The sequence below is a fragment of the Sphaerodactylus townsendi genome, linkage group LG10, assembly GCF_021028975.2.
Source record: "Sphaerodactylus townsendi isolate TG3544 linkage group LG10, MPM_Stown_v2.3, whole genome shotgun sequence".
Taxonomy (NCBI): domain Eukaryota; kingdom Metazoa; phylum Chordata; class Lepidosauria; order Squamata; family Sphaerodactylidae; genus Sphaerodactylus; species Sphaerodactylus townsendi.
In genome coordinates this window covers 43,497,298-43,569,386 of record NC_059434.1, presented here as the reverse complement: position 1 = coordinate 43,569,386, position 72,089 = coordinate 43,497,298, and the positions used below count along the sequence as shown (strand labels likewise).

Genomic DNA, 72,089 nt, shown 5'->3' with positions numbered 1-72,089 from the left:
CAAAAAAGTTCAAGGTTATAATCCTTAAGGTTTTTTTAATTCTTTCCTCACAACAATGCTGTGATGTAGTTGAGGCTGAGAAACAGGATCTGACTAAAGTCCGTGTGGTGACTTTCAAGACAGGATAGAGATCTGAATCCAGGTTTCCCAATCCAACTCCATCAGAGTTAGTTTCTTCAGTAAAGTGGTTCCATCAGGGGCATTCCAGTCTCAATTGTTTAATAAAATAAAATTCCTGAAATTTTTTTGTGAAAACTCTCTACTCTTTTGCCTGCCTGTCAACTCATCCTGTAAGTGATGATGAGTCTGGGATTAGCTGCTTGGAATTGAGTCATCCCCATAGTGCTTGCCGGAGAACACAGAGGACAGGTGGCTAAAACATCAGGATAACATTAACCATTGATTTAAATGTATTGGGAACATTTGTATGCAGTTGGATGACAAATTAACAAAATAATTGCTAAAGGAATATGGGGAGTTGTGAGAAGCTAAATTACTTCTTTACATCTATGCTCACTGTATATATTGTGGACAATGTACCTATGCCAAAGCCATTATTCTCAGGAACAGTCTGATGATCTGAGTCAAACTGAGTTGACAAGGTACAATATTAAACTACTGCTGGACCAAATTAAAAAAAACCAATAAATCTCTGGGGCCATATAGCATATACCCAAAGATTGTTAAGGAACTCAAATGTCAAATTGTTGATTTACTAACTAGTATAGGTTACTTATCCCTAAAATCATCCTCTCTACCAGAAGACTGGAAAGTAGCAGAGCAGATGTTACATCAGGTTTTAATAAGGGGTCCAGAGGGAAACCAGGAAATTACAGGTCAGTTAATCTAATATTTGTTCCAGGCAAATTATTAGAAACTGTTAAAAACAGCACATAAAGGAACAAGGCCTACTGAAAGAAACTCAGTATGGCTTCTGCAGAGGGAAGCTTTGCATCACCAACTTTTTGGAGTTCTTTGAGAAATTGAACAAGCATGTAAATAATGGTGATCTATTAGCATATACTTGAACTTCCAAAAGGCAAGGTACCACATCAAAGACACATGAATAAGTTTAGAAATCATGGGATAAGAGAACAGATCCCAATGTATGGGCACATGGCATTTATCTGGGCTATAACAATGTTAGCATTGAAGGAATAAGAAGCAATTTTGAGAAGACTCTCTCTTAAGCTACCGTGCACCTAGATGGAGTCATCCAAGAAGGGCCTTTCATATGATTCTTGAAATTTGAATGTGAATCTGGGATAGTGACGTGGTTAATCCAGCTTCACAGTGTGCATACCTCCAATGTACACCACTAAACATTTTTCAGCTATATGAATATTTGTTGTTCATGATCCCATAAAATATATGCAAAGAACAGCTTCCAAATATGTGCAGTAATTGTCCATTGTACACACCATGTAGAAATTCTATAGCATGTCTAAAAGACACACATTGGTTCTTTTATTAGATTGATGACAAAAAGATGGCACCAATATTGCTCCATAAAAACTTCCAAAGTTTGTGGGTTCCTTAACAAACAGTGATGCATATAGGCAGAAACCACTCTCTGTTTACAATACTGAGCATATTTAGAGTTAGTCATCTTCATGCTTTGAAGTCATAAATTACAGTCAAAAATGTTAAATGGCCAGATAGTTTCTGGCAGGTATAATAGTTCACCCATGGAGGAGTATTAGCCCTAGAATTGGAACATTTCTCTGTGGGAAAGTAGTAAGCTCTCATCTTGGCAGATGGAGTGTATGGACAATCCAGATATTTCTTCAGTGCCTAGAGACACCAAAGATCTTTAGTGCCCCTGGCTGTGCTTCTTAGAACAAGCCAGTTTGTCTTCCTTGAAACTGAGCAAAGGGCCACAAAATGTATCATTTGCACAATTACTCCCCACTGTCCCCAGTCTATTGGTTGGCAAAAACCTGTGCTTCACTTAGCAGAAAGACCTTTAGTATTTTCCTATGCATATTTTTAAGTCCCCTGATTTGCAAAAGCGTTTGCTGAGATGCATTTGGTTAATCCTTAAGGGCGGGATTTCTGTTTAATCTTGATCACTTTTAATATACTATTAAGGTAAAGAGATATCTTATACATATACTTAATTTTTCTCAAGCTAGCTATACTATTATACTTTTTAGTATAGTTCGCCAAACATGTTAAAAGTATGAATTCTTAAATTATTAATTATCCTAATATAATGACTTCAGAACCTATTTTCAGTAGTTGAGTCATAAAGCTTGTAATTTACAGTCCCATCCAAAGTGAGGGCCAAATCCACCAGTGGCAGTAGTGTAGCTTGCAGAAATATGGGATCCTGTGAGATCCCAGTTGCTTCTGCTTTCATCAGGAGGATTAAACATCTCACTCCTGCATGGGTTAATTGGAAACAAACTAGCGCCAAGCACATGAGCTCTGCTACCCAAACCTGGAGGTATCAGTCCTGTGATCCATCTGTGGAAGGCAGCAATAGTTAAAGATCTATCCTATGTTGGCTTACCTCATTGCATGCCCTTCTGACTCCAGGAAAGTTGATTTCACCTTCCTTCCCACTCCATTGTAACCCTTCTGACCCATCTGACCCGTTGTGAGGATGAGCCCTGTAAACCTGATATTCAGAAGGAAGAGCTGGGGGGGAGGTGCTCACAGGTAATGGGATCCAATCCAGCATAAGACAGCTTCATATGCTCACATAGCCAGGATCATAATCAGTTCAGAGATAAACTAATCAAAGTAGCAACCAGCTCCATGTCCTGAGATGGTTCAGTACCAACTCATTGAGACAGCAGAGGCTCTTGTAAATCTCATCAAAAGATTCATATACCTCAGTAACAATTCTAACTGACCATATAGTGAGAGACCTTGTGGAACTACCATAAGGATGGTAAGGAAATCTGTAAGGGCCTTGTACTTCTAAAACATGCCAAAATATTATCACAACAATAGATATTTCTTAGGAAATACAAAACATCGTTGAAAAGAGTAAAACTTGTATTTGGCATAGCATTAGTGTATCTGCACTTGCAAGGTTTCCTTGGGCGAAAAATCAGAAGAGGAAAATAAATCTGGCTCTTGCTCTTTAATTCTTGTAGGTATTCAAGAATAGCTTTGAAGAGACATTTCATTCCAGCTTTGTGACAGTCACTTGGCAACACAGAAAACTCACATCCATTTCTGAATAAAACATGCACTGTACTGTAGCAGCTCTCAAATCTGCACATTATGCAGGGTGCATCACATTTAATGTAAAATTTTCGCTGTCGTTGTTACCCAGGATTTTGTTAATTCAGCATTAGTAGAGGGTTTAAAAAAAAAAAAAGATCAGAGCTGGCAGCAGGAATATCCTGCTTCTACAATCCTCTGGAAAGAACATTTGCAAAAAACCTGTTCAGTTAGCCAGATCTGTAGTTTAAAGTGCGCAGACTTAAACTGTTACAGGAAAAAATATATGCGAATTGTTTGTTTAGTCAAAGAGTTCTAAGCCATGAAGGGATGCAAAACTGATAACCATTGGAGAAGCTATGAGGCTCTGAAAATATCTCACATAGATCACTATTCCCAAAAAAAGTGACTTCATAATCAACTTAGAGTGTGAAAATAATGGCTCTCTGAATAGATTCTCTGAATAGTCTCTATGGAATAATGGCTCTCTGAATAGTCTCTATGGAAGAATGCTGTTGTTTGAGAGATGAGGACAATCATTTTAGTGGGACCCATGGGAAAGAACCACTCTGTGGATTATTCCTTGTATGTACAGCCAGAAGCAAGATGCCATAACATTCACTGGAATAAAATTGTCCAATCAAAATTTCACATGCACCCTGAAAAACAGGATATTGACTATACAGATGTGAAAGTGGGACCAGGGGTTGTTTTGATTTTTTTTTTAAAAAAAAATCTGCTTCATCTGATCCCTACATGAGGTGGGGGAGAATGCAGTATGTGGGTAACCCAATGGATGGAGGGGGGATATCCATCCCAATGGTGGCTTGTTGAGGTGAGCTTTATCATGGTGATGGGAGAGGGCTGAAAAGGTCCAGTAGGCTCACCCTCACTCAGTTTGCCCTCTGACACCCATTGAGGGAGCTGTCAGGAGGCAAGGTATAGTTCCCCTCTCCCATTGCAACAGCAGTGCTGGTGAGGTGGGCTGAGTATTATGTATAAAGGTTAGGTAATAATCTTGAGGCTCACTTATGCAGTCAAGAAGGAAACCTCAGATTATAACAGGAATTCCTTGAGGAGTTCCCTTATTCTTGATCGAAAGACCTAATGACTTGGGGAAAAGGACATGGCACATCTTTTTCTGGCCTTACCCAGAAATCAGAAATGCATTTTCTGCATCCTATCAAAATACCTACACTACAAAACAGGTATAGAATGCATTATGTGACTCTGACTGCTGCAAATGCTGATCAATTGTACAGTTAATAAAGTTGGCTCTTGATTATCCCAACAAGTTTGTCAGTTCCCCTTATTCCAAGTCTGCTTGCAAATATATTACAGTTGTGAACATTTAAGAGATTCAAGTAATAGTTGAATATGTCTGAAATTTGTCTACCACTGTAATAATTGATCAAACAGGTTTTTCAGGTTTTTGACCACTATAGAAACTTACAGCAGTCTGAATTACTCAGACTAGTCTGTGTTTATGAGAGCTTGGACGCTAAACCAGGTCAGCCATGATTAGTATTTGCATGGGAGACCACCAAGGAAGAATAGTGTTGGTCTGAAGAGGAAAGCAATGGCAAACCACTTCTGCCCATGTCTTGCTTTGAAAAACTACAGGGGAGGGTGGGTTGCTTTAAATCATTATGCCTTGGCATCATTTAATTATTATTATTGCAGAAACTTCCACAAACTGTCCTCTACAGGTAGGGTCGTCAGGTCCCCCCAGTCATCAGTGGGGGATGTGAAAGTGAGAAAGTTACATCCTAGGAGCTGAGGGATTGACAAATATCTTTTGTAATTCTGTGCCATCATATAGTACAGGATACCACTTTAAATAAGAGCATCACTCTTATAACAAATTCCTTGCCATTTGGGGTAAGGTGGATGACAAGACCTCCATGCTGAGTCCTTACTCGTGCCTTCTCTTCTGGGGCTACTGCTGTATCCCTAGAAAAGGAGAATGGCTGTATCATAAAAATAGTCACAATGAACAATTTAGTAAATCTATTAGGGATTGGGGTTCGGCTTCTCTCTGGCACAGTGTCACAGAGTAAGATAACAAAGCTTTCTTTACAGCTGTGCCAAGAGACAGTGTTGTTTCCTGCTGTGGAAAAAAGCCAGCCTTGGAGCCTGTTGGTGGAAGACAAATAACATCGCACTGCAGAGATTTGTGACTATCAAAATATTTTTAAGAGGTTTTTGTGTTTTTAGGATTTCTTCCTATCATACCAAGGACATTTTTCTTTTGTAAATATCACCATCTGCAAAAGTGGCATTCAGCAGGTTTTCTGTAGATCAGAACTCAACTCAAATAGGAGGAATTTCAATTGTCAGAGTGTGGTGATTTCAATTTGTGATAAAGAAATACTGTGGAGAGCTATTCAATTGACTTTGGCATACGGTTTACTTAATTCCCTTAATGGTAATTTGAAAGCATCCTTCCTTATCTACAAAATGATCTGTATCTGTAATAAGTGCTTAGCTAAGGGAAATATGTACCAGGTTTGATGCTTGGGGGGCACAGATATTTCACATACATCAGGATTTTCTTTGTTGAATAACATCTTGAAGGATGACTTGTGAAACACATGTACAGCATGCACTCCTCTGCTCAGAAAAACATTATGAAAATGTACACAAGTGGCTTTTCTGGCAATAAAAGAAGGTTAAATTATTCAGAACTTGGAATCATTTCTCTAAGGAAAAGAAATAAAGGAAGTCTAATAAAGGCAGACATCTCTTTCCTTTATTCCACCATAGTGGCACTTGGAAGAAGGGAAAAGCAATTGAGAACAGTGTCTCAGAGGCCTTGACCAACACAGAATGACACAGTTAGAAATTCAAGCAACAGCAAAGCGAAAAGTAAAACAAGGCACAGGCTGCTTTTTCTGCACAAGTAACATATTTATTCAATTGCCCAAAGAGTCACTGTGGAATGACTTTGATTGGGAGAAGTTCAATTTTCTGTGGTAAATACCAGGGAGAGAACAGCAGTGTTGCTTTTGTGACATCTATAATAAATTAAAAGTGTGTTGATCCATACACAGTATCTGTCATACTTTACAACTATGTTGTATTAGGTATGTCACAGGCAGATTCCGCACAGCCCTCTTCAGTGGCTTCCTATCAGCATATATGATGACGATGGAGCCCTAGGGCCGTTCGCACTCTGAGGTGCAAGCGGCCCCAGAGCGGCTGCGGCCCACAGAGGTGCCTTCTCATGGAGGCACCTCCATTTTGTTTTCCCACAATTCTCTCCCTGTGGAACTCCACAGGAAGGCACGCCCATGCTGCCCTCCAACCCCCAGGGGTTGAAGGGCAGCATGCCTCTTCGTCCCTGCTGTTCCCATGATGCCAGAAGGGAAACACCAATTCCCAGAAGCGTTTCTGCTCCAGTGAGGGGGGGGGAGCATGGCATTGCCTTGTTGTAGAGGTGGCAGCCATGCAAAAAGCACCCTAGGGACAACATTTTTCCATTCCTGGGACGCTGTTTTTGGACCGCTGCGGACTCCACCACAGATGAATTAAAAATAGCCTTAATTTGCATGTCCCACAGTGATGCCAGTAAACAATGAAATGAACCAGAGGACTAGCACTGGAAAACAGGTAAACAGTGATGCAGAAAGAATAAGTCTAGTGCTTGGAAAGAACTGGTGAAACAGCAGGACTCTGGTGACCTGAAATGGTCTCCTGAATTCTTCCAAGTTGAGAATTAGGAATGGTTCCAATCAAAAAATGAGACCATGTCAGGCAAGAAAAACATCCAAAATAATATGTGTTTCAAGGTAATCAATTTATCATAATCAATTTATCATAATCAAGGTAATCAATTTATCATAATCAAGGTAATCAATTTATCATAAGCAATTTATCATAAGCATGAAATGTAACAACTAGTGCAGACCTGAGACATATGTGCTATAAACATAACAACCTTTACAGCATCTTCAGCACTTCAGAAAGATATTACGTTCAGCATTAAATTCCACCTGGTAGTGCCTAGTTAAAGGGGAAAAAGAAAGTCCAAAGTTTGAGGATAAGTAGAACTTCTTGTCTCTTTATGTACCACAGGGGGTACATATTTCCATAACCCAGTAGCAAAGAGCTAGCAAAAAACAGAGCAAGCTAAACCCTTCTCATTGTAACCTGGAGAGCAGATAGGTGTTCATTCCATTCCAGTGAGAAAGCATACTTATAATTTGATGCTCCCATCTTTAAAGAGCATGTGCCCTACCATGAAATCCTCCAAGGTCATCATAGAAAGGGATGAATTGTGCTGCACTGTCTCCACCTTTCTGCATGAAGGATATGAACACTGAAGATATATGAAGCCATTGCTACTACTCCAGAAGTACATACTTGGACTCATAATGATTCTGCTTTGTTTCATACAGTGATATTTCTCAGCTATGCTACCCGTTCCCTTTTAATTAAGGATGCCTCTGGGACCTTCCACATTCAAAGATGTGCTCTAGGAATGCTACATGGCTACACCCTTTGGAGAAGGGGTATCCCTAATTTGTTCATAGGGCTATCTGGAATCCCATTAGACCTGTTAAATATAAAATTATTATAAACCACATTCATATTTTCTACTAAATGGAATTTATGCAAGAAATTCCACCTTGGAGGTCCCACATATTTATGAAAGCACATATAACCAATCACATTTTCATAGATAATTAACAGGTTTGTATGAACTGTTCTGAGGGCCTTACAGAAGTCTGGTCTCTATACAACAGCCCCAGGATAAAATCATATCTGAAATTATTGAAATGCATTATTTTCAGGTTCGGAAGGAAGGAAGGAAGGAAGGAAGGAAGGAAGGAAGGAAGGAAGGAAGGAAGGAAGGAAGGAAGGAAGGAAGGAAGGAAGGAAGGAAGGAAGGAAGGAAGGAAGGAAGGAAGGAAATTTGTTCCCTCCAGTTTAAAATTTCATGAAGTTCAGATATTTGGAATTCAGAACAAAAACATTGATAAACCCTTAATGTTGGCTGCCTGAATGGCAACACTATAGTCAGATGAGAATTTAATAATTTCAGCAATAGCTGAACTGACAGGCAGTGCAAAGAACCTAAATAAATAGAAGTGGTTATAAAAAGCAACAGCTAAGACAAAGTAGAAGCAAGCCAAGCACTATGTTCCTTTACAAAACTTGACAGGAACCTTATTAGGGAACAACAGAAAAAAACACCTCCTCCAACTGTACTTAAAAATCAGCGACAAAGGAACTAAACTGTAGATGAATCGGTATTTTCCTCAAGCAATGCAAGAGTCCAACAGTTTATTTATTTTTTCTATTCATTTGAGGACATCACTAGAAATAAAGATCAATGTTTATTTATTTATTTATTTATTTATTTATTTATTTATTTATTATTTATATATTTGGTTTATAGACCGCCCTCCCCCTAAGGGCTTCTTAATCACAGTGATAATATGCATTAAAACATTATGCCAGAACTATATGTTGGGGCCTACACGTGGCTGTCACCACATGCAGTATTTCCATTCTTCTTCTTCTTCTTCTTCTTCTTCTTCTTCTTCTTCTTCTTCTTCTTCTTCTTCTTCTTCTTCTTCTTCTTCTTCTTCTTCTTCTTCTTCTTCTTCTTCTTCTTCTTCTTCTTCTTCCTCACTCCCCTGATAGGGATGACAACCTCCAGGTGGGACCACTGGCATAGTGAGGGGGGCAAGAGGGGGCTAAATCTCCAACACCTCTTCCTGGAGTACTTATTTGCTCCATACACACACACACACACCTTGCAACTGTGTCCTAGACCCAAGGAGTTAAATGCAATTAAATGCTAGCCAGTTGAACTGGCCCACTTTCAAATTCCACATGAAGTTATGGGTTAGCTGGCCCTCCCCAATCTCTATGTGGAGCTCAGAGAGGCATGGCGCATTTCTGCTGGCCTCAGCTGGACCTGGCCAGCTGTGACTAGCAGCAAAAGACTGTGCTGCTCTGAACTCCAGGGGGAGATCAGGACACGGCTGCCTCCACATTAAAACTCCACATTGAGTTTGGGGGTGGGGCCAGCCAGCTGTCCCAGGGCATGCAGGTGAGGGTGGGGCACAGCACCCAGGGTGAGCCATGGGAGCTGCTTTAGTAAGCTAAATAGTTCATGTCAAGCTAAATAGTTCATCAAAATAGTTCATGGAAAAATGGGTGCTTTGGAGAATGGACTCTATGACATTGTTCCCCACTGGTGCCCCTACTCTCCCTGCTCTCCATACTTAAATCTCAGGAGTTTCCCAACATGGATCTAGAAACCCTACCCCTACCACCTGCCACTGGTAGCCAGGGGGGATCTGGTAATCCACCCTTTGTAGCATATAATAATACTAGCAGTAAAGCCCACTGTAGGGTAATACAGCAGCCCAAAATAAGGAGGGAAAAGTGAGGGCAAATAGGGTGAGGGAGGATGGTGGGGGGAGGCAGGGAGGGCTTGGTGGAGGTGAGGTGGGTGGATAGGTATAAAGGAGAGTGGCAAGATATGTTAGGGTGGAGAAGGGTGGCAAGTGGTCGCTAGGGGTAAGGGAGAGTGGCAAGGGATAGGGGTGGAGGGAGGGTCACAAGGTAAGACTTGGTGTGGAGGGGGACATTCAAATTTGGATTGTTGGGGAGGCAGGTCTGCAGAGGTGCTCTGAGGGCCTGGGCTGTTTCTGGGGAGAAGGGGGAGGCAGGGAGGGGTGGGGAAGGCCCGTGGAGGTGCTCCACAGGCCCAGGCTGGGTCTTGGGGTTGGGTGGGGCCCTTGGAGGGCTGCTGAGGGTAGGGAGAGAAGACAGAGACAGCTTGTCCACTTGGCAGTTTGGGGAGCAGGAGACAGGTGCCGAGTTTGCTCCATCACCTGGCCTGGCTGTTAGGGGAGGCGGGAGAGCTTCTAGATGCCCACAAGGTGCCACTGCTGTACAGGCGGGGAATCGAATGTTGGGGTGACAAACTCTGCCCAATGAGGGAGCAGGATTCACTCACTTTTTGGTTGAGGGTTCATCATCCTAACATTCAATTCCTTAACACTTTATTGTTTAGAATAAATCATGACTTGATGTCAGCAAGTTGTGGGGTTTCCTACTGTTTTGCCACAACTTTGGCTGACATTTATGGGAGTTGGGAAACTTGGCAAAATGGCAATGGCCACAGGATGAGGGGAAAAGGGGGCCAGTGGTGAGATGTGTGAAGAAGGATCAAAAGGAATGAGAATGGTTCAAAACAGAAGCAGAAGAACAAGACCTTTTCCTATTCCTCCAGTTGTTATATATCCAGACTGACAGGGAAAGGGTTCAGTGCCCAGAGCAAGGCTGTCAGGCAGCTTGTCCTAGCTTCATATCATCCAGCTTTCATTGTGCCCAGAAGCTGTGTATGCACATTGCTGAAAATGATGAACGTCATATCTATTGAGTAACTGCACTTAATACGCCATATAGTGAAAACATTCGCACACAAAAATGCTTCACAAATGAATAAACGTCCATAGCAGCCAGCAGATCTCTTTTCATTTTTCATGTATAAAGCTGTGTTAAACACTGCCCGTCAAACTCTGAAATGCCCATCAAATGAAGTATCTGTTAGACATGTTGATATGCTTGCCAATGAGAAAGGATCTCTTTCGACAGATTATGTGCTGAGGCTATTCCATATTTTGCAACAAATTCTGAGAACTGAGCCAGCACCATATCTTACTGTCCTTTTAGTTATCCCTACCGAGTATGAATGTGGAGGAAATTCTGTTGGGTTATTTTCCTGTATATTGGCGAAAACCCTGAAAAAACAAACACCCATTCAGTCAAAAAGAATTCATTAATACAATCATATGTTCCTTAACAGGCTGAACTAGTTATTTCTACTAATGCCATAATTATGAACATGTTTTCATCCAAGGTTAGAAGGGGGCGGGGGGGTTTGCTGTCATGACTAAGGTTGCAAGGCAAAAAAATAAATAGAAATGTCATTTAAATCAAAGGGAAAGTCATTGCTACAGGCAAATTCCTTCATGAGTTCTGAACAGCCAGGACGCTTTATCCCTTGGCTAGGTACAATCAGGACTGAAAAATAAATACTGAAGTTGATCCCTGAAATAGCCAAATGACACGTTTAGGTTAAAATACATATTCCAAGAACTCACTTTCTTGCCCAGAGCTAAGTAACACTATAATCTGAAGTATCCAAACTACAAAAGAGGAATGTAATTTCAGAAAACCTCATGAAATATATCAGAATTGGCTAAGATGAAAGTGTATGCTGTTTATTAAAATATACTGAATGAAGCCTAGTCATTGTATAAACTGGAGAGCCAATTATGTTAAATTAAAAGCGTGTGTATGGTCATATGTCTAGTCCAGCCATTGCACCAGATTTTCCGTCCAGATCAAATGCTTGTTCTATAACTTTCAAAATGGAAGAAAAAATATTCTTCCCTTAGGATATAAAAATGGAAACACAATGTTTTAGCTGAAACGTCAACATGATATATTCCATAATCACCTAAAGCTCTTTTTTCCAAGGATAAAATACTCTGATTTTTTATGGTAAAATAATATTTAAAATAATGTTCCTATTCCAAAATGGTTGTAGCTGAGCTTTCATAGCCAAACATTGTCATATCTTTGCAGCCAATTTCAGCTCAGCTGTCTATTCTTATGGAATGCTGATCTGCAATTAATATTGCTTCCACCCTACAAACTGACGGCTTGGGAATTGTAACATATACAGAAGTGCCCTTCTTTTAGAGACCACAGTTCAGAATTTTGTTCTTAATTAATCCTCAAGAGAAAGGTTGCAAGGAGAGAAAGGTTTTTTTAAAAAAAAAACTGACTTTGAATGTAGACTGCAATAGCATTGATGTTAAATGTTGCCTGCCTAATTCAATAGTCTACTGGTCAGCTCAGTTAATTGCTTGGGGAGACACGCAACTTGGGGAGTGGGTACAGTGATGATGACATATTATTGTAGATGTCAAATTTGTTTTTAGGCAGAAATAGGTCACTTTTTAGTCACACAACATGAAGATAGAATAATGTCCTACTAAAAGGAATCTCACCTGAGATATCTGGGTATGTTTTTTTCTGAACTTTTCCTAATGACAATTCTATCATGGTGTGAGCTGCTTCATGGTTGTGTCCACAATGTACATAGCACATTTGGTTATCGTTGTGTCTGGAAAAGAAGAGACTGCCTAAGGATTTGAGAATCCTTTTTAACTAATGATGTCATGACGTTCCAATCTAATAGGCTCATAATACAAATCCCCCATGCTCGTAACATTCAGTTTTATTATAGATTAATCCTACTTGCTGTGAATTGTGGCTCCAGTCATAATTTACAGTGAAATGCACTTTGAGATCATGTATCAGCGTTCAAGCCATACAGTAGAGATCAACAGTCATTGTTCTGGTACATGCACAGATAAGGATTACTTTGGGTCTCGGGGCCTAACAACGTTGAACAAATTCTCCAAATCCCTCACATGTCTTGATTTCTGCCTGGGAGTTCCATGTTTGCAACTTAATTCCCAGGCATAGAATACATATATGGGCCCAATTCATAACAGATGGTGGATGGAGTTTTAACTTTTCTCCCCACCATTTTCCTGACCTGAAATAGCCCCATGGAGGCACTGTTTGCCTCAGTGGTGAAACTTAAGTTCAGTTCATCAGTACATTCAGGTTTTCTAAGGAGGGCAAATAGCAGCTTGCTGGAGCCATATGTGATCAGAAAAATATTGCATGGGGGTTAAGTTTAAGTTCCCTTTCCCAATGTCCCATGGTCCCAATCTGAATTAAGTTACAGGCATTGAACTCCCTGCGCTAGTCTTGCCAACAGGATTGAGATGAGACAATTGCAACACAAGGGCTTCATAATCTGTTGTTAGGCCTTAAATTGCAGTCCAGGTAGCTGAAATTGACATGTAAATAGGAACATATTTGAGAGACTCACATAACAGCTTGAGCCACTGGCCAAATATTCAAATCATCATTTGAGCCAGGGAAAGCCACTGTACATTGAAAAGCATGTGCAAATATAATATTTACAAAAAATATGTAAGGGTTTGGAGGAAAAGGCATCATCTTTTTGAAGAGAAAAAACAATCTCTTTCCCTCTACTTTTTTTGTCTTTATCCTTTGCAGTGTTGTGTGGCAGACTAGGTACAAATTACCACTCTGCCATGAAGCTCTCCAGGTTACCCTGGGCCTATCACTTCCTCCCCACTTAACCTAGTTAACAGATTTACTGAAGAACTGTGTATTTGCCTTAAATGCATTAGAAGGGCCATTAAAAAACAATGTACAGATAGATGCCTGCAGTCATCTGTCTGATCCCTGTAATGAGGCAGAGGTAATTTTAACTCCCTTCTTCTTCCTTGCTCCAACTTCTATTTTATTCCCTTTCTGTCCCTGCCTTCTTCCCTCTGCTGTCTTTGTGCCCCCTGAATCCTGGTGCTGCTGCCACAGGCGGGGGGGCTACATCTTTGCACACTTTGCCCAGAAAGCGAAGTATGACCTTTCTGCCTTCTGCACGAACAGGTGTGTCTCCAGTAGATGGCAGTGGAAAATAATTGTCCATACAGGCTAAAGAATTCAGAGGCACTAACCAAGTTCTGCTTGAAGGATTGCTGCCGTGTTCAATAGTGCATGTGTTTTCCTAATTAGATCCCTATGTATATCTTGCCTCTATATTTCTGGTTTGCTAGATCAGGGTGATTACTTTTCTGCAGCATTTAGCATGAGATGATAGGATAAATCCATTCTATGCTAAAGCATTGGTGCCCTTACATTATTTTAGATTCATCTGTGTCTCCTAGAAGCTATTTCTTAAGGTGCATAAACCCTGGAAAATATCTACATTTTGCAACCATTTCAGTTGACATAAAACTTTTGTTTTGAACCTAAAATATATCTTTAGATAGGAAACTGTGCCACACTTTGTCTGTTTCCACACAGGCGAATAACAGTGCCCTAGGGACGGTGAAAACGCCGTCCTTGGGGTGCTGTTTGCACAGGAGGCATTGCTGCATCGCAGCAGCACCATCTTGGGCTGTCCTGAGTGGCGTGAAGGAGACGCTTTCAAACCTCACTCATTCAGCGAGGTTTTTGAAAAGCGGCATCTTTCTACCAGCACAGTACGAACAGCACCAGCGGGAAGCCGCTGCTTTTTCCATCCCCTCCACTGACCTTCCCGTCTAGCTCTGCTCTGGAGGGCTGGAGGGACACGCCCACACTACCCTCCAATCTCTGGATGTTGGAGAGCAGGGTGGGCATGTCCCTCCAGCCCTCCAGAGCAGCTCTGGATGGGAAGGTCAGTGGAGGGGCCAAACCGGAGGTGTCTACGTGCGGAGCCGCCGCTCTAGTTTGACAGATCTTTGGGGCTGCTCACACACTACTGTGCGAGCAGTCCCTGAGCCTCCACTGGCATAATTTATGCCAGTGGAGGTGCATTTCCGCCCCCGTGCGGAAACAGCCTTTGTTTTGAATTGCAATTAAATTCTTCTTCTCTTGCTTTATTGCCAGTATAATTGGGATTGTGTTTTTGACAAGAGCCATTTTGATGAATTAAACTAGACTGCTGCCCTTAAAATGTGCAGCCTGTTACCATAGCAACAGCTTTTCATTGACATACAACTTATTTCATTTTCAGAATGTAGCCTGTTAAGGCATTCAAAGCATGGGTTTTATTCTTTAAAAGCTAAAAAAGTGCATCAATTGAGGTTTAGATGTCAAAACTAATAGTCAGCTTAGATTTAGACTATCATGCCATCAGAACAAGATGGTTCAAAGACCCACAACACTATTTACATTTATTTTCCTGACCACCACAAGTTTGCCCTGTATTCCTTTACTCATGTAATACTGACATTTAATAAAATGCTTAAATATAATTTAAAAGATTAGTCATAGCTATGCTAGTCTGCAACAACCCCAAGAGTCTAGTGATCTTAAAGATAAACTAATTCATTGCCAAATAAATCTTCTTTCTTTGAGGGGTAGTCTGTCTTGATATTTTGAGAAACCAATTTCAATTGTAGTTCTCAGTTAATAACCATCAATAAGTATATTATTTAGTCAAATGCGCTCCCCATTCAGAGGTGTATTTTACTGACAATCAAGTAAGATCTAATAATATATGAAGTATGTGGTCATTCATCTCAGCTTGAGACTTTCACAGGATTCCTGTGAACAGTTCTGATGAAAAACAGAAGGTATCTACAAATTCCTTTTGCAACCTGCCTTGGGTGTTGGCACACATTCTACACTGCCTGTGGTTTTGCCACCATTCTCAGTTATTACTGCTACCTATTTCAGAGGCCATCGTGGAAATTCCCTCCTAAAAGATTTACAGGCACAGAGATGAGTGTAAACACTGGATAAACTTTCCTTTTTTAGAGGCCTATTGGGGATTATAACCGACAGCCAACTTCTCACTTTCCATTTCAGCAATTACTGTTATTCCTAAATTCCCCACCACCCATCACCAGATTTCAACAGTCTTTAAGGCTCAGTGTTCTAGATTGTTTTGAATATTACAAAAAAAGTAAAATGGGGAAAGTTCTCTGTCATGTGGGAATTTGCTTTAAAGTAAAATAGACTACAAATATTACATTTTAATAGGGAAAATATCATTTCTGTCACCTCACAGTTTGGGTGAGGATAGTATATCAGCTGCACTAGCCACATTATGAAGACGTTAAACTCAGTAACAAGGAGGGCATCATGCTTGGGATAGCTAGGGTTTGATTTTCCTGTCAGGATGGATGAGCAGAGCAGGCAGAGCACAAAATTCTATTACCTACAGAGCAAAGAATATAAACTAAGCCCTGGGGGTCTCTCTTCCAAACAAACTCTAGTTACATAAGCTTCAATCCATGGTTTTCAAAGTGGAACATTTGGCCTCCTAAAGAAGTGTAAGCAGCTGTTAGATGAGATATGAGCTTGTTATTGACCTAGGCCAGTTTTAAAAATGATAGGACCACAAGTGAAAACATTTCTGCCTCTTCTCACTCGGCGATTATGAACCAGAGCACATATTACAGTTGCCATGGGGATGCTGCAGAACATGGCAAATGTTGTCTGTACAGACTGTGATGTTAAAGCACAGTGCACAGAACTCAGGCAATGTGATGTGTGTTTCAGTGTTTTGCCTATGATGAGCTGAAGACTACTAGGCTGAAGACCTGCATTCAGCCTTCTTGGCTGAAGACCTGCATGCTGAAGACCTAGTAGGCTGAAGAAGACCTGGATGCTAATGTTTCTGCATATGACTATGCAGCCTCATATATGATCACATGGAGAGAAAGTGGAGCTAATCACATCCTGCAATAGCAAGAATTGGTGAATGGATGATGAGAAGGCTATCTAGATGCTTCAAATATCTAAACAATTATCACTTCTCTTTGGCTGAACTGCTCAAGGTAGGCAATATGGTGAAGCCACAATCTGCTTCCTTGTTTCTTCTGTCCCTACCATCCACATGCAGTTTCCCTACCCAGCCTTCACTATGTGGAATGAGATGGGGAAAGGGAAAGAAACATAAACAAAAAATATATAAACTTGCTAAAAAGGAAAAACAACAAAGTGTGGCAGACCTAAGGAACAGACAGAGGCAGAAAAGCCTGAGTGTAAATGGTTAATTCCTCAGAGAGCCTGAGAGTGTGAGTGACCAGTTGGAAGTGGGTGGAATTTTTACAAGTCAGAGCTTCTGACACAATTTGAAGGAGTTCAACACTAAGTTCCATGGGGAACAGATGTGTTTAGTGTCTGTGAATGTTCTTTTGTGCTGGTGAGAAGAGAGTACCGGGGAATTAGGCACCTTACTGAAGCCAATGAAATTAACTTCTAGGTAGAGAAGAATTCCTAGCCCAGGTTCTAACAGCAGAGCTAGCTCATCATCTGGACAGAATGGGTAGAACTATGGTAACTGATAGTGAAAGACTTTGTGTCAGAGAGGGGCCATTTTCTAGTCAGTTGGGAAATTTTTACTTCATGTGGGACAAGAATGTCCATAACTTAATAAAGGATTTACTCTGTGAAGTGATCCTAAATGTTGAGGAGTCTGAAGGGAAAGTGATTTTGGAGAATACTCCTTTCCATATAGTTTACAGGCACCAGAATTAACACGTGAACTGCTGGGTGTTAGCTTGGGTTAAATCTGTGAAACATCTTTTCATATACCAAAACATTAAGAACTCTGTAACAAACTGAAATCTTAACAATCAGCCAAACACTATCTATGCTCAACTTTAAAGAATCTTTATATCTGTAAATAAAACTTATTTCTTATTAACAATATTCCCTCCTATCTTAATTCTCTGAAGTGTTTAACAAAATTCTACTGTTTATTTGTTAAACTTTGAAAAAGCTTCTTTTGTGGTTTATCTATGGTCGAATCTTCATTGTCAATTAAACCCATGCTATTCATGGCAATAAACGCAGTTTCAGCAAGCCCTCCCCACCGCTTACCTTCCAAAGCCATCTTCATCCTAGTTTCATCGCACATTCCACTTCTAAGTGCGGGTTTCTCCAGGACATGCTTGAAGTTGAACCTTTTGGGAAAATGCACGTTGAAGCCAGATCTGAGGGGAGGAGCAGGGATCAAATCTGCATTTGTTTTTGCGCTGTTGGAGTGACGTGACAGCTTTCCAGCAAATCAGAGCACAGTGGACTGTGCGCGATGCACACACAGCCTTTTTTTTTGCTGTGCGCTGGTCGTATCCTCGTGCATACAGGGACACGGCGAGTGAATGTGCACACATGCATGCAATTAAGCAATATTGTTCCCATGTCACAACGTGGGGTGTTTAAGCAAGAAAAAATATGAATTTTCAATTGGGGTGGAGCAATGTACCTGCCCTGACCCAACAGCCAATCACATTCACTGACGATGCCACCACGTGGCCACGCGCGAAAATATTTTTTAAAAGGTTCCACCCCAACATAACACGACAGCCAGTCAGGACGAGGAAGAACCCGCTAGCTGAGCAGATCGCGTGTTGGAGGGGAGTGATGCATGGATCTACATGATTTGAATCTGAGGCTGTTTCCGCACGGGCGGAATATGGCGGCCTGGGGATGGCAAAAACGCTGTCCCCAGGCCGCCGTTCGCACAGGGGGCACAGCTGCTTCGCAGCCGCGCCGCCCTCGCACTGCCCGACCGGCGCCGAGCCGGCGTTTCCAAACCACGCTTCCCCATCGTGGTTTTTTGGAAATGCCAGTTGGAAGCCGCTGCCGTGCGAACGGCAGTGGCTTCCCGGTGCTTCCCCCCCCACTTCCTCCCTGCACTTACCTCGTCCCCGGGCCTTCGGCGTGTCGCCGAGGCCTGGGGACACGCCCCCCCGCTCTGCGACGCAGGAGCAGGTGCGCAGGGCCGGGGGCATGTCCTCAGGCCTTGGCGACGTGCTGGAGGCCCGGGGACATGCCGGATTGGTTCCATCACGCAAGGCCGGTCCAAGCGTGCGTTCCCGGGGTCAGCGCGAAATTCGCCGACCCAGCCGCTTCCGCCTCCATGCGGAAACTGCCTGAGATAGACGTCTGAGTTTTCAGTGGAGTGGGAAGGGAGAATGTAAGATGAAAAGGTACTGTTTCTTTTGAAACCTGGTTGTATCCATATTTAATTTCTCAGTGGGGATTCGGCCTGAGGTAAAACAGAGAGACTGAAGTGGGAGGGAATCAATTTATTTTAAAGTGGTACAGAATGGGACAACTGAAGAGAACCCCTCCCCCCCAAGGAATGAATGGATGGATGGATGGATGGATGGATGGATGGATGGATGGATGGATGGATGGATGGATGGATGGATGGATGGATGGATGGATGGATGGATGGATGGATGGATGGATGGATGGATGGATGGATGGATGGATGGATGGACAGAAAAGCTGAACAGCAGTAAAGAAAAGGAAATTTAGGGAGCATTCATTGCCTTTGGTATAAGGAGGATGGGAGTTTTACCCCTTGTGATCCCCTGCCTTCACACATAAGAATATAAGAGATGATGTATTCAGAGAAAGTTATTTTGATATATGGATTACCTCTGAAAGCAGACACACTTTTTAACATTTCAATTATAATGTTGAAGTATATCCAAGAATGTTATTGCTTTGATGCAATTCTTTCAACTCACCAGTCAATCTTCAACTACATTCTAGATTTCTGTATCACTAATTTGATGCTGAATCTAACCATCTTTGGGTATTGAATTATTATAATCCTTCACCTTTGGAATTTGGGGTTAGAAAAATCCAGGAAGTGATTTATTATGAGGTATGAGGCAGCCATAAAGATTATCTGACTTATCTGGCTATATCTGAGGCAGTCAAAGTCTCTCCAGATCTGTTACATTTTCAACTGCCAGGAATTTAATAAAGCCTACTTGCTTGCCCCCCTTTCCCTAGCAAGCAGCATTTTTTCCAGCCCATCTTAGCCCTGGGATCTTTCAAGAGAGCTGCCTTGGCCAATCACACAGTCTTTCCCTTTACATGGTAGGGATCCATTGCTAGTCATTTTGTGCCACATGTGTGCTGCGCTGCCCCCTGTGTACTGGGAGAGATGTCTAACTTGGCCAAATAGATCCTGCCTGGACTGTGCTTGCCACACTGGTTTGATCAATTTCTATTATTAATTTACTACTACTAGCTAGCCTTTCTTCCATTCTTTTCGTCAAGGAGGAAATTTTAAGGAGGATGATATTTGGTCACTGCAATGGGGTATTATCTTCACTGTTGTTTTGGGTTCTATGCAGGTTCAATTCTGGTTTGCTTTTATATTCTGACTTTCCTTATCTGTGCTTCTGAGAAGTGTGTTTCTTTTCTTTTTTGTTGGCTTTTCTGAGTGTGCCTTTGAAGTTTGTTGTCTTTTCTATGTGACTCAGTTAGGTGGTTATCTGTTTTCCATCTCATTGTAGATTGGTAATTTGGGGCAATGTTGCATTTTGCATTTTCTTCTGTTTTGATAGGTAGGCTCCTAGCAAACCAATTACAATGTAACATAAGGTCTCCTCAATTAAAATACTCATATTTATCCACAACATTAGTGCCAAGATGGATGGATGCCTCACGAGACAGGCACTGTGGGAGGATACTTTTGCTCACAGTTACTAAGTTTGGTTAAAAATACACTCCAGAAAATTTCCAGCCATTTTACTGCCTTTTCCTCAGTATGCAGAGAGGATGCCTCATATTCAACCAACTGTAAAATTGGACCCTTTGTCCAATTCAATTGAAACTTGAGGGGTGTTTACAAAAGAGGGTTGACTAGGCTTCCTGATACTTTGATATCATTTGGTCAAAAAAGTCATCTCCAGAAAATCTGCCACTTTTCCTATCTGGAAAAAATGGTCATAAATTGGTTCTGATCTTAACAAAAAACACTAATGGAACCAGATGAGCTTTCACGATATAACATTTCAGAGAATTCGTAAAACCAATTAATCTTCTCTTTCCTAACTTATGATATACAATTAAAATGATTTTAAAAATTCATCGGACACCTTTATTTGTTAATACAGAGGAATATCCCATTTCGATATATTTCAGTCACTAATAGGCAAAGATCAGGTCTGTTTACATCACACAGTCCAGCAGGACCTTGGACTGACCCACAATAGATTAGAATTATAAATTTATATTGTGATACACAGAGTACAGTCACTTGCCAATGTTTCCCAGGCAGAGTTCTTTTCTTTTTTTAGAAATACTTTTTGAAAAAAAGAGAGGTTTGGCTATTTTTGCTCAATTTCACATTTATGCTTGAAAATACAAGATGAAATCAAACAAAGCAGAAGAAACAAGATGAAATGAAATAACCAAGCAAATTACCAACACAGTGAGGAGGGAGTGTGTGACTGATAAAAGAGGAATCTTCAAAGGAAATAAATACAAACTCTGTTATTTGCCAAAAAGGTTTTATTTCATGAATGTCATTTGTGAACTGGAAAAACTCCATTCGTTTTAGCCTTGATTGGACCACTGAATCATCCTGATACTCTAATGTCAAGCCATATTCCAAACCAATATCCTAATCACAATTAGCACAAAAATGTACTTATTCCCAAGCATCCTTATAATTGAGTGACAGCAGAATATATTGCTCCAAAAATGATCTTAATTCCAAAAAACTAAAGTCAGAATCCAAGGCTCATGCAATAATAATAAGACGTTGTGTGTATGTAGGATGAAAAAAGCTCTCATTAAAACATCCTTCAGACTGCTTTTTTGGGAACAGTTCTGATGAATCATGCAGATCTGGAAATAGGGGGGAAAAACAGAAATGGAGACAGGACTGCTCTGGGCTCTTAGTGTTTATCAGAAGCAACAAAGCTGTGACATTTAGGTCTATCATTAATTCTGTTTAATCCTGGAAGTGATCTCACAGCATCCATGATGTTATTCCCCATTTTTCTATTTAACTGATAAATAACAGGTGATAGAGGGCAGGGATGGGAGTTTGCCTCCTGTGGTTGGGCAAATGGTAAGCCTAACACCAAGGGGTAAGGCTTACCATTTGCCCAACCAAATGGTAAGCCTAACACCCTCTCAGCTCATGCACAATAGCACAAATGAGCTGTTTGGAAGTGACCCTTTATAACTTCCTATTGGCCAGGTTGCCCCTATGTATCAGGAACAAACTGCTGTATTCCTGCTAAGCTAGTTATGGTCTAACCAGCCATACACCAGCCCTCGTTATACTTTTCCAACCCTTGAGTACATAAAGCAGGTAGAAAAAAGTCAATGATTTAGGAGTCCCTTCCTCCAAGTCCTGCTGGTTCTTAAAGTAACAAGCTAGAGAGGGTAGGTAGACTGAAATATTCATGGGCAGCATGGACTGGAAGTCTCTTATATAGCTTACTCCTAGCCTTTCCTGTAGGCTGGGCAATTAACTCAATAAAATCTCATGCTTTGTCTGAATTGTAGAAGCAACATTTAGGACAATAGAGTTTTCAGCAGTGAGAAATTTTTCAGGTTGAGTTGGCAGCCTCCAGGTAAGGCCTGGAGATCCCCTGTAATTCCAGCTCTTCTCCAGAGATTAGTTTCCCTGAAGAAAATTGATTTGTACAATTGATTTTATGACATTGTACCCCACTGAGGTCCTGCCCTCTCCAGGCTCCATCCCCAGATCTCCAGGAGTTTCCAAATCTAGATCTGCCAACTCTACCCCCACCCCTTTCACCATACATTACCAGGCCAAATTTCATTTTCCCCTCACCTCCTTTTTTTTAACATCCAATGTGAGGTGTGTGTGGTGTGCAACAGCCTGTTGAGGGTAAAATGTAGGTGACTGGGGAAAGCAATGGCAAACCACTCCATAAACAAAGTCTGCCTAGTAAATGTCGTGATGTGATATCAACCCATGGATCAGTAATGCTTGCTCACCTTTTACTGGCTTTTGTTTTTGGGAGGGGATTTACCAGGGACCAACATCCAGAATCCCCAAGGCACAGAGTGGTAAGCTGCAATGCTGCAGTTCAAGGTCTGCTCAAGACCCAGGTTTGATCCCAATGGAAGTCATGTTCAGGTAGCTGGATAAAGGTTTATTCAATCTGCCATCCTTCTGATGTCAGAAAAATTATTATCCAGATTGCAAGGGATGAAGTGTAGATGACTAAGGAAGGCAATGGCAAACCACCCCACAAACAAAGTCTGTCTAGTAAACATGATATAACATCACCTCATGGGTGATGATCTGGTGCTTGCATTGTTCCCTTTAACATGGTTACCCACTTGTGAGGTGTTTGTGGTCAGCAGTCACTGCTCCCACAACCCTTTCTCCAGGTCTGCAGGAGTCCGGGTTGGATTGGAAGGAATTGGCCTTAGAATGGGAAGGAGAGAAGGCTCAAGCCTATCTCTCTCTGTTCCTGGCAGGGAGATTCCCCAGTCTGATGTGAAGTCCCCTCTGCCCAGCTCTTCCCAAGCCAGGCTGCTCCCTGCCACCTTTATAGGGATTGCTTCACCCCTCTTTCTCTCCCCAGCCACCCCAAAACCTGGGGTTGGCTCTGAGTCTTTCCCACAGGACTCTGGTTGGTTCCCTGGCCTGTTCCTCTCTGCCCTGCCCTGCCCTGCTTCCCACATCAACCCCCCTAAGTCCCACCTTAGTGCCACCCTCAGATCCTAGCCTCCTGCACCCCGGCCTCGTGGTCTCACTGGGCCTCACCTCCTGCTCCAGCGGTGTGTGCAAACTGCAAGCCGCTGCCATGCTACCACCCCTCACAGACACCGTAGGTTGTGCCCCACCCTTGTCTTTGGGCCTGCCTCAGCTGTGGTCACCACTAATCTAATGTAGTCCTTCTAAGACCTCCTAAGACATACCATTTACAGCATTCTTGTTTCTATGAAACAGAAAAGGGGGGAGATTATTTACTGTTGGATAAACTAGATACATCTAGCATATGTAACACAGACAAAATCAATATGCTTTTGGATTCAGAAATGATAGTATATAACAGCTCGCAGAAGAGTTTGGTGTTGTAATAAAATTATGGGTAGCATTGCAAGGCATTCCCTTTAGATCTATATTTTAGAATAGTATTATCTACTTTTTACATGTACCTGCAGTGAGTCAGACCACTTTAGCACAATCTTTTATTTGTCCCTACATTCACTAACTGTAGGAAGGTATGAGATGGCTAAGGGCATCCAAAGTGCATAATTGCTAATGATTAATAATAGTCATTCAAATCCCTGCATCTTCTATAAGAAAAATTTTAATGATATTAATCTCCAATAGAGACTGTAACAAAGGCATAAAATATGATAATACACATTGTCTTTGATTCATACACCATGGTAAAAATATCCCTCTTTAAAAAAAAGTTGTTTTGCTCAATTGTAGTATTTTCTAGCTCAACCCTTCCCCCAAGAATATTTGTTTTGAATGTTAATGCAGTTTGCATTGTGTTTTTATTCTTGCACGATGCTTTGAAAGCCAGTTTTGAACTTATGTATCGGATTTTAAAACTAATTTGCTGTATCAAAACATTTACATAATCTTAATTACTTTATCCCATTGTAGCCATCTGCTTTGAGAAAATCTTGGTCTCTCAGTAATCATTGCAAAATTAATGTGGATATGAGTCAGTGGGGCCATGTACAAATAGACTTTTCAAAATGGGATTCTTAATCCACCTGGGTATTTCTCTGACTCTTCCTTTTCACCCTACACTTTTGCATTCTTTTTCTTCTTGTTGTGGTTTTAAAAGAGTCAGGGCATCTCCATGGGTCTCTCCTATAAGAGACCATGCTAAACAAGTCCAGATATTTGAGCAGATTAAATTTGCCTAATAATGAGTCACACTTGAACTCATGCATTGGGGGAGTGCACCATTTTTTCCTGGTATTTTTTGAATTTTTTATTTATTAGATCTGAAAATATTCAGAAAAGCTGGGGGAAAAGCCAAATATCCATGCTGATAACTTTTCCCCCTAGATATTTGGCTCGACTAAAGTCTATGGGGAATTGGGCGGGTGGCGCAGTATAGAACTCTTTTTCAAGATAGAGGGACAAAATTTACAGCACAGTTGCAGGTGATTCTCTACAGAATAACCCCCAAGTTTGGTGAAGTGTGGATCAGGGGGTCTAATTTTATGGGCCTTCATCTAAAACAGTTTTTGATTATTTATGATGGAGGATGGGGGCTCACAAACGTGCACCCCCAGACCCAAACTTCACCAGACTTGGGGGTTCTTCTGAGGAGAGTCACCTGAGCTATGATGAAGGTGAGGTGGGAGTCACATAGTTAACATTTGTTTATGAATCTGCTTAGATTCTTTTATCTTTTTATGTGGTCATAGTATGTGCTGGGGTTGAATGGACGGGGGATTGAGGGTGACAATCTATTTTTTTCCCTATTTTTTCTCTTTTCTTTTTATAGTCTTTGTAAGGTGACTGGTTTACCATCTGGTAATTTTGTAACTATTGTAAAAATAAAAATTATTACAAATTTCCCATAAACTTATAAAGGCCAATGTGTCACTTTGGAGCACCTCATGAAAAAAAGTTCCCACCACTGACATTGTTTTACTCCAATTACATTCAATGGAAGATCTTTCAAGGATCTGGGGGGTATTTTTCAAGGTAGAGATACCAAATTTGCAGCACAACTGCTGGTGACACTCCTCAGAAGAACCTCCAAGTTTAGTGACTTTTGAGTTGGGGGGGGTCCAGTCCTATAGGCCCCCAATTTTCCTCCATTTTTGACTAGAAAAATAGCCAAAAGAATTTTTGGCATTTGACTTTTCAGCTATTTGAATTGCCACTTTTTCTGGTTTGGCATATCCAAATGCAAACCCTTACTAACCCAGTGCTAGACTAGGTAGCCAGCTATGTTTATGGGAAAGTATTCTTTACATTAGATTTCTGTCTTCTTTCTTCTACAACAATTGTAAACTAACATCAATAAAAGTTGATCCTTTTCCTAAAACATTGGCCCTATGCATGTTTGTTATGCATGACCAACTTTTTTCCCAATCATGCAACTTTGCAGTAGTAACTAATAAATATCCCCATTAGGGAGAAGGGAACTTTCAAATTTGATCTTGTAGCTTAGATTCAACCCATCATCAACAGTATTTTCCAATGGATGTGAAGGCTATATCCTGTTATGGGAACACAGAATATCTGTTGATGAGTCACTGACATCACTTCCTGTATATATATGCTTAGCACAGTTAAAAGTACATAATTGCTGCTGTATTCAGAAGATAACATTTTGAATTGAATAACCATAAAGTGTTTTTTTAATAAAGTACAATAATTATAATTTCAACACTTTTGGGTGACATTAGCTATGCTTATGAACACTTGCGGGGCTCCACAATATGCAAAAATGTTTGTGGCTCCTGTCCAAATGGGCATCTGTCCTGATACACCAATCATATTTCCATAATATGAACAGATAGGAAGGAGGCCCTTGAGAAATTCTACCAGGAATGTAATAACTTCCACTTTACCATTTGCCAAAGACTGGATGACAAGTAGATGCAGAGGGTTCATTGTCCTGAACACCATTGTACAATTATGTGATTCATAGTCTTTAAACCAGTTTAAACTACTTTACTAGTAACCAACTGATAGCTACATTTATCTACATGCTTCCAGCCACTGTTCATGCCATATTACATGATCTATTGTTTGCTCTACAGCCAAACTCCACAATCCTTCAGATAGGGACAAATACCTACAGGATTTTATATCAGACATTCCTAAACAACAGTATCCCCTGTGGATTTGAAAATACAGTTAGACAATGATAGCTGAGTCACCTTCTGCACAACAGACTGAATAGAAAATCTGAATGGCATTGGCTACCACCTAAGTATGCAATCCTAGCAGAGTTCCAGTAAACTGGCTGTCTTCAATGATCTTAAAATGGTGTAACTTGCTTGTGATTGCTCTGTAAAAATACCAGGTAAACCTTTTGACCTCATTACTGTGTCCTCTAGCCTCTCTTCAAAGCTTTGTCTACAAGACTCTGCCTACAAGGCTTTGTCTACAAGACTCGGAAGAAGGCAGCTTGTCTCTTGATAGCTTATACCATGACACTATTGTTGGTCTCCAAGGTGCTAGTGAATTCAAATCTAACTATTCTACGGCAGACCAACATGGCTACCTTCTACATGGCTACTCTCAACATGGCTACCTTTTACTCTACTTGCATTTTTCTTATTTTTATCACACTTACTACAACATATGCTTTCAAAAAAGTAGCTTTCAAAATAACAGGCTACATTATAAAACTATTAAAATCAATAATTAATAACAAAATCAAAAAGTATAAAATATCGCTAAACAATATAAAGCACAGTACTGAACTGAAACCTTTGATGGCATTCAGATAATAACAATAATACATACTTTAAAAAATATGAATTTGTTAAGGAACATATAACAAAATAGGGATCTATATTTAAAAAAACCCTAAAATGATAAATTAAAAACTAAATAAAATGTTTCAAAGGTTACACGAAGAACGCTTTGCAATTACAAAACAGAGAAACATGTCAGTCATCTCTAAGACTTCTCTTGAACCGTTGTCCAGAAGAAAGAGAGTTTTCTGTTAGTCTGTGAGAATGCTGCTATTAATCAACAAAGCAATTCATGTTACAAATGCAAACCCTTTCATGGCATAGAATTTTCATCTCCCTACCAGATCTCAGGGAAGATGGCATGATGTTACAATTCGGGAAGTTAAAAAAGTAAATATAAATAGTTGGATATATTTGTTTTCCCCAAGGAAATGCCAAGATACAAACGCAAGCAGAACCTATTAGCCTGATCAATCAGTAAAATAGCTTCAGGAAGGGAGCTATTCAGTTTTTAATATGCAAAATGAAACAATTGTGCTAGGTATTCCAAAATTTAACTAAGCACGAAACAAGCCACAAACAATGAATCATAAAAGAGTGCCCAGCAACCAGTGACGGAGGGAGTGGAAACTGTGCCCCGGGCATGAGCTGCCCACATGCCCCGACCCACCCATGCCCACCCCCAAAATGCCCTGACACACACCCAGCCCCAACACGTGACAGCAATGGCAGCACCCGGGTCAAGCCGCCACGGATGTCCCCATTGCTGCTATTCATCTGCCAGCAAGTAAAAATAATACACCTGTACTTAATAGACTAGGAGCAAATGAACTGCAGCAGGGAGCTCATTTCTCAGCCAAGGAACCATGAAAGAAAAGGCCCTGTCTAAGAGAGTGATAATGTGAAATCCTGACTGGTATATGGTATTAAAGCTCATTCTGGCTTCAATTATTAGTTGACTTAAATTATCATCTGGAAGAAACCATCTGGAATCCCTTCCATTTTTTTTAACAGCATCAAAGATCCAGTGTGATGTAATAATTAAAAGTGCCTGCTCAGGTTCAAATTGCTACTCTGTCATAAAACGCTGTTCGGGGTGTGTGTGTGTATGTGTGACAGATTCTCAGTTGCTTTTTATATGTGAGATATATAAAGGGTGGGTTGCATGGAGATAAAATGAGAAATCCTTTCTTTCCTGTTACAAATATGCATAACTGTACGTTTGGTTACATCTTGGTACCTATCTGCTGTCTTGTGCTCATGGTCATGGTGGCGGTGATGTCGTGTCTGCTCAAACAAAGAAACAGAGTTAACTTTATAACTTCAGGTGTATGTGCTCATTAACATGTAAGCAATGGCTATCTGACTGACCAACAGCTAATCAATAGATCAGGTCATAAACAATGACGTCAGCAACTTGTTTACACACAGTTAACCCTTTTATGATTGAATTGTGACAGACACTTGCAAAACCCCAACAAACTCACTGGATGCCTAGGCATCCTAGACAAACCTTTCCCACAGGATTGTCATAAGAATAAAAATGGGGGAGAGGAAAACTAGGTTTGCTGCCTTAATCTCATTGAAGGAAGGGTATGATAAAAATTAAACAACAATATTGGTTAAATCATGGGTTGGATCCATGAAGGATTTCCACGGACAGAAGTGCAGCAGATCCCCTAGAAACAGTGGGCAGAGGATGGTGGTTTGCAGAAGGTAGGCAGAATCAATTTTTAAAAAACCCAATCCTTTGCCGCATACACGATCAAAAAATTCTTTACAAAGCCAAATCTCATCCACAGGAAATTGAATAGCCTTTCTTATTTGCAATATACAGAAAATAATTTCTCAGAGTCCATTTGCCTCTCAATGATTTCCTGCAGCAAAATTCAGTACTGAATGACCTCTCTCCCTGAAACTCCCTGGTGTTCAACTCTTTGGAAAATGTGGGTGTAACAGAAACAAGTCAAGTCCAACCAGCCTACATTTTGCTTGAGCAGGAAGCTGTTCTGAGTACCATGGCTTTTTTTGTAAGTAGCATTTCCCCTGCTTATTTCCAAGGCCAAATATGTAACCAACTAAAGAATTTATTTTTTGAACCGATAGCCATAGTGTTATTCAAGCTGGACACGTAACACCGATTCATCTTTAATTTTGTTAAATTAAATTTACAGCTCAATTTAGTGGGTGCTGGGCCAGGGACAATTTCCAGGATGCATTTTGCACTCTCTTATATTGGGCAGTTAGCGTTCTAACGAAGTGGCCTTAGTTCATTCATTGTCACCTGCTGCAAGGTAGGTAATTCTTGTTTTTCTGAGGACTGAGGCATATGACAAGCTGGAACCTTCTACTTGCCTTCATAGATACAAACTAAAGGGGCTCCCATTAAAAAGTCATGCAGAAGACTTAAAGCAAAACTGCAAACATCAAATTGACATCAGACTCCGCAGGATGTAATGCTATGGAAGTTTAGAAATTGTAGCTGGGATCATCTGCTAAAGAATGATTCCGAAGAGTTTATGTTTCCCTTCAAAAACGCAGGATTTGTAGTTTGGTGAGAGAGGTACAGTCCCATCTGGGAGGATGAAAGGGCTTGGGGGAGCAGACTGACTTTGCGCCAATACATTTGCCCTCCCCAGGGCATTTACCCCTTCAGAGGAGGCAGGCACACTGGCGGTTGCCCACTGCTCAGTTCCACTGCTACAAAACCTGAGAGTCCAGGCCATGGCAGGACTGCGTTGATGTCCCAATCAGATGTCAGCATTGGACAGGGTGGGTGGGCAAGCCAGGAGTTCCCAGGGGTGAAGCACACACATCGTCAGCTCCCATCCAGGGTTTAGGGCTGGAAGCACAGCATCCCATCCTTCACACTTAAGGCACTCTTTGAGTGGCATAAATCCTATAAGTCCTAATCCTGTCCCAAATCTTTCAGTGTGATTTTCTGTACAGGAACTGAACTGATTAGGTTGTTACACATAATGGATGTTAAAATCTTACTATGCTTATATAATCATGGGCAAACACCCCTATTATTTACCTAACTTGATCACATTTTTTAACATTTTTCTGTCGAACACTTGAAAATATTTGACTGGTATTAACACAGAGATCGACTTGGTTACATACTCCCTGACAGTGGGCAGACCCACCCAAACCCTCAGTGGTGGGATGTGGTACTGCCTCTGTGCTGCCCCACCACCTCCAAAAGAGCTTTATGGTGGCAAGGGGGTTTCTTTGCAATTTTTGCTCTCCATTGCATGCTGAAACAACTCTTATTTTCACTAGTATACCCTGAGATAGCCAGCATGATGACATCAGCTCCATGAGCACTTTCAGTATTTCAATATATTTCAAAATATATCCTTTTCATTGACAAAAGAAGTCTAATGATTTGGCACAGAAACATGTTCAGATCAGTCCATCCAAAAGTGCTGTTTAAACATAAAACTCCATTGAACCTCCTACTTTCATTTTAGAACTTCAGACAGATTTTCCAGAGGTAATTATGTGCTGTAGCAAAGTGATTTTTTGTTAATTTGCTGAAGCTCATTTGATAAGCCTAGCCAACTTTTAATTTATGGTAGCTGCAGATTACTTGCTAGCCCTGCTGTAGTATGCAAATACATTGCTGCAATGCATAAAAATAGCAGTGAAGTAACTTGCAAGGTCACTTTTTATGTGAGATATTTAATTTAGCAGCTAAATATAGAGAAGCATCTCTTAAAATACAGAAGGCAGCGAATTCTGATAACTGGGAATTTCAATTAATCAAACTTGAGGAGCCTGCTGAATTTGTACTTGAACTGAAAATTGGAATTAATTCAGTACATTTATTCAGATATATCAACATATTCATTTATTACATTACCTATTCATTAAAATCGCTAGATTCTCACATTCTAAGGCTTCCTTAGAACTGAACTGATATAACATTCCACCACTATTAAAAGTATGAAGGGGTGGATCCGGCTTTCAACAGCCAGAAAGGGCCCCCAAACATGGTGAGATATAAAGTTTCGATATAAGCTGAGTACCATCAAGTTTATTTTTTATTTATTTTATTTATTTTATTTGATATACCGCCCCATCCCCGAAGGGCTCTGGGCGGTGTACGGCATAAAACCACATAAAATCATCGTAAACATCCATAATTATAATAAAAACAGCAGTTATTATATCCTAAGATGGTGTCCCACCTGAACCTAATCCTCCTAGGAGGAGGAGGGAGGGGTAGTGGATCCTGATGGTATTAAGGACAGCGATCAATCAATCACTGTCAAGCATTTTCCCACCTTTCAAGTATCCCATTAATTGGCATCCCAGAGCTTGCTTAAAGAAAACAAGATGTAGGGGAAAGGGCATGCATACTAGAAAATAATAAGGAATGTAGATAGACTGTCTTACAGGAAATAAATAGTGACAAAGGCACTGGGTCACTCTGATTAATTTAGGGTAAAGGATCTACAGTCTAGACATAATATTATAATATATGTAATTTAGGACTTTTAGAATTTAGGACTATCGTTTCTATTAGTCCTAATTTCCTCTTCAGTGTCATTGTGTCAGAATTTAATGGGAGAAGCTTGAAAGGTTCTTCCTTAAATTAACTTACATAGGAATTAGAACAAATTAGAGGCCTTAATTTCCAGACATCAATTAATACCTTATTAATATAATTCATCTTGTTTAAAATATTTATGCTGCTATCTTTAAATTTCCCAGAATGAGATGAAACATTTCGAACGATTCAGAAGGACTGGGAAACAACCAATAACATTGCTGGAGGCTCCAAATTCAGTGCTAGCTGGCAAGCTCTTCTAGGAAGGAAGTCTATTGTAAGCACATATAATGTGACTGAATGATACAGAAGAGCCCAATGTGCAGCAGGGAATAGACAGCTTTTAAAATGAGAGATCCCTGGCTAATTTAGAAGGAACAAGTAGTTTAATAGTGGCATTCTGAGAGCCGGGAACCAAATTAGTCATGACATGTGGTAAAAGGAGCAGAAGGTTGTAGGTGGTTCATGGAAGCCGAGCATGAGGGTTACTAGTCCTGTAGATGGGGAAACACCATCTGTTAGATGTTCTGAAAAATCCCCTTGGTATATAAATATAATCCATCCAGCTCCAGTGGTATCATAAATCATGCTAGCGAACACTTTTTAAAAAGTTTTGAATAACATAGAAGGGCAACATTCACAAATACATACTTTCTCTCTCACAACCCCCCCCCCCTCCAATAACTTCTGCAAACTATATAACCCTAAAGATTTAATTTGCACTTTTCACATGTTCTCTAGATAGAGGGACAAAGGATGTAGAATCAGTTTTTACTATTCAGCCTGCCTGGATAGTAGGAGGACAATTAAAATATAATCATTTGCAGAAGCAGACAATCAAAAACCTGATAAAATGAAAACCCTAATTAAAAGATGTGTTCTAGCTTGGCAACTAAAAAGAAGTGAAGTAAGTTTAACAAACAGCAAAGTCCAGGCCAAAGGAACCGTTCTCAGTTCTCAGCTGGCAATCATAATCAGATACAAGCAATGCGAGGTCTGAGAGCCTCAGACCTTTGATTGTAGATTTTACACAGTGGCATATCACATTCCCGCCAATCCAGAATAAACAAAGCCAATACTCAAAGCAATACCGAATAAACAAAGCATAGTTTCACACAGGCAAGTAAAGATAACCTACAATCAAAAATCCCCATCCCGGGCAGAAAGCCAGAAGCAGCCGGCAGCCACCTCTCAAGGACAGAATACACACTCGCCACATCCTGACAGTAAGTGCCAGATGAACCTCAAGAGGAGTAATGTTTTAAAGGTAAGGTGCCATCATAAAAAAATGCCATTTCTTTTTGCCAGCTGGCTCACTTCTGAAGGCAGGGGTAGATCTCAAATAGCATGGCTAGATAGCATGTGAAGAGATGGTCCTTCATATACTCTGACTCCATGGTTTTAAGGCCTTCAAGTAAGTAGATGTCTAGCCTTGGAACTAGATAATTTGTTGTATGTTTGAGCCAGATTATTCTGGTTCCTAAATATACAAATATATTTGTATATTTATATTTAATTATTGTGCCTAAAGTGGCTGAAGAAGACATAATAATCTAAAGTATTGTTTTTCCCCCAGGTCATTACTTCCGCCTTCCATTGACTACCAGCCAAGGATTTTATCAACATCCTGATGTGTGTACGTTCATCTATGAATTCATGAAACCCATCTACGGAAGTTGAGTATTTGAAATTCACCAGACATTGGTATCCTTCATTTCTACACAGAGGCGTAGCTAGGGGAAATGGAGCCTGGTGCAAAATCTGAGTTTTGCGCACACACACCCATGGGCACCCCCTGTGATGCTGGAATCCACCCCCAAACAGCATCACTTTCAATGGTGTTTAAGCTAGGGACCCAGATTCTCCTTTTAAATCCACCTTAAAGGGAGAATCTGGGGTCCCCAGTTAAAACAAGATTGAAAGTGATGCTATTTTGGGGTGGATTCTCCCCCACCCTGAAGCAGCATCACTTTCAATGTTTAAACTGTGGACCTCAGTTTCTCCATTTAAATCCATGCCGAAGGGAGTGAATTTAAAAGGAGAATCTGGGGAAATTTGGAGGGTACCTGCTGTCAGGCACGCAATTGTTAAGCTAGCAGCACCAAAATTTCAGAGTATTTTTAGGAGATTCTCCTGATGATACCACCCAGGTTTGGCGAAGTTTGGTTCAGGGGGTTGAAACTTATGGACCCTCAAAGGTGTAGCCCCCATCTCCTATTTGCTCCCATTGGAAACAATGGGGGATGGGGGCACCCCCTTTGAGAGCCCATAACTCCTAACCTCACCTAACTTGGGTAGTATCATCAGGAGAGTCTCCTGAAAATCTCTGAAATGTTGGTGCTGCTAGCCTAAAAACTGCACCCCCTGCAGGCCAAAAACTGAAAAAACACTTAAAAATACCAAAAAATGCACAAACGAACCTGAAATGTTTGCGCCCCCCACAAGGGGTGCCCAGTGAAATGTACACCCCCCCTCCCCGGTCTCCTGGTAGCTTCGCCTCTGCTTCTACATGATTAGTGGATCTCTTTCAAAATGATGACTGCATTACAGAAAGTTGATATTATTGTATTTGGGATCTTTTGTGTGTGTATTATTCATTGTTTTGTTGTTTTTACTGTTGTTTATAATATGTATATTTTTGTTGTTGATTAAGAGTTGTGGTTCTGGTGTATAAATGTTTTAATTATTTTAATTAAAATAGAGTTTTAAAATTCGCACTAGAGCCAGACAGGTTCTTTTCCCTTCTATAAACTTGTGAGCAGAACCACAGTTGTCAAGGGCACTTTGGCTTCTCCACTGTATGGGTCCCTTTGGGCTGCACTTTGTGTTTTGTGAGCAGTCAAATCCTCTATGGATTCATTCTAGAGCAGGGTTTGTATTGTTTCCTGACTGTTTCAGAATGAATGCCTATTAAAATCAATCAGCATCCATTTTGAGGCATAGGCCTTTTCCGCATGGCCACGCTGGGGGTTGGGTCAGCGTACATGATGCTGACCCAACCCCCTGGGACCATTCACACGAATGGTCCCGGTAACGAAAGGGAAGACGGCGCTGTGGAGCATCATCGTCCAATCGACCTACCTTCTCTGCGACCGTCCAGCATGTCGCTGAGGCCAGGGGACATGCCCCCCCTGCCCTGCGAGACTGCTCTGGAGTCCCAGGGCAGGGGGGCGTGTCCCCAGGCACACCGGCGGCGATAACTGAACAGATCGCAGAGAAGAAGTCAAGGTCAATGGGCAAAGGGAGGAGGGATGGTGCCTTCCAGCCGCTGCTGTTCGCACGGCAGCGGCTGGAAGCCACCATTTTCCAACAACCTCGCTCAGGGAGCGAGGTGGGAAAATGGCGGCTTCGCGCCGCTGGGGAGGAGCGAGGGCGGCGTGACTGCAAAGCAGCTGCGCCCCCCATGCGAACAGCTCCCTGGGGACGGCGTTTTTGCCATCCCCAGGGTGCTGTATTTGGCCCGTGCGGAAAGGGCCTTAGAGATAAATAGATCTCCCATATTTCATTCTATTATTTTTAGTGGATTCACTCTGATCTGCTTTCTGGTTTAAGCTGGAAAACTTCCAAAATTCATTCAGGAATTCACACACATTTCCTGCAGCTTTTAGTGTGGAGGTACAGGTTTCATATATATACCAGTGCTTTTGCACAGATGGCTGTATTAAAACCCAGAGCAAAGGGGAAATAGATGCAGTAGAATCAGTATTCCCTTTTGGTACTTGGATTTAATCATTGTGAATGTGCACTGATGTATATCAGCAACCAAGTAAGAAAAAACATCACAATGAACATGTACAGTGGTCAGAACAAAGTATTAATGCTTGGGGGGCACTCTAGAAACAATAGGCTGTTGTTTCCAGTAATTATATTGTATATTAATATCTCTGATTCTTTCCTGAAACATGCTTTTTCTTTGTGACATTTTATTATCTTTTCATACTAATAGGAATCTTATTTTAACACTGTTTTAGTGTGTTATTTATAGCTATCTTACTCTGTCTTATCCTGATCTGAATTGTTGTATTGTTTTATTTTAGTGATAATGCAAACTATATATTTGCTACCCAGGTCTTACTTCACTAAGATGGAAGTACACTACCTTAATAAATTCCCTCTGCCCTGCCTCCATTCCACATAAAAAAGATATAGTTCAGATCCAAACATTCTGTGTGATTTTTTAAAGCTAAGTTCAAACTTTTAAATAGTGTGGAATGAGTTGCATAAGAACATCAACCCTCCAAACCTTAGCCTGTTTTTCTGCAGTCAATACTAATTGTTTTGAAAACAGTGACTGCATTTGAGGTTCATGCTGCTATTAAAAAGGTATTTTTGTGTGTGTTTGTGTTGTTAGAGAAAGCAGCAGCCATTTTATCTCATGAATAACAAATTCATTCCAGCAGGTTACCACCATTTTGTGCTAATAATTTATAAAGCTGAAGGACAGCAAAGGACAGGAGAATGCTAGAATGAACTACACAACCTTCTGGCTTTGGTAACTTGCAAGTCCCCTTATCAAACCCTTGTAATCTGGCTGTCATGATGGAATCTCAACTTTAAAATATCTACTATCTTTTTAATCTGATTTTATTTATTTTGTTAAGTTTATATCCTACCCAATTCCCAACCAGGATCAGGTTTATGGCTCAGGGCTATTAAACTGTATAATAATAGCCTTTTCATACCACATGACTAAGAAATCTACTTCTGCCTCCAGTGTTTAAGTGAGGAGCAGCCCAATCCAGCACTTCCAGTGGTCAGGAATCATGCCACTGTGGTGCTGCCCTACCACCTCCGGAGCATTTCCCAGCACTTCAGGGGGAAAGAAATAACCTCCTCACAAAACCCCCAAGGGTGGCATAAGTCCAGGACCCAAGTCACAGCACAACTAGTCACAAACTCAGGGTGGGAACTAAGTAATGTCAACTTCACCCTGAGAACCCACTCCCCCCACACCAGTGTCTGATTGGGTTGGCAATGCACCTCCACAGCAGTCTGGATTTCTGGGTTGCACCACTGCAGAACTGAGGGGTGGTTGGCTGCTGGCACCTTTACCCCCTCTACTGGTGGGGGTACCTCTTGTGCTGATGGATGGAGCAAGCACATCAGTGCATCCCTCTGCCACTCCCTAAGGACATTCAGCCCCCCCAACTGAATTGGGTTATAAAAGTCCTACAACTGGAAACCCAGAAAAAAGGGTTCCCAATCACAAAGTAGTATCTCTACAGACTTCCAAGTATGCTTACCATCTATGGGTTAGGAAATTCCTGGAGATTTGTGAGTGAACCATGGTGAAGATGGGGTTTGGGGGGAAGGGGCCTCAGCATGGTATAAAGCCATGTAGTCCATCCTTCAAAGCTGACATTTTATCCAGGAGAACAGATCTCTGTAGCCTGGGGGTCAGCTGTAATTTCAACAGAACTCCAGTCCCTGCCTAAGGGTTGACAATTCTATATACATTGAGGTAAACCTTGTAATCTTGACATCCATCCCTGTTTCATGCATGTTTTGTCTTCATGGGTATGTTGTATAAAACAAACCTATGGTCAGACAAAGACAACAGATCATTTACATGGAGCAGAGCAGATGATTAGGACAAATATGATCAAGGCCAGAACTGAAAAATCCTCAGATGATACAAAGTGCAGATTGTGCAAGGAAATATATAAAACTGCCAATCATGTACTCAGCTGTTGCAAAAAGATCTGCCAGACTGAGTACAGAGGCACAACTCCGTGGCAAAGATGATCCACTGGAATTTATGCTAGAATTACAACATAAGAACAGCTGAAAACTGGTGGGAACATTGTCCAGAACAAGTCACGAAAATGAGAAGGTCAAGATCTTGTGGGACTTTCAAATCCAAATGGACAAAGTATTGGCACATAATACACTGTACATCACGAGGGCCCCTTCCGCACAAAAAGAATAGTCCACTTTCAATGCACTTTGAAGCTGGATTTTACTGTGCGGAATAGCAAAACCCAGTTGCAAACAATTGTGAAAGTGGATTGAAAGCGCATTATTCTGTATGTGCGAAATGGGCCAAGGACAAGAAAGTGACTATTGTCGACATAGCGGTACCTGGTTACAGCAGGGTCATTGAAAAAGAACACGAGAAGGTCACTAAATACCACAATTTGAATTCAAGATTCAGCGACTAAGGCAAAAAACCAGCTGAGGTCGTCCCAGTGGGCACTATTCTGTGAACACTAGGGCAGCACTTGAAATATCTTCAAATGACAACATTAGCATCTGTCAGATCCCATCCCAGCTTGATGGGATAGGGCGGGATAGAAGTTTAAAGTAAAGTAAAAGAAGGCAGCCCTGCTGGGATCCGCGTGAATACCACGCTGATACATTACAATTTCCTAGGCCTTTGAATGAGGCTTCAATTGTAATGAAACGCCAACAACCAGCTAAAGAACTGGCACCTGATGTCATAAAAAATAGTATATGCAGTAGTCTGTGCCAACCCCCCATTTTGAAAAAAATGACATAGTATTGGCCAGACATTTCAGTCTCTCTTGCTAAAAAGGGAGTTGTTCTGAGCTTATTGAGTGATGTCTGCAGGAGATTTTGAGTGACCAAACAAAAGTCAAGAGCTTATACAAGGATATTTCATGCTGTGGTTCTATCCAAACCAAGTCCCATCTGTGGTACGTAACACCTTAGTACCTTATAGCTATCTTTAGTAGATTCATCAGCCACATACCTTCAAGTACCGCAATATCTGCACTCACCTTTTCCTCTGTCATATCTCCCATTATCTCCACATTCACACCTTAAAAGTAACTCTTGTTTCAAACAAAAGTAAATCTGGTCAATTTTTGGTTGTTGAGGCACTGTTAATTTGGATAAGGAACGTGCTATTTACCTGTGCTTTTATTTAGTGTTTGCTTAGGATACATCTTCTCTCCATCTACATATTGTACGAAATCCTCAGTAAACTTCATATTTCTTTTTAAAACTTTTAATCAGTTTTCTGACATCCTTTTTCTGCTGAAATCCATTGCTCACTGCTACTTCTTTAGGTAAAAGATCCTGTTGTTCCACACCCTGCACAAGCATGCAAACTAATTCCCCGTGTCAATCTGAGCACATGTTAAATATGCTTGTATTTAAAGTGTTCTGAGAACAGGTACTGAGTATCCAAATGTAATTACTCCAGAACCATTGAATAGCCATGCCATGTTTATGAAAACAAAGCCTTTACAAAGCTATGGTGTGTGGGAGTAGGAGAATCTTATTTTAGCTCAGATACCTTGGTTCCACTTAAATGAATTACATGGAATAAGGACTAAATGTTACGCAACATGCTCCCCAGCCCCCCCCCCCCCCGCCCCAGAAAAGATCTTGAAGTAAGGACTGACACCAAAGTAAGGACTGACACCAACAAACACTAACTATAATCTTCTTATCCTTTCAAGATTTCCTGTCATCAGCTTTTAAAGTATAAGAAGCCTGGAAAGACATGTCTTTCTGGATTTTTATTCCAACAGAGGCATTCAGTAGACTTGAATAAACCATCAAAAAGACTTTCCCTGGGATCTAAACAATCTTTTATTCTTGTAACTTTGTGTTAAAAGCACCATATCTGGAAATGTCCTACTTTCAGCTACAACTAAAGATAGTATACTTATTTCTGACTGCTTCTTTCATTTTATAGGCACACAAAAAACAAGTTCTGAGAACCCAGCAGCAAATTTGGGGCTATGCGGTGAATGTGAGAATAGTCCTCCTTCTTATGCCCAGAGCAGAAGTGTACCCGGGGTAAATGGCACCTGGAGACAAATTGTCTCTGAGATGCCTCCCAGGATCTGCCCATCCCCACGCCCCCAGGCTCCACTCCCCACTGCTGCTGGGTGCCCTTGACTCCATCCATGTAACCATGGACATGGGAAAGGTCCAGGGTGCCCAACTCCCCCCCCTCCCAGACTCCCCCTGCCAGCTAGGCTCCCAGCCGGCAGCCACCAGACCCTTCTGACATCTCCTCCGGGCAGGCCAGAAAAGACTGCAGTCCCTGGCCTCAGAGACCTGCTTGTATAAGCACTGAGGCTGGGGGTGGGGCTTGGGGAGCAGGAAGGGGGGACTTCCTGCTCCCCAAGCCCCATCCCCGGCCTCAGTGCTTATAAAAGCAGGTCTCCAAGGCTGGGGACTGCAGTCTCTTCTGGCCTGCACAGAAGGGGGGGGGGTCAGAAGGGACTGCAGGCTGCTGGCTGGAAGTCCAGCCGGCAGAGGGGGGAAGGAAGGGAGGGGGAGTCCATAGCAACATGGGCAGGGTTGAGGGCAGGCGCTTGGAGGCAGCAGGAAGTCCTGCTGTCTTGTTGTTTTTGCATGCCTTGACCCCGTCCATGTGTCACTGACATGGGCAGGGTCAGGGGTTCTCGGAGACAATGAGGCAGCAGGACTTCCAAAATCTCAATTTAAGCCTCAAGGTAAATTAATCAAATGTGGTCCTAAATAAAACTGTCTTCAGTTGCCTTCTAATGACTGAAAGTGAGACGGCCAAGACGGGTGTGTGTGTGTGTGTGTTTCATAATTGTGGGGCTGCCATTAAAAAGGCTGTCTCTTATGTACCCACCAAATTAGCTTATTTGACTGATGGGACAGTCAGGAGGGCCCCTCCCTGTGGTTTTAACGCACAGACTTTAAAGGATAAAACCAACACTTTGAATTGGACTTGGGAGCAGATCAGTAACCAGTGTAATTGATGTAGTATTAAGTTATGTGTTATAGATAAGGTTGCCAGGTCTGGGTTGGGAAATACCTGGGGAGGTAGAGCCCGGGGAAGGTGGAGTTTGGGGAGGGGAGTGACCTCAGCTGGATATAACGCCATTGGTTGCCTGGAGATCAATTGTAAGGATGGGAGATCTCCAGGTGTCATCTGGAGGTCGGTAAATCTAATTATAGAGAAAGGTGGTGAATTACGGTCAAGATATCCATAGAAACCTGAAAACCCCTGGGGAAAATGTCTTTTGAAGATGATAGATAATGCTTTCACGTAGTTAATATCAGGCAGTTTGATAAGGCTTAGGGTTGTCAATGAAATTCCTTGAGATTTGGGGGTCAAGATTCGAGGAGGGACTTCAGCAAGGTTTAATGCCATAGAATGTCCTTTCCAACGCATTTTCTCTAGCGTAGTTGATCTCTGTCATCTAGAGATCAGTTGTAATTCTGGAAGATCTGCAGGACAGACCTGGAGGTTTGCAGCCTTTATCTCAAAGCTACACAACTGCTGATTTTACACCATTCATCAAACACACAATTTGCTGCTTATTTTATAAAAATGCACATATAAAAATCAGCCTTGGGAATCCAAATAACTAATAGGCTGATTTATGAACTAATCTTTGAAAGCAGTTGCCTAATCCAAGATTCATTTGTGTAGGAAGTATCAAGATAGGTGCACAAATATAAATAAAAATTGGAAGTCCTTGCAAATTTTGAGGGGAGCACAAGTCACCGACCTCTGAAGAATGAATCATGAAGTGCTTGATCAGGCTGAGAGATTTGCTGCCCTGAAGAGTGTTAAGTCAAAATTTATTATTTGACTATAATCCATCATACTATAAAATATTAAACAATGGAAAAGAAGAAAAGCCTTCCTTATATTAAAAAAGAGTCTGAATTAAGAAGTCATATTGAAATGTAACCAAAGGCAAAACTAACATATTCTTACATAAAACAGCTCACCTTTCTTGTGCACAAACCATAAAACTATGAAGCTTGAAGAAAGAATAACAACACTACTGTCTCCTTGAGTTAGGACTACTGAACAAAGATAAGATTGCTACTTCTAGGATTGACTATTGTAACTCTCTCTACATTGGCCTTCATTTATCCTCGATTCGGCGTTTGAAGCTGGTTCAACATGCAGCGGCTAGGCTCCTGGCAGGTGTACCATTGTGGGAGCACATTATACCGTTGGCTCCCAGTTGAGTTTTGAGTCAAGTTTAAGGTGGTGGTATTAACCTTTAAGGCCATTAGCGGGCTGGGACCTTCAGATCTTAGGAACCGCGTCTCCCAGTATTGCCTAATAGGATCCTCCATTCCTTAGAGGCTAACCTTTTGGTGATCCCGGGTTCCTTGGAGATACGTCTGGCCTCAGCTAGGACCAGGGCTTTCACGGCTCTGGCCCCTGCTTGGTGGAATGCTTTATCATCTTCTATTAGGGCCCTGTGAGATCTGAAGGAGTAAAACTGAATTGTTTCACCAAGCATTTAGTTGAGGCCAAAGCTCCCCCATTGTTCTTCAGTGTTTTGTGTCATCTGCACTTTGCCAGACTCTCCGAGTAGAGTCAGAGCAAGTAAGGATTTTATTGGTCTCATGTGAATTTTAGCTTGTTTATAGGTGTTTTAATATAACTAGATATTGACTACGTTAATTATGAATTTAATGTTATATTGTATTATATGGATGTTGTGAACTGCTCTGAGCCATTTTGGGAGAGCGGCATATAAATTGAAGTAAGTAAGTAATAAAATACTAAGTTCCTTTGTGCTGCTGAGTGCAAAGATATGTTGGCATAGTAGATCTATACTTATATTGCACCATAATTTTGCTGGCATAACACTAACACATTCACAACATTGTTTTAACATCAAATATGAATCAGGCAAATAAACATGCAGAGTTATGGGTCTGACTAGGGAGGAGCAGGGCTTAGTCAAAATCTCACCCTTGTTCAAAGGATTGGCTATATCTCAGATTGTGACATAATACAACATCTGCAAAAGAGATAATGGGAATTAAAACATTCACAACTGAAATCAACGAAGAGCCTGAGACATCCATCCTTTCCATATCTGCCCATGCTGTTCCACAAAACCAAAGCAATTGGCACAAAAATGATAGATAATTGCTCCCTAGGGGGAGGGCGGTATATAAATTGAACAAATAAATAAAATGCAAAATTACCAGATTTGGAGCTGGTCACATGGTGGAAAGGTATGACTGTGGCCCTTTCCGCACAGGCCTCCGGGCGCCCTCACGCCGGCAAGAATTCTGCAGTGGGGGTGGAAACCGATACGCCTTATAGCGTCTTGGCGGCTAACAGAGGCGGCGCCAGGAGGAGGCGGCTCCACATGGAGCCGCCTCTTCCCTGTCCCTCTCTTACTTGCCCCATCGCCGTGGCATTAAGCCCTGCTGTCTTCCTAAGCCCCGCCCGCGCTGCCCTCCGACCTCCAGAGGTCGGAGGGACAGCGTCGCGGCGACAGCTGGACAACGATGGCTTGAAGGCAAGAAGCGACAATAGCGTGTTCCCGGCGGTGCCGTTCGCACAGCCGCCATACTTGAAGAAGGCTGCGCTGTTTTCTCAAAAACACCCCTTTAAAGGGGTGTTTTTGAGGACGGCCTGACGCCGCCCTGAGGGAGGGGAAGGGGAACCAGGTCAGCGCTGTGTGAACGGCGGCCTGGGCGAACGGCGGCCTGGGGGCAGCGTTTTTGCCGTCCCCAGGCCGCCGTTTTTGGCCTGTGCGGAAAGGGCCTATGTAATTCTGTTGCTGAGAACTGAGGAATGGCAAGACAAGTTGTGGAATGAAGGAATATGTATCTCATTTAACCCTGTTGAGTAAACCTTATTTGGTCTGTAGGTTTGTGAATCGCTGGTCCATCAGGGACATGGCTCCCAGGCTGTTATAGTATGAATTGCCCATGAGGTGAATCAGAAAATCTATACTTTTAAAAAACTGCCTTACTGTTTTTCACACATCAGAAACCTGATACATGTATCTGTGTGTGCATACCACCAACACAAAAAGGATTAAGAAGTATTTCACATGATGTATGTGATTGCAGCCATGATGTGAATGTGATACTTTGGTTTTTGGTAGGGGACATACATTGTAAGAAGTGAGGTGAGAAACTGTGAAGCCTAGGAAACCTTTACTGCCACCACACTTTTGGATGCATGAGTATTTACTTCACCTTATAGCAGCACAAAGAGGTACATTGCCTTGATTCAGATTAAATTGTAGTCAAAAGCAGGAAATAGGAAACATGGCACAGAGAAGGAAATTGACACAGTGGTGTATTAAGATTGAGGTAATAAATAGGTCTAGAAGAGGTCAAAATCATTATCATGTCCATCCATTCTACAAAAGCCATAATTTGCTTAGTTACCATAGCAAACATTACTATACTATGAGCTTCAAGACTCTTACAGCATTTATAAAAATAGAAAAGGAATATGAGAATTTTGTAAGGCTTTCATTAAATAAAATGCTTTACTTTTGTAAGCATATTTTAATGATGAAGACTGTGTTTAATAATCCCTAATAGAATATATCTACTGAAGCACATCTAGCAATACTAACAATAACTTAAACATATGTTATAAAATATAAGGGGTTGCCTTGACTCATCAAAGCAATGACCTATTTAACCCATTCACGTCTACACTGAATGAGTTGAATTCAACAAACTTTTCTGCCAGTGAAAAAGGAAGATAGAGTCCAGTGGTGGGATTCAAATAATTTAACAATCGGTTCTGGTGGTGGGATTCAAATAATTTAACAACTGGTTGTTTACAAGCACCATTTTAACAACCAGTTCTGCCGAAGTGGTGCGAATGTGCTGAATCCCACCACTGACAGAGTCCCATCTGACCACCCATCTGACCAAGAATTCATCCCATTCAGAGGTCATGATCAGAAACACTTGTGCATCCTGGTAGGCAGCCTAGAAGGAATTTGAAGGTCTCTTTTCACCTCCAAACCACATAAAAACCTAATTCACGGAGACTGAGTGCTATTGCCAGGTCCATCACAGCCTAGACTACAAGAAATCCTGTTCCTGCTACCACTACATTGATCATATATGCTTGACTTTATGTTCCGAGAGGGAGAGAGTGTCCATGATGCTTAATTAGAAGTCCAGAATTTTATATTCAATGTCCTATTTTACTGAATCAGCTAATATAGTGGAGATTACTTTCCTACTGAAATAGGATATGTTCCAAGTTTTGGAGGAGCACTAAGCATAAGCATTTATTGTCATTGTGCATGCACAACGAAATTTACAGCAGCATTCCTCGATGCAGACAATTTCAGACTCATACCCCATCCTCACTTTCCCCTTCCTCCACCCATCCCTACACAGCCCCAAACACATCAACATGAAGCCGCAGAGTTTAGCATAGCCACAGCTCTAGAGTAGAAGCTGTCTCTAAGCCTCTAGTTACAATTTGAGATATTTTCACCTTTTAAATGAGTAATATAATCTATATGCATTTATTTCATTTACATTCTGCACTTCTTTTCGAAACTTAAGGTTGATTACACAGCTGGATTCAATGCAACAGGAACAATAGATGGCAAATGATACAAAATGTGCATACAACCAATGCAATAAAACATACAGCAAACAAATTAAAAAGTGGATAGGATATGTGCTAGCAAAACAGTATAATGCATACAATAAAGCAGAATTACAAAATTGGAAGACATGCAGCAAAATAGTTTAAGACCAATACAATAAAAACTGCCTAAACTTTCACATACAATAACTACAATCCTGTTCCCAATTTTTTAAAAAACCCGTATGTTTCATGAATCTTCTTCCTTCCCTTCTAAGCATGAGATAGCTGGTATTTATACAGTTTAAGAAAATTCTTTGTCATTGCTGTGCAAGATAGACCACAGATTTTCAAGGCTGAGAACAATTGCTGTGCTGCATTTAGCTGCTCATAGAGCTACCACCTACAAAGGATGAGTCATTGAAAGCCTTCCAAGCTGTTTTTGCAAAAGTCAAAAAAGACTGTGTAGCAATGGGAGTGGATTTCATCCTTTGCTTCTCAGAAGGATACCATTACGTTTGCATTTACACACTGATCTATTGAAGTTCTCTCTGGAGATTGATGTTATTATAATGTATGGCAGTCAGAGGTGCTGGCCACCACAAATAGATCACTGACATGTTCCAGACTTGATGTGACCTGCACACCCACTTAGACCAGCACTTCATCTCATTATCCAATAGATCACAGTCCAGCTTTGCTTCCTATCCCTATGTGGCTGTAGCAGATGATGCAACCTTTGGCTGATGCTCCATTCACAAGCCACAATCACATTATACCTCCAATAAAGTACTAATCAACACAGCCCACTTTTAATAACATTTGGATTTATGAATTTGGAATTTGATGAATTTGGAATGTTGTTAATTTGGAATCTGGTTACTATATATGGTCTTGAAGTGAAGTTGGATGCTCTGGAAAGTGAGTTACAGATCACAACAAAAAGAATGATAATGTTCCTTGATGACCATAGTGCCTTCTTGATTGCGAACCTCTAGGTATAGTCTGAAGTTGTCTAAGAACTGTAAAGTACTAGAAAGATCCATTCACCTGGAGAAGATGCTTCTTTGGAGGGTGAACTCTGTGGCATTATTGCTAAGGTTCCTCCTTTCCCCAGATTCCACCCTCCCAACCTGGAGCTGGCAAATGTACTATAGTGAGCCTTAGGTGCAGTGGTGGGATCCAAAAATTTTATTAACAGGTTCCGATGGTGGTGGGATTCAAACAGTGGCGCCGCCGCACACACGCACCTCCAGTCCCTATTGTAACCCCTTCTCGGCACTCAGAAAAAATTAATAACCACTTCTAGAGAAGTGGTGAGAACTGGTTGGATCCCACCTCTGCTTAGGTGTTAAGGAATGTTCAAGTACCCATCAGGATGTAGGGGTGTGTGTGTGTGACTTGTTAAAAGCGTGTGTGAACAAAGGAATAACAAATTCTGGAAAAGAAAGAAGCAGATACTGTTATGAATCATATGATCCCTTGAGGAAGGGTAAGTTTGACACATATTTTGTGAAAGAGCAAAGAGACTGCAGAAACCAGAATAAAAAGTTTGTATTTACTGGACTTGGAATCCATTAACATTGGGATACTTGCCCATCAAACTGTCCCAAGCCAAGAAATCTGCTTCTGTCCCATCTCAGGATCCAAAGTTAGGGAGCCTTCCTCTCATCCAGCTCCTCCTCTGTTTTTTCTGCCTGCTTGTTTTGCTTCTTTGGAACTTGTAGCTCATCCCATTCCTTCTGCCTTGCTGTAGCAAAGTACAGTCATCAGCAATGCCACCCCTCAAAATCAGTCTATCTGTCTGAAAGAATCCTAGGCTGTAATAGCTGAGTCAGCCAGGAATCACCTGTGCAGGGCTCAACCCAGAAACCCATGGAGGCACCTTCAGCATGCAGCAATGGTTGGGGCATATTGCTTAGCAGCCTGCAGAATAGTTATGCAGTCCCAAGGGAAGTACCTGGCCTAAGGTTATCAGCTTACTGTAGGTACAAGTGTCAACCCAGTCTAACAACTGGTTGAAGCCTCCAGTGGTGCATATTCTTTCTCTGAAGAACTGATGCAGGTAGCAGATCTCCTGCCCCTTTTGCCACCAATACTCTCCCTGTGTATTTGTAAATAAAGTAAATACTACAAAAACATCCTACAAAGAGACCCAGCCAGATAACTGCTCCCCATTACTTGGGGAATGTGGAAGATGGCACTTAACAATATAAAGCTGTTCTAGTGAATGTCATCTCTAATGCGCAGTGGTTTTCCAGCAGGGAGAGGCCTTTCCTAGGATCTGATAGCTGAGATTTATATTAAACTGACACACACTTCCTTTTTTCTATATTCTCTTTAGCTATTAGCATTCTTTACAGCGGGAGCTGCTGATATAGAAGGACAGTTCATTGGCACACTTCTTCACATTGTTTCCTTCTAGACCTCTGTGTGAAAACATTTAACATTCTCTTTCGATTAACAGGTTTTTCTTTGTTGTTCTTTCCTTCGCTTTCTACTCTTAAAAGCTTCTCAAATTTCTTTGCTCTAAAAACATCTACCTGTAAATAAGGCTGGTAACCTAGCAACCAAGTGAATAATACATTTCCCCTGCTGAGTAATGCTGAAGTATAATCAAATTATCCCTTTCTATTATATGCAGCAGAAACACACACTTTAAGGTAGGCAGTGTACATATGATGGTAAAAAGGGTCCTCAAGTTGCTACCAACTTGTGGTGACGGCATAAGGCAGGAGGTTTTGAGACTATGGGATCCTCTGGAATCCAGATGCAGCATAGTAGGGACAGCCACAAAATGGCTGCTGAAGGACGTGTAGCTAGTCACAAATTGCTTGCCCCAGCTCACCTTCAGTCATACAGAGAATATCCTTGTGGTGGCAGCTGCTGCCAAAGCAATATCTTTAAAAAAATCTGCACAGCCGATCAGAAACCTCACTGATCAAAAAGCTCCATCAGGCCCCACCCACTTTCTAAAACACTTGGCAAGCATCAGGAAAGGTGTTGATGGTACCAGGTTGGGGATCCCTGCCATGGGGTTTTCAAGGAAAGAGACAGAAGTGGATTGCCATCATCTGCTTCTGTTTAGTATGCAGTCATTGAGTAAAAATTGCATGCATAAATAACCATAAATAATTTAAGTTTATTTTGAGATTCTCTGCACTCTGGATTAAAATCTAGAAGTCAGTTTCTTGATCCACCTGTCCATGGGCGGGGACAGGGAAGCATTAGGAATTACTGGAGGCTACCAATAGACAGGAGCCGCATGGCGTAGTGGTTAAGTGCTTGCACTGCCACTCACACGGTCAGGAGTTCAAGCCCCCTGTGGGTCAGATATCCTGGCAACTGGCTCATGGTCAACTCAGCCATCCATCCATTTCTTGGTCGTTAAATGAGTACCTAACTCATAGCTAGGGGGTAAAGAATAGCCAGGGAAAGCAGTGGCAAACAACCCCACAAAAACAGCTTGCCTAAAAAATAACTGCTCGTAGTGGTACCCCAGGGTCGAACACCACTGAAGGGGAAACTTTACCTTTACCAACAGGTGGGGGGGTTACCTTGGAAGAGCCCCCTATTGAAAAGCTATCACAGCCTCCACAGCTAAGAAGTGGCAATTAATGGAGCTCCAGGGGGTGCAAAAGCAGAACTGGGCCACATAAGGGGCTCAAACAGCTCTCAGTCTTTCACAAATATCTTTCCCTTTGCAATAGGCCACAGCAGGGAGCCTTCTAGGACCAGGACAACAGAAGGACAAAACTCAGACACTCCACCCCTCACAAAGGGATTGAATTTGCCATTAACTTTAACACCTGTTCATCATGGGTTGTGTTATTGGCTAAGCAACTGGATACCTGTGGTTGAGATATTCCGCTATGTTTGTGGCCATCGCATCAGCCAGAAAACTTTAAAATTAGCTAGGTGAAAAATGCACTTCCCAAGCATGCGAGAAATCCAAGAGAAGTGAAAATTAACTTATTTGTGCATCCCTACAATTCAGGTCCAGACATGAAACAATATGAAGATTTCATTTTGTGGCAGAGATATTTCACTTTAAGCACCGAATTCAAGAATGGATGCCCTTCGTCTCCTTTTTAAATAGCTACACTGAAAAAAGGGAGTTCATCCAAAGCAGAGGTGGTGTTTGCTTTGTGCAAAAGGCGAGCACTGCTTCTGTCAGGCCTCAACATCCTCATTCAAAATAAAATGTGTTTCCAGCTGTAATAAGATTGTTGAATCCACCCAAAAAGTAAGAAAAGTGTGGAGGAGAAGAAATGGGAAAAGTACAACAAACACTGATGATGTTTTTCTATAAAAATGTCAGAAGCTGAACAAGGAGGGATCTAAATTAGATTCTCTTCGTGAATGCATAAACTGAGCAACATGCTATGCCTATAAATTTGAGCTGAAACCTCCCATTCCAGACTCCAGTGCTAAGGTGGGTGGAACTCAGCAGGTGCTTAGTTCAATAACATCCTCCCTCTACCCTGTTTTTATGAAAATGAAAATGTATGACAAATGGAAATTGTATTAATTCCAATTTGCATAGACGCCAAGCTAGCCTAGGTTCACAGCTATTCAGACATATGGCATAGTACATAAAAGCTTTAAAATGGCTTAGCTTAAATGAATGATGTTGAATTATCCTGTTCATTAATGGGGGACATCTCTCACAATCTTTATTAAGAGCACATCCTTGTTAATTTCTAGAACATCCTTGGCCTATCTTTTTTTCTTCAGTACCACAGTGCCCTCTAGTGGTTCCCAGTCAATGTTATGGCTTCCATCTTCCATGATCATAGAACAAAAGGCATCATTTTGTATTGCACAGAAAGGCAGCACTGTGAGAAACCTTGATGACGATTGTATTTGCTTCAGTTAAAGCTTCTGGGCTACCGAGTACTAAAATTGCCTTTCAGAAACTTAAAAGAAAAGAATTGACTTTGTTTTTATATAAAGATGTACATAATCATATGAGTGCCCAACATATAAATAAACAGAGCTGTTATTGTCAGTAACGAATAATATTAACATTCACCTTGCACACATATTCACCTTGGATACAGTTGGTTTATTTATGTAAAAATGGTGTAAAACACCTAGAAGGGGACATGGTTAAAATAAAGTGGGCCTTGCATCAAAATCAGGAGCAAAAAGGAGATGGGGAAAATCTGGGTCAATCACAAAAAGACAATGGAAAGATTAAAGGGAAGAGCTAGATGTCAGGTGGGATTAGATTCTATGGAAGGGGGTTCCAGTTCAGAGAGACAGATTTTAAAAAAGGATAGTCTCAGAAAGTAGGATAAGTAGATGTGCCTTGTTCAGGGACCCATAGAATTGGATCCCTTAGTCCAGTGCATTTGAAACATGAGGGTTCTTTGCTGGGCAGGCAGCCCTGGCTCCAATGGCTCCTTGTTCAAATTAATTTAAAGCTTTGGAGGTCCTTAGATTAGAAGATGACTATGTTCTGGACAAATGTGGTGCCATTATCTTTGTAAATAGGTTCCCCAGGCTCTCCAATAATCATCTGTCTCCTATCCCCAAGGAGAAATATTTTAGAGGGGATTTCAGACTGCAGCTAAAATGGGAGGTTACAAGGGGTGTAAATACTTCCTCCTACAGAAGTGCCCCGCTGGATCCAAGTCCCTATGCATTTACCACTCTCAAAAACTGTTTTGGGTGACTGTCACCCCTGATAGCAAACTTTTAACTCACAAAGTCAGAAAAGCTGTTCCACAGTACGTAGTAATATGGAAAGAGATTGATAGAAGGCAGCACTGGATATAACCTGCCTGCAGGAAACAGTGGTCAAGAGATGCTGCTAGAATGCTAGAAGCTGCAGCACAGGCTCAGCATGCCAGGAGAGACAATATATTAGATATAGTGTCCCCATGTCATGCAAAGCTTTAGAGGTCATAGCCAGCACATTGAAGTGAACTCAGAAACAAACTGCAACCAAGGCAAAGATTTCAAAGTGATGATAATATGTCAAAGCAGCTAGCTTCAGATTAGGTGAGTGCACTTCAAAAAATTGTTTTAATTTCATTTTGGGATTTTTGATAAGGGATTTTTAGTGTACTGAATTTCTCAGAAAATTTCCATTCTGGAAATTTGTTTCCTTGAGGTTCAGAAATACTGCCATCCAAAAATCATGGTTTTCTAAAAATGCGATTAAAACCTAATTTTTAATGCACACATACTTTACCCTTCCCCCATGATGCCAGGTATAGTGTCCATTGATTCCAGTTGCTGGTAGACCTGGTCTTCAAAGATCTGGTCAACGATAGTGGATCTTTGAAGTGTTGGGGCTGGGGAACCATTGGTACTGTAGTCCAACTGGAGCATGCTTTTTCTTTATTCCTCCTCCCTTCTCACTCCTGCTGCTTGTCTTAGACCACAAAAAAGCTTCCAAAACATCAGAAAATAGTTTGATTATTCATGAAATACCAGGAGAGCTTGTGGTCATTTTGGATACTCCTGAGTCAAATTAACATGGAGTATTTGGGAGTAACTTCAGCTCAGGAGTGTCCCTCAGGAACACACCCCTACTCCAGATAACAATCAACCTGCACATTCTGAACCAATTCCAAGTTGACTTCATGGGCTGCCCCATATGGACTGCAATATAGTACTCTAGGCTCAAGGTCATTGTAGCAGAAATAGAAAGAAAAGTTGCTGGGTTGGGGTGTCCAGAAGAGAAGATAAATTCCATGCTAAAGAGTTTCAGCTGTCATACAAAATGGTTGGGTCCATAAGGAGTCCCAAGCTTTTAACAAAGTGTGTCAGAGCAAGATTCATTCTATCCAGAACAGGTAGCTTTAATCCCTTCTGACCTCTTAGAAGTACGACTTTTTCAAAATGGAATCTAAGTCACAGGTTTGAGTGTCTGCTGTCTAAGTTGCTTTCTCTTCTTGACCCATTTTAAAGTCTAATGGATTTGTGAACTTAATGACTAACGCTGTCCTATTTTCCAGGTGCAGAATAATGGCCTACTTTCCTGGATGAAGGCAATCATGTGGAAGAAAAATATGCTGTTAAAAAAGCAGCAAAAACTTCCAGACACACAGTACTGCCAAAGTTAAGTACTTTTAAGTTACACTGAAGAGCTATGGATGGAGACAGAATTATTTCTAACAAAGTTGAAGGTCTTGTGATAATGTTGGTTAAGCTATCACATTTTTATCAGATCCTTTCCCCAGAAAAGCTCAGGGCAATGAATGCTTCTATCTGCCCAGATTTATATTCACAAAAATCCTGTCCGTTATATTAGAGAAAGAATGACTGGCCTCAGGTCACCATAAGCAGAGAGGAATTTATTAACCCTAGTCTCCCCAGTCATATTATTTATCTACTGCTCTGCACTGGCTCACTTGGAGAATGTGAAGATGACATTGAGGATGACACACTAATTCCTTTTCCCCCCCTTATTATTATGTCTAGCCACTTGGTGAGGTCATCTAGGAATTTAAAGTGATATGTTATCAGTATGCTGATGACACATGCCTCTATTTCACCTTTTCATCTAATCCATATGTAATAACTGATGCCTTGAACATTTTCCTGGAACCACTAATGGACTAGGAAAGGGCTAATATTAATCCAGAAAAGACACAGAGGCTGCTGATGAGCAGTTCAGTTGATCAGGAAGATGAACTCTGACTTTTTCTGGATGAGGGCATTCAGAGATACATGACCATTAGGCAAATCTCTCTTGATTGAACTCCATCTCTCTCACACACCATCACCTCATTGATTTATTGCAATTCATCATAAACACTCTGCTAATCAGTTTTAAACTTGCACATTACCAGGTAATGTCTTTGCAGTAATTAACAAATTTGCATTTGCTACTTGCACCCTCTTTTGCACTTAGACAGTCTGCAACCTAAACCTTCCCAATTACTGGAGAAGAAGCATTACCCCCAAGGCCCTGGTGAGGTCATAAAAGTGAAACAGTTGCCAAGCACAAAATCACTTAACATTTCATCCCCTTTTTAAACTTGCACAACCCATTAAGATAGATGTTTCATTCTGATTGGCCACTAAACCAGTTGTGGACAGGAATGATCAAGGTGGTCTAACTGTGTTGTCTCTCCCCCACACAATGGAAAGGCAAGACAGGATGCCTGGATAGCAAAGAGGCAAATATGATGGTTGTAGTATTTGGGAGGTGGATGTGGGAGGAATTTCATCAGAGAAAAGTAAACTACATCTCCCCTCATGCTCTTCAGAGAAGAGGCTGGGATTTTGAAGGCAGGCCACATATACTCCACACACGGAGCAGAAGCAATTGTCTTTTCTCCCCTAAACAAAAGTCAGGCTCAAATAAGATGAGAGGAAAGAGACGTAAGAGAATTGTCACAAAGAACAATCTGAATTCTCCCTACATATGTTATTTTATTTACAAAATTTGTATCCTGCCTTTCTGCCATTAGAAGGGCCACCAAGGTGGTTTGCAATTTAAAACATATATGATAAAATCACATTGTGAAACCATTAAAATTGCCGCAATATAGATCAGTACATGAAAACAGTGCAAAACGTATAAACAACAATTAAAACATTGCCTAGGAAGGAAGTATCATTGAGAAATTTGAGATTAGGAATGAAGATTTCTAAAATCTTAATCTCAATGTTTCTTTAAGATCATTCTTCTACACCATCTCCCTGAGACATAGATCTGGTTCCAAGAGCTGTTTGCTACCTCCAATTCACATATAAAGAAAGTAGGTATGAGTAAGATGTTTCTTAGTCTAATAGTAAAATTAGAGGTGTGTTTCTCCTGAAGAACAGATTTTAAAGCAGGCAAGCCAGTCAACAAAATAAAACTATCCCCTATGGTTTTTGTCCCTTTTCAATTATCTGCCTCTTGAGAGACACAATTTAGGTTTAATAGCAATATACTATTGCCCTGGCAACCTTTCTTTGTTCTGTTGTGGATTGGAGACTCAGTTATCTCAGGCTCAGTTATCACTGGGATAGTAAACCAGTAACTGCTTTGCCCGTGGAGGTTCCCATGGATGACTAACTGCCTATCTTTTTAAAAAATATATATTTGCATATAAACTGAAGGGACTAAGGTTCTCACTTAATATGTTTTCCATCATGCTAGATTTCCCTATGTAGGAATCTTGGATGCTGGGGGAGGGGAGACTAGTTCAACTTTCTAAATAAAATGATACAAACTAGATTCAAGTTTATCACCTCTTTGAGAACTAGATTTCTATGTATCTCAGGAGTTCTTTATCGGAGGTGCCCTTTATGTAATGTTATGTCTGTATAACTTCTTCACAGTACCATACTCAGTCAGCACATGGATTATATAAATGTCCCGTATTATCTGGTTAGAGATGTCATTTTAATTAACTGGCAGAAGTCTGGTGCCTTTAACATCTGCATAATGTACAAATAGAGCTTTCCATGGGTCGGAGCTGCAGTAGTAAGGAAAGCTTGAGTTTCTAATCACCTGCAAGTCAGAAAAGAGTGTATTACTAGTTAGACCATGCCTCTCCTGAGATACTAAGTGCCTCTTATGTAATTTCCAGATCTCCTATCAAAACAGTTTACAACACGTCTTTGCAGAACCATATTCTAAACATCATGTCCTAGTATAGCCCTAGAGTCTATTATATGACATTCTCTCTAATAGAGAACTTGATGGTTGAGTGCTCTGAAGGAAGTCAGCAAAACACAGCGACAAGGCAGTGGATTCTATATAGCTGGGCAGCTCCCCAAATATGAACACCTATAGCTGCCTTATACTTAATCAGACCATTGGTCCTTCAAGGTCACTATTGTGTACTCAAGCTGCTAGTAGTTCTCCAGTGTCTCAGGTAAAGGTATTCAATTATTCTTTTTTAAGGTGAAAATGCTGGGTATTGAACCTGGGATTTCCTGCATTCCAAGCAGATGTTCTACCTCTGATCCACAGCCCCTGTTCAAATTGGACAGCCAACCTGCTAACGGGAACTAAACAACTCCTGGAATTACAACTAATCTTCAGACCACAGAGATCAGTTTCCCTGGAGAACATGACTGCTCTTGGGGGGGGGGGGGATTCTCCCACTCTAGTAGTTCAGGATGAACAACTTTTAAGATGTTAATTGCCACATTAGTATCTGGAGGGTTCCTATATCTTTGACAACAGTATTAGCAATTTCACTAGTGATTATATTCACGTTCCAAATCACACACATATATTTAAACGCAAGAACAACCAAATGCTGTTTAGAACACTAGATGGCAGTAAACATCTTGAAAGGAAAGATCCTAAGTCACTTTGGCCTAGCTAAAAATGGTTTGGGTGTGAGTTCTCTTTGGGACTTCCATGGTTCAGCGTCTTCAGTGTCCCTGCCAATATAGCTAACAGTTTTCCAAGTCTGCACTTAGGGAACTGAAAATTAAAAGGTTGCCAGAAATCTTGGCCAAAGCCACAAACATATATTCTATTTTATGATAATTATAGGAACTATGTCCCTGTGTTAATATCATGCAAAGGAAAAGGCTTAGGGGTGTGTGTAGGTGTTGGTGTGGGTGTTAAGTGCCAGCAACCCTATGAATTAAAGACATCTAAAATGTTGTACCATTAACAGCCTTGCTCAGGTCATGCAAACTGAGGGCTGTATCTTTGTTGATTGAGTCCATCCATCTTTTTTCCTGCTGCCTTCAACTTTTCCCAGCATTATTTGTTCCTAACATTAACCTTTTCCCCATTTTTGATTGTTTAATCATAGGATTCCCTTACCTCGTGAACACTGTGATGACACAATCCAAAATGGAAAGGGGCTTAAGTGTGTTAGTGTACATTCTACTATGAAACTGCTTAACTTGCCTAATGTGCATAAATCCTAAAGCCAACAGGAAATGTTTACTGGGGTTTTTCTGCATGCAATCATCCTATTAATACCAATGCTTATAGCTTTACTTATAGAAACACTTATTTCAAGCTCTCACACACTCCTGTAGCAATGAAGAGGGAGTTAACCAAGAATGGGAAGACAGATGCTTCCCTACGGATTTATGTCTTCTTCATTCATACAATAATTAAAGCCAGATGTTTTGCACTCCTTCACAATTAAACATGCTAAGTTCCTTTGCAAAAAGGCATTTTTAAAATGTATGTGAAGCCATAATAACCAGTCATTTGAACAAATTGAACTGCTGGATTTCTAAATGTCAAATTTGATATTAATTTGAAATATTTCAATTGACTTCATGGAATTGTGTTGGGCAGATAAAGTTGCAAAACTGTTCTGAAAACTTTCACACAAGCTACTAAATTGCACAAGTAAAAGAAGGGACTATAAAGTTTGTGCAATCACTTCAACACATTGTGTCTTATTCCTAGCGTGTGCTAAGCCAGCAGGGTGTATGTACTTAATTCATGTACTGAATTCAATTTTGGCATTCACCACACAAAGTCCAAATTGTGGATCAGCTGTGCCATGATAAAATATGAAATCAGCATGTGGCAACTGATGTGCATTATCATCGCAGTTGCCGATATCTAAATCAGGCCTGGTGATCTCCAAGAATTACAACTGATCTCCACAGTACTCCTGAAGAAAATGGCTGCTTTGGAGGGTAGATCCTTCTCCTCCTCAAACATCTCCCTCCCCAGGAATTTCTCAACCCAAAACAAGCAACCCTAAACTCAACATATGCTGGGAATGGTGGGAATATACAACAGGTTGTTTCTTACATCTATAGTCACCATGCAGTAAAGTCAACGGTATATCTAAGGGGGATCAGAAAGGGTAGACAACCCAGGCTCCACTTTAATGAGTCATGTTGGAGGGGGCACATTCGGTCAATCCCCCCCCCTCCGCTGCAGCAAGCAGGGTCTGGTGGAGAAGCAGCAGCAAGGTGCCCTCCCATTTGGCAAGGCAGCATCCTGCCCAGCCTTCTGCAGCACCAAGCAGAGCCCAGTGGAGGTAGGGCAGCAGTGGATAAAAACTGACTGCTGCATCACTCTCTGTTCTGTGTGCCAAACTTCCCTGACCCGTTCACCTGTCCTGTTTGCTCACCACTTGCCCAGCCTGCCCACTCACCCAGTCTGCTTGCCCACCACTTGCCCAGCCTGCCCTGCTCACTTGCTCCCCTGTTCACCCTCTACTTGTCCACTACTCACTTGGCCCACCCCACTCAGAGAGGTAGGCAAGAGGGGGCACAGTTTTGGGAAGAGGGTATAATTTGGGGAGAGGCACAATTCCTTAAAGCATCCTAGTCACTGGAACAGTCATAATAGTTTAGGGGGTGGGCTATCTTTTAGAGCCTCTGTACCTATCAATCACTACCACTAATTAGTTGGAGAGTTTACAAGACCTTTGATATAGGAGATCTTGTAATCAGTTTTGTCCTGGTCTATAAAAAGATTTCTTACTGACCCTTTCTGACAGAAGTAATACACATATCTTTTAAAAAATTAGTTTCAAACTTAGTCAGTTCAGGTATCTGGAAACCATTATATATTATAGAAACCGTTATATATTTTGAATGTCTATACTCTTCCAAGGAAGGAAATAAAAAGTGAATTGATTATAAAAATGAAGCCATAGATATTCTTGTCCTTTAGTTGCATTATTCCAATTAGTATAAATTAGATTCTCAAGGAGATCTGAAGAATTATCCACTGTCATGCATAACTTCTGTGGAAGATATAGTGTTCTTAGTGGGAGAGCATCCCAAACATCTGTAAAGTCTACTGAAGCACAAGGTGAACTGAGTACTTTGAGGACAGTTTTTGAATAGATAAATCCCAGTGTCCCTTAACCGGAATTTGTACACAGGAAGCCATTCATGGCAAAAAGTCGACGCAGATGTTTCTTCACACAAATGTTGCTACACTCCAGCAGAAAGTGGGAGGTGGTAACAGCATCATGCTGAACTTTCTAACCTAATTTCTGCATTAGTTGTTTTAGATAGAGTGTCTGCCAATATTTTATTATCTAAATAGCATATGAAAAACTATGTGGCTTTTCAAAGTTAATGTTGACTCCTTTACTACCAGCTTGCAAGTGAAGCTGCTTATGGTAGTTCTACTAGAAATCCTGTTTTGCACTGCATGCCATGCTTGCTTAGTTAACAAAGATCATTTCCAAGCTGTTGTAATGCAAAGAAGCAAGGAGTATGAATGCAGATTGGAAAAAAGGGGCATCCTCCCTGCATTACAGTTCCCAAGCCCTGAAATGGAATCCCTCTCTGAAAATTTGCATCTAAAGAGTACGGCAGATAGATCACTCAGATGGGGGCGGGGGGAAGGAAGACTCTTATTGCACTTCTCCGGGCTAATGGTCTTTTGTTCATCAATGAAAGAATCTGAGGTCATCTCCCTCAAGGCAGGAAGGGTCCCTTTGCATCTCTCACAGATGCAACAGAAATTCTTCCAGAAAAAGAACTGACATGTCCAGCAACTGGTGCTACTGCCTTTGCTCTTAGCATTTTATTCAGATGTGCTAGCTTTGTAACTGCGCAGAGATTTTAATGCAGGAGTGCTTTCAAGCTAGCAAAATCCCTCACTGTAACAGTGCTATCCCAAACACAGTTGTAGCCTTCTCAGCCTTTATGGACTGGAACAACTCCTCTTAGTAAGAATGGATTGCATGTGTAGAGGTGCTCATTTTACCTTGCTTCTAGACTTAGGAACTGAAAATATGCACCATTAATTGCTGCCACTTCCTTGACTTCTTACATAACACTTTCTTCAGGGTAGCTGAGCCTATAAACGATGTTGCTACAGTTCTTACAGGTAATAATTTATACAAAGGCCTAACAGTGAAAAAATGCAGCCAAATTCTTGCATAAATGGAACCTGTTTGTCCAATGTTCTGTCAAAATTAGATTTTATACTTCACATTTGCTGATTACCCATGGGGCAGCTGCTGCACACTGGAAGCTGAAGCGCATTGGGGCAAGAAATCTTGTCCCAACACAGTGTAATACTCTGAAAAAGGAAGTGCCAGGGTAAGATTTCTTGTCCCAACACACTTCCTCTTGCCTCGCCTGTGTTTCTCACTTCTGGAGAAGTGGCTTATAAATCCTCTGAAAAGCAGCAATAATAAGTTAAGTTCTAGCAAAATTCAATAGATATATGCCCTCCCTTACACAGTTCAGTCATCTGCATGGATAAATTCAGCATCTGATATGATTTCTTATGGATCTGAAACAGAAGCCCACAACCAATTTCCTTCCACTTCAATCTGCATTCCAGCACTGATGTGAACCAGCCCAACCTGAAAAGTTCCACTGAGGTAGGAGAGAACAGGTCTGGATAAAAAAACTCAGAGCACTGTTATTATCAAAGTGTAAATGTGGCAAACAATGCTGTCAAATGCTCAAGGGGGAAAGTGACACTGATTCAGACTCTAATGGTCAGAGCTATTTTGAGCACTTGGTCTGAGGCATAATGATAGCAATGTTTCCTTAGGAGAAATGTGACCATGAAGATAAAGTGATGCTTCCTTTTCCTTTGTCCTCATATAATAAATTTTTGTACTCTGGTGCTGTTTATGGTATGCTAAAAAGACAACAATATCTGATTTTATTAGGAAACAGATTGCTAGGAAAGACCCTGTATAGTGGTATTGCAGCATTTTCCTCCACTCAATCAGAACTGTGAAGTGACATTTCCTGGTCAGCTCTGGGGAGGAAAAAGTCTCACCATGTATGCTGTCACTTGAGCTTGGACAATTGCTGGAAGAATCTCATTTCATACAGAACTGCCAGGATTTCCACAGACAGTGTTACTGTTTAGCTTGGAAACCATGCATGTATAACATTTATTTTTGAAAGCATAACACAAATGTTTCAATTAAAGCAGCCATTTTCAGATAACTATGGTATCATGAGGATATTAGATTATTTTGGTTGATTATATTGATTGATGCCAACCTATTTTTTTATTATAAAGAATTGCACACTAATTTTTTATTATAAAGATTTGCACACCAAAAATGGCATTTCCACCTAGCAAAGACTCTGAAGTTCAATTTTTTTTGCAAAATATGATTCTGTATGAGGTTTAGGTACCATTTTGTGTGTTCCCTTCTTGAAACCTGCCCATGCCTGATATTTTAATAAGCATTCATGTTCCCAAACTGGGGCAGAAGAGTTTTAATATGTTTAATTATTTGCCATTTAATATTTTATGTTATTGATTACTGTTAAAGTTATAACCTTTTATGCATAAGTATATTTTTAAACATGTTGTACACCACTCTGAGCCCACCATTCCTCCAGTACTTAAAAAAAGCAATCATGTCCCTCTCAATCTCCTATTCTCCAGGCTAAATATTTTGGAGTCCTTCAGCCTTTCTTCATGGGGCTTGGTCGCCAGGCTCCTAATCATCCTCATCACTCTCTCTGTACTTGCTTCATTCTATCCACATAAACCAGTTAGAATGGGAATTATACACACAGGTGGATCCCCAGTCTGGTGTGTTAGTGTTTTGCTATAGTTACCTTGGTGGGAGGGATTTATGTGAAGTGTGTAGCTAACTGTGTAAAGGTTGCATGTATACCATTGAAAGGGTACCAGCCTGTTAAAACCCAAAGTCATTGTGAGTCCATTAGCCAGTAACATCTGATTATACTATCTTAAAGTAAAGAACCTCCCAAAACATCTGAGCAACTGAATATTAAGAACTGTGCCTGTACCAAAACGGATGTTTGTATATAGTTAACTAGCGGGGCCCGGCCATTCGTTGCTGTGGCAATTGTCCTTCTCATAACAGTCTGCAACCCACAGAGATGTGCATACAGGTTCAATGATGCGCAGCATAGCCTGTTGGGGTGGTCAAATGGAATCCCTTTTTCCCTTTGCAGGGCAGAGAGGAGCGTGTGAGATGAGGTGGTTGTGTTGAAGTGTGTGAGTGCAGTGAGAGAGTTGTGAAAAGAATGGAGGAGGTTATGGGTGTGTGAAGTGTGGCTGTGAGGGAGGGCAGAGAGGAGTGTATGAGATGAGGTGGTTGTGTAGAAGTGTGTGAGAGCAATGAGAGAGTTGTGAAAAGGATGGAGGAGGCTATTGCTGAATGACTCTGTGACATTCTCACCAGAGAGCCTCAGCCTGATCTTCTGAGATATCAGAAGCTTAGCAGGGTCAGCCCTGTTGAGAGCTTGGATGGGCCACCATGAGGTGGAGGAAAGCAATGGCAAACCACCTCCAAACATCTCTTGCTTTGAAAACGCTCTGGGGTCGCCAAAAGTCAGCTGTGACTTGATGGCACATGCCAAAAAAAACCCTTCAGAGTCTTCAGAGACTTCAGTAATTATGAATGGCACACATCCCCTTAATGTTCTTCTGTCAACTTTTGGTGCTGAGGGAGGTATTGACCACAATAATAAGGGACCTCAGAGTCTGTAGCTTCTTCATTTAAGGAAGAAGATCCAGGCTGAAGTCTCTGGAGACTGCAAGTTTGGATACAGCAACAGAGAAGGATGAGGCTGCTTAATACTTTCCCCTCCAGCAAAATTGTCTGCTGAAATTCCAGATGTCCTCCTTTCTAATCCCCACCCCATCTCCCGCAGAAGAAACAAAAAGGTGTCCCAGCACCAACTTACAGTTAATAGGAATTATTTCGTTTTGTAACCCTCTGACCACAGTGGTCCAGTTCTGCATGTGTGAGACTGTTTATCCCAATGGGCAAGCAATCTCAAAGACAGTGATAGAAGTTCAGCCTGCCCATTCCAGCCACACAATATCACACCCTTGACTTCTATGAAGAATATGTTGCTGCTACCAATGCAAGGCAGTTCATAGGGCCTCATCGTTTTTACAGTAACCTAAGTGAACACATTAAATCTAGGCTTCATGCCTTTTTTCTTTAACCTTTGGAAGGCTCTTGTTGAGAGAAACCCTTTGACTTCTTATCACCCTCACATGATCATTCCATCCAGAGGAGGGAGGCACTAAGGGAAGCCCAGAAAGGGATGCTGATTGATTCCCATTCCCTATCATGGACCTCCATCATTGTAGGCAGATATCCACAATGCTGTTGGCTGGCACACCCCAAGTCCTGTTTGCTGTTCTCCACACCTCTACCCTAAGGTTGCTCTTCCCCTGCACACCGGGGAATAGGGGATCCTACGGAGGCAGGAAACGGAGCTCATCAGAAACAGAAGCTGGTGGAAGATTAATCTGGGGGGCAGAAAGCCGGAGCAAGAATCTCAAACAGGAGCATCAGAGGTGCAGGTGTTCTAGACAGCTAATGTCAAAACAGAATCAACGGCAGGAAATCCGTGAATGCATCTCTCAGAGGCTTTGAAAGGAAACTGCGTGTGTGTGTGTTTGGGGGGGGATTCAGTTAGAGCTGCAATCCAAACAAATTTTACAAATGCTATTGACCCTTGCATTTTACCATACAGAGATCAGTTCCTGTTGCACCCAGTATACATGTTTGTGCAGACGGAGCGCAGAATTAGGTGGGCAGGGTGCTGAGGGAGGGATAGTTTGTGACGGTGGGTGGGGCAGCGTTTTGCCGAGCGACTGAGGCCGCGTTGGGATGAAGTGAGCGGGAAAGCAAGGGGGGTGGGGAGGGGTTTTCGTGAGGGCAGGCAGCGGACACGGCATTTCTGGGTTTTCCCCTTCCCTCCAGCCCCACTGAGCTTGGGGATGGGACCGGCCACAACTGGCTGGGCCTCTGTGTCTTCCAGCAGCAGGCGGGTCGTTGGACTTTCCGGGCCTGTGCGTGCTCCCTCCTCTTGTGCCGGGTCCCTGGCTGTGTCCAACGGCCGCAAGGAGTCACGCATGCACACTGAACGCCGCCCCCTGTTTTGGCATTTCACCTGGCTCAGGTGAGTCGCAGGAGACTTCCAACTGGCGGGAAACAAACTCGCATGGATGCGCAGCGTTCCCTGAAAATGTGGGGGCGATCCGTCCAGCAGCTTCTGAGGTAACCCCTCAGAGACAAACACACGGTAAGATTTTTATATATATAGATTTCTGCCTGATTTGCATCCACAGAAGTATCCTGATCCCATCTAGTTTATTCAATAAATTTTACTTTTGTTTGTTTAATCTGCCTCAGGAATTTGCAATAGGGAAAAAAGCTGCCTTCAATTTCCTGAAGGTCCTAAGCTGAGAAGACAGGCATAAAACACTTCATACACTACCATCAAAACAGTTCAGTCATAGAAAAATATTCCCAGTAGTTAGGAGTCTGCCTGAGTCTGCCACAGATAGGAGAATTGGTGACACCCTCAAAGAAATTGAAGGGTTTAACCTATTTCAAAGAAATAGATTAAACAGGAAAGGAGGAGGAGGAGTGTTATACATCAGGGATGATTACAACTGTAAGCAGGTCCATGACTTAAATCCCGAAAGTCATGTTGAGAGCATCTGGTAAAAATTAAGGGAGAAAAACAGGAGTGATCTCATTGTGGGGTCTATTACAAACCCCCAAACCAGACTGAAGAATTAGATTAATTCTTCCTGGAACAGATTACCAAACTTTCAGAAAGGAAAGAAGTAGTAGTAATGGGAGATTTCAATTACCCTGATATTTGTTGAGAGTCAAACTCTGCCAAGACTATCAGGTCCAACAAATTTCTCACTTGCCTTGCAGACAGTTTCAAAACAACAACAAAAGGCTTTTTTTGATATGGCCATAGAAAAAGGAAGAAAAAAATAGGATAGAGTCACTGAATGGAGAAGATGGCAAAATGCTAACAGGGGATGGAGAAAAGGCAAAACTACTCAACATCTTCTTTGCCTCTGTCTTTTCTCAAAAAGAAAACAGTGCTCATGCAGGGGAAAATGGAACAGAAGATACAGTGCTCATCAATGACTCATCTTTTTCCTGGAGAGAAGTGATAAGTGGGGTGCCACAGGGTTCTGTCCTGGGTCCAGTGCTATTCAATATTTTTATCAATGACTTGGATGATGGAATAGAAGGCATGCTAATCAGATCTGCAGATGACACCAAATTAGGAGGAGTAGCTAATACCCCAGAGGACAGAGTCAGAATTCAAAATGACCAGGACAAGTTAAAGAGATGGGTCAAAGCTAACAAAATGAACTTCAACAGAGATAAATGTAAGATACACCACTTAGGCAGAAAAAATGAAATACACAGATATAGGATGGGTGACTCCTGGCTTGACAACACTACATGTAAAAGGTATCTGGGAGTCTTAGTAGACCACAAACTGAACATGAGTCAGCAGTGTGATGTGGCAGCCAAGAATGCCAATGCGATGCATCAATAGGAGTATAGTATCTAGATCAAGGGACGTAATAGTACCTTTCTATTCTGCCTTGGTCAGACATCACCTGAAATACTGTGTTCAGTTCTCGGCACCGCAAGTGAAGAAGGATATTGACAAGCTGGAACGTGTCCAGAGGAGGGCAACCAAAATGGTAAAAGGTCTGGAACCCATGCCCTATAGGAGAGAATTTGGAAGCTGGATATGTTTCATTTGGCAAAGAGGAGATTAAGGGGTGACATGATAGCCATGTTTAAATATTTGAAGGGATGTCATGTTGAAGAGGGAGCAAGCTTGTTTTCTGCTGCTCCAGAGACTAGGACAAAGAGTAATGGGTTCAAGGTGCAGGAAAAAAGATTCCATCTAAACATTAGGAGGAACTTTCTGGAAGTTCAGCCTGTTCAACAGTGAAATACACTTCCTTGGTGTGTAGTGGGGTCTCCTTCTTTGGAGGTTTTTAAACAGAGGCTGGATGGCCATCTGTCAGGGGTGGTTTGATTGTCTATTCCTGCATGGCAGGGGGTTGGTTTGATGTTCCTTGCAGTCTCTTCCAACTCTATGATTCTATGAAAACTGATTATGGGAACCCACACCCACAAAGAACCCAAATTGGTCTGATCCTGCTTTACCCAGAGTGCCCAGGATAGTATTTGCTATGGGGGGTCCCATGATGGAGCCTGAACAAGCTGGATAGGTGATGGAAATCACAATAGTTATTGCAATGGTAAAGCAATCGCCCAGACCAGGAGCTACCTTCTGGAGTTTCCCTGGACATCAGGATGCATGTTCAAATTATGGTGGATCATTTCAGGCTGAACTGCCATGGGCAGAAGAGGAACGGCCTAAGAGCAGCCCTAAAGTTCAATCCCATGAAGGAGAAGGCGAACTAGGAGTGGAATATTCACCTTCCATTTCTAATCTGAGGTCCATTCACAAGAGATGTGGGAATAAACCATGGCAACAAGCCAAGCTCTACACAAGTCAATGTTGACTTGAGACTTGGCGCAGCAGTTGACCCCCTTTGCCACATTAGGGGGCACTAGAGAACAGACATCCACAGTAACAAAAGATCATCACAGATTAGGAAAAGGTACTTTCTGTAAGATATAACTCAAAAACATTCAGACTATTGTTCGTTTATTGTTTTTTTCTTACTGAATTCTTGGATGTATCTCTGGCATATGATGCGCTTAGCTCTCCTGGTTTTCATTTGAGTGATGGCATAATACGTAAAATGATAAATCTTTATACAAACTAATCTATTTGCAGAGCCGAGATAAGACAATAATACCACACCACAGAACAAAAGATAACAGTGGGTTATTTATTTATTTTATTTTATTTTATTTGTATACCGCCCTCCCCTTAAGGGCTCAATGTCTTCTCCAATGCCTAGTAGTTTAGTGCTTGTAATAAACAAACAGGGGTCAATACCATCAAGATCTGAAAATTAAGTGCCCCCACAAACATACAAATACATGCATTCTTTCATGTGTATTTATCATTTGAGTGTTCTGGCACTGCTCATTTATGGAATTCCAGATTTATGAAACCCTTGCTATGTAGAACAGATGTGGCTAACTACATAAAGCAAAATTAGAGATAATGAATTGCAGTGGGGAAAGCATTCTTTATATGGATTGATAAAGAAAAGAGTGTTCAGTAATCTTATAGAATAAGGAATGTGACCTTTGTGTGAAAATGGCCTACATGTTTGTAAAGGGAACTCTGTAATGGGAACTGTCAGAAGCAGAGACCCTGACATATACGTTAGAGGGGAAGAAGGAAGAAGAATGGCTGGGCTTGGCCCTGCCATTTAAATGCAATTCCCCATTTGTCGAGGGCAAATCAGAGGTGAAGCTACAACTGTTACATTGTTTTCTGCTCTGTCTTCTCTGTTATCTGCCCTTTTGATCCAGTGACAGTTCCTTACCCTCTGACATTTGACCACCAGTTCCTTACAATGTGTCTGGAAAGCATTTATGTTTGCTGTTTGCAGAACAAGTTCAGTACTGTCAAAGAGAATGAGATACCACCAGTAAACTAAAAAATTAAATCAATCCTGTGTGTTTGGTAATTAAATATAGCAATATCATAGAATCGTAGAACTGGAAGAGACCCCAATGGCCATCACGTCCAACCCCCTGCAGTGCAGGAACTCACAATCAAAGCATTCCTGACAGATGGCCATTGAGCCTCTCTTTAAAAACCACCAAACAAGGATACTCCACCCATTAATCCTGGTCCTAATCTCTGGAGCAGCAGAAAACAAGCTAGCTCTCAACATGGATGAATATGTGGCTACACAAATTCAGAGACTTGTGCTCTAAAAAGAATTGATCATGGAGCCCCCCTTTCGAGCTCTCATTGTGGTTTACAGTAATCAATGTCATGTACTTGGTGGAACAAAGGTTTGGTCTAGGTTGGGGTCCTGTGCAGTCTTGAGTTTTGTTTTGAGGGTCTTTATCAAGATAGCCCAATCTTGATGGATCTCAGAAACTACACAGGATCAACCCTGGTCAGTATGTGGATGTGAGACCACCAAGAAATATTCAGGTTGCTACGCAGAGGTAAGCAATGGCAAATGACCTCTGAACATCCCTTGCTTTGCAAACCCTATAGGGTCACCATAAAGTAGCAGCAACTTGATGGCAAAACAAGTAAGAATACAAGAGAAAGTTATTTTAGTAAATGCAAAGAGGCTGTGATAAATCTTTTTTGTATGCAAGGCTTTGTTGAGATGATGTCATGTGGTAAATTCATTATTTAATGTAAAATAGGCAAGCAAAACAGATATTTCAGGAACATAATGTAGGTTTATCATTATGAGATATAATTAGAGGATAAATGATCTTGTATAACAGAATATTGATGGAAGGTATGGAATGGTCATTTGAAATTTTTAAAAATAAATATCTGGCACAAAAATATAAATCTCAAAGTATGGGAAACAACAAAAGGACTGTGTTTTTCCAGCCCCACCTGTTTTCATTCATTTTTTCCTCCTGCATAATTCCTTGCCAGCATTATTCAGTAAGAATTAACAGAGAAAAGTATTTTACTGATTGTAACCAGTATAATTTAAACACTGGGAACAAGGCGTTTCCGATGATTTCATTCACCAACAGTATCCAGATTTTCCTTCCTGCCCTGTGTTTGTCTCCAAGAGCAACACCTAGTACACTTTACTGCCCCTTTACAAATTGTTTCCATTCACCTTCAAGTAAGGCAGTACAAACATTTCTTTTTTTGATTGTGTGCTAATAGGGAAATGGATGTGTCCTCTCCCTAAAAAGCCTAATCCCAAATATTTGGAATTCAGCCAATAACAGATGAGATAATGCAAGGTCAAAAGTTATGGCACTGGGTGAGCCGATGGAAACAGAATCCAGACAAGTCTGATGTAGTTGTCACTGGCAGGACTTTGCATTAAGAAGGGGAGTCTCATTAATTATGAGATTCAGCCCACCCCTCAGGTTTGAGGCTATGAGGTTTTTTTTTTGAATATACTATTTTTGTCTAGATAGCCGAGATATAAAAGTTTTCTGATTAAACAAAGTTAACTGGCTGTTGTGGTTTTCCAGGCTGTGTGGCCATGGTGGTTTTAGCTCCTAAGGTTTCACACAGTGGTGTATCTACCTAGAGACAAGGGGTACGCCTTGTCCACGGGCGCCACTCTTCTGGTCACGTGGGGGGCACAAAACCGGCCTTGCACATGACCGGGAAGTCCTGCTTCCTTTTCATTTTCACGTGCCTCAACCTCATCTGTGTCAGTTGAGGCACGCAAAAATGACGAGGTAGTCCTGCTGCCTCCAAGCACCCTCAATCCCACCTTCGACTCCCCCCTCCCTTCCTTCCCCCCCGCCGGCTGGGGGTGGGGCTTGGGGAGCAGGAAGTTCCACCCCTTCCTGCTCCCCAAGCCCCCCCCCCCGGATTCAGTGCTTATAAAAGCAGGTCTCCGAGGCCGGGACTGCAGTCTCTTCTGACCTGCCCGGAGGGGAGGTTAGAAGAGACTGCAGGCTGCCAGCTGGGAGCCCAGCCAGCAGGGTAAGTCTGGGGGGTGGGAGGTGGGCACCCTAGACCTTGCCCATGTCTATGGTAACGTGGGTGGGGTCGAAGGTAGTGGGGTGTGGAGCCGGGTGGTGGGGGGCAGAGCCTGGGGGCGTCCTGGAGACAATTTGTCTTCAGGCACCATTTACCCCCGGTACGCCTCTGGTTTCACCTGCATCTGTGGGTGGCATCTTCAGAGGCATGTCATGTTGAGATTTATCTCCATGGCACAGTGTGAATTCCACATTGTGACTCTACACTGCGTCACAGAGAGAAACACAACTTACCATGAGATGCCCCTGAAGATGCCAGCCATAGAGGCAGTGGAAATATTAGGAGCTAAAACCACCAGACCACAGACCACAGCCCCAAAAATGCACAACAGTGAGTTGATCCTAGCAGTGAAAGCCTTCAACAGTATTTAAAGGTCTGGTACTCCAGTCAGCAAGCAAAGACTCAGGAATGTTTCAAGAGCTTTATTGGAACTGTGTCAGCCCATTACAAATAGTGAGTCAGTACGATCAACAAATTAGGTGTGGAGCCTTTCAATTAACAATGCTTTCAATTAACAATGCTTTAGGATTTTAGAAGTCTTGAACCACCAGAAAAAACAAAGCATAATATAAATATTAGCATGGCACAGTAAACAGTACAAAAATTTCACAACAGGAATCTACTTACCACCCAGAAAGGTTATTTTGGAATAATGGATCCTGCTTAGACAAATGTCATGTAAAATAGGGGTGATAGTAAGGAGTGGGGTTGGGTGAGATTGAGGGAAACATCTGGTTTTATCCATCCCTTGGTTTATATTAACTATAGCTAAATTAGGAATTTGTTTGTAGCAACCACTCAAAATCTGGTGGGGATCCACAGCTGCAGCTTTCACCAACTTTGTTCATTCACCTCCCTCCCTGCAGAAACATGTTGGTATCCCAGCTTTTACTGAAGCAAGGCCAGTGCCAGGGAACAAGCCAGGATTAGGAATTCTATGCTTGTATGTCTTGTGAAATGTCATTGAAGACTATCTGAGGGTAATAACCTCAACTTCATGTTATGTTTTCATATCCTTGTATGGCAGACCTCAACTAACCATAATGAATGGAATGGTCCACATTTGGACAATAACACTAGCAGTAGTTAGTTTAACCCAGCCTTGGTAGTTTCCCATAAAGCCTGAATTGAGTCATTTTGTGTAAAAGCTTTTAAAATTGGCAAATTTTACATCACAGAACATTTAGGTCTGAATGATAGCAGTGAACGAGAGCCATAGACACATAAATAACACTTTTTAAGAATGTTCCAGGAAGCACTGCATCAATCCAGTAGCCCATAAGGCCAATAAATGATGCAAGAAGAAACAAAGAAAGCAAGATACACGAGGTTTGGCAATTCTTTCTTGTAGCTTAGATGGGGGGGGGGGTCAAAATGTAACACTTGTACAGACAAATGTTCAGTTGGCAAAAAAATGAAACTTTCTGAAATGAAGAAGAAGAAGAGTTTGGATTTATATCCCCCGTTTCTCTCCTGGAGGAGGAGGAGGAGGAGGAGGAGGAGGAGGAGGAGGAGGAGGAGTTTGGATTTATATCCCCCCTTTCTCTCCTGTAGGAGATTCAAAGGGGCTTACAATCGCCTTGCCCTTCCTCCCTCACAACAAACACCCTGTGAGGTAGGTGGGGCTGAGAGAGCTCCGAAAAGCTGTGACTAGCCCAAGGTCACCCAGCTGGCAAGTGTGGGAGTGCACAGGCTAATCTGAATTCCCCAGTTAAGCCTCCACAGCTCAAGTGGCAGACCGGGGAATCAAATCCGGTTCCTCCAGATTAGAATGCACCTGCTCTTAACCACTACGCCATTGAGTAGGAAAGCCAATGACTACAGTTCAGAGAAGCAGAGCAAATGTTTCTTTGATATTCTCATTATTAGAATTTGGAGCACCAACTTCAATGAGTCTCAAACCTTTCCCTTCTACCTTGAAAATCTCCAAAAAATGCTAATAAAATAACACATAATTTTTATAAACTGCTTTAATGTTAAAATGTTTCACATACATTATATCAGTAATTCTGACAAGCCTCTCAGGTAGACCAGTATTATTCTCCCCTTAGTGCAGATGTTAAGGTGGAGGCCAAAGATCACCTACTGCCTTCATCTACAACTAAAAATAAAAATCACACCCCTATTAAAGTACAATGATTCAAAACTTCAAATTATGTTTTCAGCTATTTCAGAAACCTCTCTATTGCAACAAACAGGTTCTGGGGGGAAAATGGTCCTGCGCAGTCTATGGAATGTTATCAGAACTGACTATCTGCATTGCTTCTGGAAAGCTATTCCGAAGGTTGGCTGTGACCACCAAAAAGGTCAAAGGTTTCATGGAGATTTTGTGTACCTCTTCAAAAGGAGGTGCTGAGCTAAAGAATAAATGGAAAGAACTGACCTAATGAGTTCATGGCTGAGGCTAGATGACTTAGGGGAACAGCTTGCCACTAGTGCTCACGCTGCTAACAGCTGCATAATTACAACACTCTAAAAATATCTGCAGCATTAACAAAAGCAATGAATTTGACAGCTAACTTTGAAAAGAAAGGTATATTGTCCTTTACATGGCTACATAGTGATGTACGTAACTGAAAATGCTGTCCAAATATATGACGTGCTTTGATATCTGAACAATGAGTATTCTGGTAACTGAGGCCAGTGTAATCATAGCAACCATGATCAAGCAGCCCTAACTAACATGCCAGCCATTCTGCCGATCTTATTAGTTTTTCTGGTAGAGTAAAATCCCACGCATGGATGCAGGATATCCCTTTAATAGAGGAGAAAAAAAGGCTGGATCATGGCCAATGGCAGCTCTCCACTGATATGAAAAAAAAAGCATTTTAACAGCATCTGTTGTGGTTACATTATTTTTATTAATAGTAATAAAGCTTGTTGTGCAAAAAATACAATGGGCTCTAGAAAACTGTTACTAGTCATTTCTGTCATTGTTCATGGCATCAGTTGATGGGCCCCTCCCCTTTTACGTTATATTATTTGCGTCAGTGTGGTCTATCCCTAACCCTAACCCTTCAAGTCCTTGTTCCAGCTTAATGTTCTCACTCAGGAGAACTGGGAATAACTGTTTATGTAAACTATTCCTTGCTGAGTTGTTTATTCACTTGTGGCCAAATCCTAGAAATAACCAGTTGTAACATCATGAAAGCAGAGCTATTTTGAAATAATAGCATTGCTCAATATCTGCAGGAAATTTGTGAGACACACAGTAGTAAAACTAACATAAAACAGGAAGTATGGAGTTAACTGAGGATGTATCATAGGGCGTTTCCTCACTCACCATGATGCCCCCTATGCCGTGCGCTGCTGTCAGCGCTCGGCATCCCTGGCAAGTGCCTGGGCGTCCCCACGACCCCATGCTCTGCACGGGTTCATCAAAAGGCGGCATTCACAAGAGCGCCAGGGATGCCACGCGCTGAGGGGACGCGACGGCGGCAGCATCGGGGAGGGTGCGCTGTCACCGCCCCTGTCGTGGGGAGTGCCAGGGGACCCCGCACTACTTGTGGAAAGTAGCGCGGGGCTTAAGGTAAGTGGGGAAAGGCCCTTAGAAATGTTTTTTTCTGAAAAAGTAACCTTCGCAGTAAAAACGTGCTTTTCGTCCTGCCATGGAGGAGTTTGTTGAAAGACAACCAGCTTGTAATCATCTGTCTATTTGTTAAAAGAGACTGATTTACTGAACAAAAGTAGCAAAGCACAGGATCATAAATGTCCAACACCAATGCAAGGAATCACCCTCCCCTCCTCTCTTCAGATGTGGCAACCATGTTCACTCTCATTCCCCCTTTTTCATGCTGAAGCCACAGCGGCTTTCAGTGCACCATTTATGAACACTGTACATAAGTGAGTTTAGTAGCAAATGAAGAGGCCCAAACTGGGGATCTGGGTCATACTCCCTGTGCCAGCACTGCATTGTGGCTGCTGGAGATAGCAAGAAAATTAAGCAGCAAGCAGGACAGAGCTATC

The 72,089-nt window shown here is 41.6% G+C and overlaps 1 long non-coding RNA gene across 1 annotated transcript; it reads left to right on the top strand.

The window, feature by feature from the left end:
* Nucleotides 1–16,257: 16,257 nt before the first annotated feature.
* LOC125440399 lies at nt 16,258–51,897 on the top strand. Its single transcript, XR_007245691.1, has 3 exons — nt 16,258–16,586; nt 33,105–33,160; nt 51,794–51,897. It is a non-coding gene; the product is annotated as an uncharacterized LOC125440399 (long non-coding RNA).
* The last annotated feature ends 20,192 nt before the right edge of the window (nt 51,898–72,089 follow it).